At 44.5% G+C, this 72,089-nt stretch overlaps 1 long non-coding RNA gene across 1 annotated transcript; it reads left to right on the forward strand.

Annotated features, from left to right (window-relative positions):
- The first annotated feature begins 28,754 nt into the window (after positions 1–28,754).
- LOC142925608 (uncharacterized) lies at positions 28,755–36,511 on the forward strand. The gene is made up of 4 exons (XR_012942555.1): positions 28,755–29,323; positions 35,228–35,356; positions 35,796–35,914; positions 36,256–36,511. It is a non-coding gene; the product is annotated as an uncharacterized LOC142925608 (long non-coding RNA).
- Positions 36,512–72,089: the final 35,578 nt, after the last annotated feature.

Consider the following 72,089-nt stretch of genomic DNA (forward strand, 5'->3'; position numbering starts at 1 on the left):
TGCGTGGTTTCTTATCCGGGTCCTCTGGTTGTTCCCCTCCACATTCCGTAATGTGCGTTTACATGATAAGCTCAGTGACCATTACCTGGTCAAATAACAAAACACAGTTTAGTTTTCGTTCATTTTATTGAATCTACAGTCATTTCTTAGCTGACGCTTGGCGTACAAGATCTACGTTTTTCCTTGGTTAATGACCTCAGGGTACCACTCCATTGCCTGTCTCGGTCACCTGCCCTCATCCGTCCTACACATGCGTCCCACCAGTGACGACTCTCTCTTTGACTGCAGCTGCAGTGCTTTTTTAACCGGGTTCTGTTATGAACTTTCACAGCATTCGTCTTCTCCCACCTGTGACATTCGTAAAAAAAAAATCCACACGCCTCTGCGGGTCACGAACTTATGTTCGGCTCTTCACCCTAAGTTTGACCTCCGCATTACTTTCAAGTAGTTAATGTAATCCATCAAAACGCCACTCTGTTGACATGCCATCATGATGATGATCATTATCATCATAGAAGAGCTGTTAATTTGTAGGTCGTGTGTGGTGGGGTAAAGTATGGGGACTTCCACCTCTTCAAATGCAGCGCTCCCTCTGGTGTAGACCCTTCTGCCAGCAGTGGTGTGAGAAAGAAATTGCAGGGCCCCACAATAAACTTTCATCTTTTTTACACAAAGTCTTCTCGCTGCCTCCGTAGTCTCACTTTCTATAAATTTTAATTCAACGAAGTGGCTTATCAAGTGAAAATGTAGAGCAACCAAATACGCTCAACGCATGTTTCTAAATGTGGAGGGGAAAACCGGAGGACTTGGAGAACAATCCACGCGAGCACGGGGAGAACAAGCAAACTCCAAATATACAGGCGTCAGGGTTGGGGTTGAACCCACGATCTCCTGTATACCAGGCAAGGTTAACATCTAGCCACCACGGCGCCCCTTCTCACGAGTAAGGTACACGAGGCCCAACCCACCCACATAAACGATGGTAGCCTTTGGAAGCGTATGTAAACTGGAATTATATGTCTAGATCAATTGAGAAATATGTGGGTGGTGACTTGGAGGAATATGTGTGTGCACGTGTGTATATGTAGAGTGTAATGAATAGATCGGTGCAAGGATAGAGACACAAATGGGTGTGTATATATATACACAGAGAAAATGTATGAGCGACCTTAAAATACATTATGTGGATTTTAAAAATATTCGATGTTGGAGGTTCCCGTCATTTCCCGTGAAACAAATCATAGTATTAATTTAGTGTGGCTGGGTGGCAGCACAGTCTTAACACCTGTGCCTCACAGTAAGAAGGACCTGGGTTTTATTCCCAACTTGAGCTCATTTCTTCATGACGTGTGCATGTTATCCCCTTCTTCTACATGGGTTTTCTCCTGGTTCCTCGGTTACCTCTGATATATTAAACACAACGCACACACGCAATGCAACTGGTATTGGCCAAACATCCCAATGCTGAAAAATGACCTGCACATTATTCGACTGAGATTACACGTAGCAGTAACATCACTCCAACTCCACAAAAGTTGACAGGACCCTCCTGAAAAAGAGTCTTGAGACTCAGTGAGGCTTTCCTGAATAAACAAGCATAATAATATAACATCTCAGCCAGTCCCTGTAACTTTGGCTGTGGTGTTTTTCCAGGAATTATTCTTTGTATTGGTCTCATAAAATATTTTAAATATGGTACATTGAAATTATGAGACCCTGACTTTATGACGAAATTTGTAGCCAAGATTTTGTCCAGAATGGAGCTAGAAGTCTATATTATTGGCCTGCTTTTATGTTGTTTTACTGAAGCAGCTTGCTGTTATTTGAAGCATGACCCATACCGAAAACAGAACGAGTGGGTGAGTGGTGGTGCAATACACCGTACTCTGAATCCAGTAACCTGGGTTCCATTAGGTGCAGTACCTGGGTTCCCGGCCAAGGCTAGCATTAGTGGTGAGTGATATTTGAACGAAAGAAGGCAACCCACACCGATCAGCTTGGTCAGGATCGTTCAAGCAAACCCTGTGACCAAACTGACTTTGGGAAGCCTTTATCCACCAGTGGATTATGCCACGTTTTGAATTATCTTAGCAAAGATGCCAAAGACCGCAACTCTTTCCAATATAGTGGGACAAGTTTCAGTTCAGTCTGTAGTACAGAGATGGAAATATAATACACGGTATCAGAAAATGAACTCAAATTAAGCACATTATACTGCCTGTATAGAAAAGTAGTAGGGCTTGAACGTTACACACGATGAATGGGGATGATGACCGGCAGTTGGGATTGATTCTGGAGTGGCAGCACGAAGAAGGAACGTCAATGGTGCGATGGCATAAGCTCATGTGCAGTATCTAGATTGGACGGTTGCTTCACGAAGCCGTGAGAGATGGCGAGGACATTGGCGGAGCCTTGATCCAAACGTGGGTTTGAGCATGCCTAAATAAGCACTGAATGCTTGCCGTTTAGAAAACTCGGTGGTAACACGTAGCATGAACGTCCAAGGATTACGTGATCTTTGAACTTTAAATGTTTGTGTAAAGTGCATCATGCTTGTCGTTACCAAGCCAAGGCTCTGAATATCATATGTTAAAAAAAAACTTTCAGGCATGTGTGTCACACGTAAAATATGCCAGATTTAACATTTAATATCCGGTATCAGAGTAGTATGAAATTATTGTTTACTGACCATGGCCAACTGCAAACTAGACTCTATTCTAATTTCGATAGCTAAGCGAGGTTTTGTGCCTGGTTAATACTTGGACGGGTGACCACCGGGACCTACCAGGTGCTGTTGGCGTGGGGCTCCAAAGTGGAAGAGGAGATGGCAGTGCCGAGAGTAATCCCGTCTTATAAGTGTGTGTGGGGGTCTTATAAGTGTGTGTGTGGGGGTCTTATAAGTGTGTGTGTAGGTCTTATAAGTATGTGTGTGGGGGTCTTATAAGTGTGTGTGTAGGTCTTATAAGTATGTGTGTGGGGGTCTTATAAGTGTGTGTGGGGGTCTTATAAGTGTGTGTGTGGGTCTTATAAGTGTGTGTGGGGGTTTTATAAGTATGTGTGTGTGTGGGTCTTATAAGTGTGTGTGTGGGTCTTATAAGTGTGTGTGTGGGTCTTATAAGTGTGTGTGTGTGGGTATTATAAGTGTGTGTGTGGGTCTTATAAGTGTGTGTGTGGGGGGGTCTTATAAGTGTGTGTGTGTGGGTCTTATAAGTGTGTATGTGGGGGTCTTATAAGTGTGTGTGTGGGTCTTATAAGTGTGTGTGTGTGGGTATTATAAGTGTGTGTGTGTGGGTCTTATAAGTGTGTGTGTGGGTCTTATAAGTGTGTGTGTGGGGGGGGGGTCTTATAAGTGTGTGTTTGTGTCTTATAAGTGTGTGTGTGGGGGTCTTATAAGTGTGTGTGTGGGGGTCTTATAAGTGTGTGTGTGTGGGTCTTATAAGTGTGTGTGTGGGTCTTATAAGTGTGTGTGTGTGTCTTATAAGTGTGTGTGTGGGGGTCTTAAAAGTGTGTGTGTGGGTCTTATAAGTGTGTGTGTGTGGGTATTATAAGTGTGTGTGTGTGGGTCTTATAAGTGTGTATGTGGGGGTCTTATAAGTGTGTGTGGGGGTCTTATAAGTGTGAGTGTGTGGGTCTTATAAGTGTGTGTGTGGGTCTTATAAGTGTGTGTGTGTGGGTATTATAAGTGTGTGTGTGGGGGTCTTATAAGTGTGTATGTGGGGGTCTTATAAGTGTGTGTGTGTGGGTCTTATAAGTGTGTGTGTGTGTCTTATAAGTGTGTGTGTGGGGGTCTTAAAAGTGTGTGTGTGGGTCTTATAAGTGTGTGTGGGTATTATAAGTGTGTGTGTGTGGGTCTTATAAGTGTGTGTGTGGGTCTTATAAGTGTGTGTGTGGGGGGGGGGTCTTATAAGTGTGTGTGTGTGTCTTATAAGTGTGTGTGTGGGGGTCTTATAAGTGTGTGTGTGGGTCTTATAAGTGTGTGTGTGTGGGTCTTATAAGTGTGTGTGTGGGTCTTATAAGTGTGTGTGTGTGGGTATTATAAGTGTGTGTGTGGGGGTCTTATAAGTGTGAGTGTGGGTATTATACGTGTGTGTGTGGGTCTTATAAGTGTGTGTGTGTGGGTCTTATAAGTGTGTGTGTGTGGGTATTATAAGTGTGTGTGTGGGTCTTATAAGTGTGTGTGTGTGGGTCTTATAGGTGTGTGTGTGTGGGTCTTATAAGTGTGTGTGTGTGGGTATTATAAGTGTGTGTGTGGGTCTTATAAGTGTGTGTGTGTGGGTCTTATAAGTGTGTGTGTGTCTTATAAGTGTGTGGGGGTCTTATAAGTGTGTGTGGGTCTTATAAGTGTGTGTGTGTGGGGATCTTATAAGTGTGTGTGTGTGGGTCTTATAAGTGTGTGTGTGTGGGTATTATAAGTGTGTGTGTGGGTCTTATAAGTGTGTGTGTGTGGGTCTTATAAGTGTGTGTGTGTCTTATAAGTGTGTGGGGGTCTTATAAGTGTGTGTGGGTCTTATAAGTGTGTGTGTCGGGGTCTTTTAAGTGTGTGTGTGGGTCTTATAAGTGTGTGTGTGTGGGTCTTATAAGTGTGTGTGTGTGTGTGGGTCTTATAAGTGTGTGCGTGGGGGTCTTATAAGTGTGTGTGGGGGTTTTATAAGTATGTGTGTGTGTGGGTCTTATAAGTGTGTGTGTGGGTCTTATAAGTGTGTGTGTGGGTCTTATAAGTGTGTGTGTGGGGGGGGGGTCTTATAAGTGTGTGTGTGTGTCTTATAAGTGTGTGTGGGTATTATAAGTGTGTGTGTGGGTGTCTTATAAGTGTGTGTGGGGGTTTTATAAGTGTGTGTGTGTGGGTCTTATAAGTGTGTGTGTGTGGGTCTTATAAGTGTGTGTGTGTGTGGGGGTATTATAAGTGTGTGTGTGTGGGTCTTATAAGTGTGTGTGTGTGTGTGGGGGTATTATAAATGTGTGTGTGTGGGAATTATAAGTGTGTGTGTGGGGGTCTTATAATATTGGCCAAACGTCCACATGTGGGACCCTCCTAAAAAAAAGTGCTTATACTCCGTGTGGCTTTCCTGGGTGAATCATTTCAATAATAATTATCATCTTTACATATGGTCATTGTTTTGAATATTCTCATCAGTTAACGGCCATCTACATCACGTGAATGTAACACAACACTGCATTGCATACTCTGCCGTCACATTTATGATTGTAGTATTAGCAGAAACAGCATTAATGAGGGACCCTCTGTCATGTGTTCACATTGTAAATCTCTTGACAGCAGCCCTGAGGCCATGTTTTATTCAGAAATACATTTACTACTGTCTGGCCTTAATCCCTATTCCACTGGGCAATTTAAACAGGTCCCAGAGTTTCGAGGTTATTATTAGTAAGCTCGTTTAAAAAGCTCTGCTGCGATTTTCTGGATGATGTTTCGTTTTTTGAATTTTAATCCCTACATTTGTACTGGGTAGCGGCTTTTCTCACAAGGTGTACACTCAAACTTTGAGCCACACGATCGCCAGTCGGAGTCACGAAGTGCCATGGAGGCGGTGTGCGAGCTGAGGAACGGCACCGTGCGGTGAGACAGTGTGATATATGCCCATATAAATGTTAAACATTTTAGTACGCAGTGTGGGTCTTGAAGTTTTGCAAGCTAGATATATTGTTATTTGCATTGTTTGATCGCTGGGACATGACATTTATGTGAGCTTGAAAGCCACGTGCAACTCTATATATTCAACATGTTGAAGAAACGTGCATTATCTTGTTACTAATAATAGGATATATTTTTTAATGTTCAGCTTCAAGCATACGTTTGTGCTTTACATGCCTATTTGCAGTTATTAATAAACTACAGATGCAACAGATGCTGCACTGAACACTCAGATGTGACACGCATAATGTGCACAATGAACGAACACAACGTTTTAGGCAAGCGTGCGTCTTAACATATTTCCACACGTTCACGTGTAGACCATTCAATTAAAAGCCGTTATTTATCACGAGGTACCATATCAAAACCACAAAGAGCTGTTTACGGACGCATTCATGAAATGCTTACAAAAGGCCTACTCGAAGCCAAAGCAATGTTTGATCTGAACTCCACATAACACATTTTTTTATCGGCGTATAGAATAGTTCTTTAATGAAATGCCATTTGAATGGCTGCAGGTGTTGCCTGCTTTCCGCTCTCAACATAGGCTTGTAAAATATGGTGAAAAGTGCCTCAGGACCTATCGGGTTTTTTTAAAGCGGTTATGGCCCATTACTCTGGCGGTATGACCAAAGGGACTCGTAACTTTCACACGCCAGGGCGGACGGAGGGCCATCACATCACCAGCTGGGCTGCGTTATATGCATGCTTCACATCTTACCTCAGCTGTACGTTACGCAAAATGCTTCGCTTTATAGGAGCCCAAGGTGACAAGAATTCTCATCATTAAACTGCATTCCCAATTACAGGATACAACCATTTCTGGGAATGCTTCACTCCCCCGCGACACCGAATGGAATGGTTGACATCGGGCGACGTTTACGCGCAAACGTGTGGCTGGGAAAATATCACTTAGTGCAGCAAGGGGAATAGGAGGTCTTGCACTCCCTTGGAAGGTGCCGATACACGTGACCCATCTTTGTCGTTATCCCTCTGCTAGATCGTAATTACCGTAGCTCACAATCTGACAAGTGGTGAGAAACGTGGCATTCTTTTCCATCTGCAAAGTTTCCACTCATGTACAAAGATTGAGCCAAAGGATTTTCAATAGGATTTTTTTTTCCCTGGACATATGCTTGAAATGCTGTGGTTTGGCCAATGGAATCTGCCCAGAGGGTGGTTTTTTTTGTTCGTGTGCACATGTCACAGTACATTTTTTTGGGAAAGCCCCTGGGTATAACGGAATGCCATTATAATTTTTTCTGTTGCACCTTGGAGCTCAAAGCCACGTCCAAAATACGGTTGATTTTCATGTTTGTTGGAGTAATGTACAAATATTGTGTGACATTGTAACCATCACCAGAGGAATGCACCAGATGCTGCCCACCCGTACACGTTCTGGTCCCACATTGCATCAAGAATCACTAATACTGCATGGAGTCATGTTGTTAAATATTATGTTTGTGATTTCTCTTTTTCATTTATTTCTTTAAGCTGACTTTGAAGCTTGTCCACAGTCCTGTTTTCATAGATTTTCTAAGAATATTTTTTTTCGGAAACGCATGCGTTACTGAAAGTGCTTTTACAAATGACCAAGGCACCACTTTGGCCAGATGACATGTTGCATTCTTGTAAAAATGCAGCCGTTGTGCTAAAACCATTTTGGGAAGGCACACATTTAATAAAACTGTGTTTCTGCAGGGTCGGTGATGATAACCGCAACAGCTCTGAGTTGATGTCTTACATCCAACCGGCCCTTTGCACAGTAAATTTAATTTTGCACCTTTCCACGTGGCGTCATTCCCCCACACAATGACACGTGACGTTCCGTATAAGTGCAATTGCAGGCGAGTGTGAAACTTTATCGGAGGGTGTTCGCCGATGAGATGGAGCAACATTGTTAGTTATTGTGCAGGTGCTGCATAGATTGTTTCATCACAGGGTCGTGCAAGGTGGCAGCATCAAAGGGGAGGCCTTCATTCAGCAGTGGACTGATCCTCTGCTGATGATGATTGGTGTAGTATATGCATGGCCTCTATAAAACGCTGGAATAATTATTCTGCACAAGAGAAATTGGTCTGTGTTGACATATGTGATGGTGAGTGAAGGCACGTTTAAAACATCTTCATGGTTTTGGAAACATTTTAATGATACTCCCTGCCCTTGCATATCTGCCACCTAGCTATTTCACATAGCATGCACAATGTGCCCAGGGTCTGGGCGTTGCTTTTGTTACAATCACCTCTCTAGCAATGTGCACCAAAGATGTCATCCTCGGCTAGAGTCCATAGCCTCCGTCCACTCCCTCCACTGACTTCTCATCGCCAGCACGGTAGGCTACAAGATCGCCCGCCTGTGCAACCATTCTTCTCCTTTCGACGCTCTTGACTCTCCTGACACTCCTGCACTGCAGCTCATGGTCGAACCTCTCGGCGGCACGACTCACAACCTCCTCCTCCTCTGTGTGACCAAAGACTAGGACCGTCGCTCTGTGGCAGCACTCGCCATCTGAAATGCTATTCCGCAACAAAAATTCACAGCATTCAACCTCCACCGACGATGAGAAACACTTAAACCCCATTTCTTTATTAAAGGCCCCCACCGTTTTCAACCTGGCTTTCAAGCTACACTCAGCTTGGTTCCATGCCTCAGGGTCACGGCCATTTATGTTTGTGAAAGTTGTTTGCATTGTGAATTGCATTATTATTATTATTTCACAAACGTTTTTCATGTGACTAATAAAACCCGTAAATAACTGGTGACAGTTGTACGTATGTATGCATTTATGTTGAACTTCCTTCATACCGTACGTAGCCAACCGTACTAATCGGAGGTGCGGGGGAAGGGCAACAAACTAAACACAAAAAGCAATTCTAAAGAAATTCGTTTTCAATCCAAATTTAAAAGATGCCTGTATTAATATAAACATTTGTCATGGCTATATGATAGTAATACACAAATCGTTTCATCATAAATACATTGAAAATAAACATTTCTGGCCCAAAAATAAGTTATGAGGACCTAATTGTGTGAACTTAATGAGGTGTTTGTTTCTGGTTGTATTGGTGACCATTATTACATTTGGAGTTTTTATCACATGATATTGTGAAAATGGTCTGCATATGCATATTGACATATCTATGTTACTATTGGCAATTTAATGAGCACCTTAATGATGAGAGCAACTTTTTATTTTCTGAGAGTTGAGTCGCAATATATGTTTTCAAAACTATTTTCACCTGCTGAAGTTAATGGGTTAACTTTACTTCATAACTTATGGTGCATTTTTATTCCGTTCACATAATGTATTTTATTAATTAAATAAAGCGACACTTCAAAATAAGCCTATGTTTTATATTGGTGCGTGTTTATGACGTTATCTGATTTCTGAAATCATTAAAAAAAATTGATAATATAAAATATTAATCTTATAATGTTGTTCAATCCCTAGCAAAACCCGGTGCTGCCACCATAACACACGGGGGACACAGGGTACTCAGACCTCTGCCAGATCGTAAAATGTACTTCCTTCTGTTGGATTGCATTAACAAAGTAAACATTTGCTCAAAAATGACCTCACTGAATTTAGCATTCACCGACTGGAGGAAAAGAACCCAAGGCCAAAAAGTGTTGTATTGCAAATATGAGTCACGCAAGTCATTATCCCTCATCCCGCTATCTCTCTGCATTCTCTCATGCACCAACACCTATGCCTCCACATGCTTCCACATGGATTTCAGTAATGACGCAGCATGCATTTGCAGGAACAATAACAAATCAGGAATTCATCACATTTTTTGCCAGTGAGCTGAAAGTGATCTAAGCGCTCGTTCATCTCCAGTTGGATTTCTCCACAAGCGATGACTTCACTCGAGCGCTGTGCAAGATGATTTCTACCTTCAACTCGCTGGCCATACATTCTCACAACTCCTCAATAGAAAACGTGTTATTTTTCTTATACCATTTGTAATCGTGTTCAAGCTTAAAGCGGGGGGGGGGGGGGTCCAAACAAATCGGAAGGGATTGGGCCCCCCCAGTAATGGGGCATCAAATGTCTCTTGACGGCAGTGGATGTGTTGCACTGGCATCCCATTCCTTCGCTTTGGGTGACCTTCATAGTTCAAATCCCTCTCAAGGACAAACACTTCCTGGTGCTGTTTTCTGTACACAAGCACGTAATAACCAAACATAATCAAAACAATAAGAATTGGTGATGTGTCAGGCAATCCTCTTTAGGGCAGTATGATTGATGGATGTGCCGAGTTATTGTTGTTATTATTATTATGTTATATGTGTTGCAACTGAACAAGAACACACCACACTCCTACAATTAACAAGACACGGTCATCTTTGTCAATATTGATTGAGCTGGGTAGGAGGTTTGCATGGACATCGGAGGGCAAATGGAAATTTGTCATTTATATATTGGCCGATTTCGTCTTCCTATCTGCTGGAGTGTATTTTGTAAAGAACAAGTACGGTACAATTACTCCTGCGTGTGATTGTAACGCTGAGATCGTACCTTCTCGAGGTTATTTTGGCCCACTTGTCCATGCTGGCTAGGCGTCTTGGAAAAGGTGAGATGACACAAAAGCTTATCTCTACCAAAGGTGACCTGCTGATCAACTAAACCGTGGTGCACCCATGTATTATGCTAAGTGGTGGATAAAGGTAGGTGGGGTGGGGGGGAATTGAAGCAACTTTTTTTCAACTCATGCTGGGAGATCTAACTGGCTACTTTCAGCGCGCTAGCCATTACACCACAGCAACCTCACCATTGATTAAAAATAATGACCGGCAGTTTGTGGTCTGTAATAACAGGTTACATTTTTAACTATTGTATAACAACACGTTTCAGGTCGCATGTCATCTGCAAAATTGCGCGGCTTTGATTGGTCAGTTGTCACAGCTGCTCATTGTGCTTCATCACCGCCAAAATTCCCATTCTGTGCGAGCGATGACAAATGGGGCCCGTTTCAGGCACAATTTGTAAAAAAAAAAGTGACAACTGTACACTTGGAGTGCTCTACTCAGGGATTGTTGACTGAATAGTCCCTCGTAGTTTACACACCGAGAATTTAAAGCCATTTTCGCATTTTTAGAGACGCCACTGAGGCTACACTAAAGTGTAGTCTGGCATTTTTAAATTGGGATATAATTTCACTTGGGCCATTTTATTTTAAAAACAAAAAAAATGCATTCCATTGCACATCATATTTAATGTGGTTTATGCTAGTGCTTCTCTTTCCATTAAACGGTACACTGATTTTTCGCTATGGATTACCGATTTCTCTTTGCTCGAGTCAAATTATGCTTTATTTTTGTGGCTCCATGGGGGCCTTGGATTTTCCACGGGCAGAGAAAACTAAAATATTTAAAACAAAAATGCTCACGAATTGCCCTAGTTTGTACGTTCTTAATTCGTGCTCATCAACCCAAAGTTTACGTTGCTTTAATAGTTCGTCAACAAACAAGTTGTGAGACTGTTATGTTGACTGCAGGCTTTTGCACCCTAAAACCCTTCTGCATATTTACGCGCGCATAAAAGTACGTCAATTAGATTGATTCTGCCAAGGTGTCCCCGTGTTCCCGTTTGAAACCTGTTGCCTTTTCTCAAGCCTCTTATTCACATTATTGGAACAGACCTGGCATACTTTCGCTGATTTAAATAGCTTTGAAAGAAAGACGCATTGTAATGCGAGACATTCCAACAGCACAGGGCATTCCAGAGTTGCCGTGCTTGCAGTACTTTTGTTTTTTCTACGGGACTCTGCCAAAACAGAAGCGTTCTGCTTGTTTACAGGAGCATTTCAGCGCAGTGTGTATTTTTTGGAAAAATTAAACGTTAGGGGAAAAAAATAATTACGGTGGGAGGCATCGCTGAATGTAGTTCGTGAGGATTTTTTTTTTCCAGGGGGTGGTGAAAACAACTGATAACGGCGGGTTAAGTTTACTTTAAAGAAAGATTTGTCTCACTAATTAGTTTTGGAAAGTGTTGCTGCATTTTGCAGTGCTTTCAAGTATTTTAAAAACATTCTGCATGCTTGCCATGTTAAATTACTTTTGGAAACAAGGGTCAAATAGCACAACAGGGGAAATATTTCTGTTAAGGATTCTCCTCACGATGCCAAAAGACCTGTTGATAAACATTTCAAAATTGGAACCCAAATTATGTGCACAGTTTCCAGAATTTGGGTGAACTGCCTTGGTTACTCGATTACATAAAGAGTTAATTAGGTGCAGCATGGCCTCTTTTTGTGGCACATTTAATCAAAATGTTGAGACTTGCCACTTATCATAGATTTCTACATTTATCTATTAATAAGCCACTTCTTGACGTCCTGATAAAACACCAAAAAAAAGCATTGCATTGGGCTTCAAAAGTGCCATCGAATGTTTTTTGGTCTTGCACCACCCCGCCCACCGTTTGTCGAGGGCTCGTGAAGCTAAACTTTATTCCAGCTCTGGTAGGACAGTCAAAGTCAAAGTGATTTCCTGCTCAACTGAGCATTGAGGCGGTGCTCATCTCCTGTTTATGGCCCTGCTGAGGCAGTCCACATTCCGAGGATGGGGGCGAATCTACGCATGGGACAAACCACCGTTGATTTTCCCCACACAAAAGTGGTACTCGTACTTTTTGTTGTCATCAACTCCAGAGGAATGACGAGTTGAGTCGACCTCCAGGCAATTTTCCGATTGCGAATCGCTCGCGCTACCACAGAGCCACCTGGTCGGTTGGAAATAAAATAGATGCTTTTATTTCACCAGAAAACAAAACAAAAAATCTTGAACACTAAATATATTTGGGAAAAATGTAATTATGATAGGGGCCATGCTATCTAGGGATGCTGTTTTTTATGTTGGGGATGCACGTGCAGGATAAACTATTGTATTTGCATTCGGCGTTTAAAAAATATATTCACAACAGGTGCACGAAAGGACATTTTTAAAATATATATATAGGCGATCATATCTACCGTGCGTTCCACCAAGTGGCTACAGAAGGAAGTCACATCACTGTTTTTTTTTCCTTTCCCAACTAAGATACCAACATATTGAAGTAACGGCTTGAGACAGAATGATGGACAGCTCAGGGAATGAATGCAGCATGTCAAGGCAAGGGGCCAACACCTCGGAGATTATGGGTTGAAGCTGCTGGGTGAACCAGAGAAAGAGTGATGATTGCAGAGAAGAGGCATCTCCAAATAAAAATGGGGCTCTGTATTGAACAAAAAAATTGGTAATCAATTACGGATCACTTATAGGCAAGCAAGTGCCTTCACGATAGCCCTGCGCTGTAAGAATTCCACGTGTACCAACTATACAGTGCAAGCATGACAGTTACATAAATTAATTAGTTGAGATCATTTACAACCTTTTTTGTAAATTCACTGATATATAAATCTATCATACATTGTGTCGGTCATGTGGTTGTTTTGAACCATACTTCCCCATGCTGGTTAGTCAGGGTTGGTGAAGGGGGCATACTATTCGGAAATGAACCTCAGGTCGGGAATGAACATCAGGTCTCTGGGTTACTGGCAGAGTGTGTTAACCACTGTGCACCTTTTCCTCCAAATTTGAATTGATTTGGGGTGTAAAAACTAAAGATGTGCTATCTTTCCCGCACCTCTGATTAGCACGGCTGGCTAAGTACAGTGTGAAGAAAGTTGAACATACATACATCTTGCTGTGTGATACTTGGCAGAGATATTTAGTCATAACAATGATTCAGAACTTCAAGAATATGAAAGAGATTCCTCCTTAAACCAGTGCTTACAGCATGGTCTCACTTAGAAGGTTGGAAAAACAATAACTAAATTAATAACTGCAGACACAAAAACCTCACACATTACCTATTTGGCTAATAAAAAGTCCAGGTTAAGCATCCACATGGGAACTACTTGCAAATATCCAAAGCATTCCGTAAGAGGAGACAGACTGGGATGAGATGTTCTTTGTAGTTGCATCCTACGTATGTCATGCCATAAACCAGAAAGTGTCTTTACTTTACTATAGTCCTACGTTAGACAGAAGGGGGATATGTGACAGGAATGAATGGAAAACGCTATACCCATAAGCGTCCCATTTCTTATCATTCAAATTGACCACGTGTCATCACGAATGCAGAAATGTACAGACCTGCGTCCTAGTTTAAAAAAAATGTGGAAATCTGAAAATATTTTTGCTCACGGTAAAGCATGGAGCCAATTTTCATTTCTCAAGGTTTTCCACATAATCGTTTATTTAGACAATACATGGGCCAAGTTTCACCCGTTTTGGCGAGGCTTGCCTAAACGTCTGCTGAATTCCTTCCGTTGTTTTCTACGACTTCCTTTCCTTATAAGGCAGTCGGCGAGCAGGCAGGGAAAGTGGTAGGCCTCTTTATTTGTGCGTCAGAGAGAGAGAGAGAGCCATGCCAATGCACACATGCTCCCAATTACATCACTTTTTTGACCAGACTTCCTTGTGTTTTTTAGACGCCTGTGCTGCAGTCTGCAGACTTAAAAAGAGAACACATTTCCTCTAAATTGTGAATATGAGGCACGGCTCACTGTCTTGTCTATGATGTTTCTCGAAACGTTTTGCTTCCACGCAAGTTGCATTCTTATGCTCAACATTAGGTTTGTTTTAATTGTCCAATTACCTGTTTTTATCATTTGTAATCCTGAGAGAAATCAGCTGTTGGCTGGGTGAGTTGGGATGTTATTTTTGTAAGGGGAGATTTTAAATCTTTGGAGTCAGTCACTTAAATGTGAAGATTGAAAGCATAAATAGACTTGCATTTATCGTGGCAAAGAAATGCTTGAATCTGGAAATGACGTATTAATTTACCAATTGGCTCACATTGATGCCCTGGTTAAAGGTCTGTAAGTACATATTTATTCGTACTTTTTCTCTCACGACAATTTCGCCTAATTGTATATTTGTTGCCATTAACACGATGCTGCAAATGCAATAATTTATTATACATAGCGCATTACGCATAATACATGGTAAAATTAAACACGACAAGTGAAAGTGATGTTGTAATAAATAAAGTTCCCATTTATTGTATAATTAAAAGTCACTGTCCCCTTCTGCGACACATTGCCATTTACCTTGTTTTAAAGGAGCGGCTGTTAACTGCAAATTGTATAAATACTTTAGGAGCCACAGCTCCCAGGACTTTCCACTTTCCATTCAAATGCGCAAAACGATGCCGAACAAAGGAGAATTGTTCTCACCGTTCGGAAATATTTCCATGACCCCTTACGAGAAGCGCTTTGGGATCCGGACACCAAAGCCGATGAACAAAATGCCATTGAAATACATATATATTTTTTTACTTATAAACATGTACTTATTCAGCCTTCGGTCTCGTGCTATAAGCACCAACTTGGCCATATTTAAAGGGAAACTGTTCATGGGATGTGCGGGGAAATGTTTGACCATAACCAAGGCACACAATGGCTTGCTCTTGCGTACATTCTCGTGGGACCCTTCTTCGCACATGGGCAGGCAATCGGCGCGTCCCGTCACTCGGAGGCCATGCTTATTTGATAATGTTCCCATAACACATTATCACGGGGGGGGGGGCGGGGGGTGGCTGAGCCGTGGAACCTTAGACTCAATAGGTGAGCTCGCTATTCCGCTCGCTTGCTCGCTCGCTCGCTCACTTGCTCGCTCCTCGGACCACCCAGCCACCGGAGCGCACGCCGCTGGTGTGTACTTTCCATTGACGGACACATATTACATTGACAGATCAGAAGTATCGTGGGCACACGAAGGGTCAGCGGGGTCAAGGCTGCGGTGAAACCTCGGGGCGTGGATTTCAGGGCTGTGGGTTTGGCTTGGCCTTTCATCCGTATTATTTCAATAAAAAATGTAAAGCACTCGACCAAGCTCCTGCGTGATGCCTTTGCAAACGTCCCTAAGGCTTGATCCACCAGTGAGAAAAAAAAACAATATGAGTATTCTGTTCCTTTTATAGGACTAACATTTCAGGTATTGGATGCAGTCTTGAAATGTGCCCACTGGTATGCATTGTATAAATAGACCGTGAAATGCTCTTGCTGAGTAACTTTGCGCGGCTTTAGCCAACATGTGTTGATTACACAATGGACCATCCAAACGAGTGGTGAACACGCACGGGAAGGCTTCTGCATGCTTGCGGTTTTGGTGTGAACGCATGACCCTGTCCCTGACGTCACGCCGACATGAATCGTAGTTTTAACGTCCATTATCAGATTACCCCTTTCACAAACGTCGCGGGGCAGAATGCATTTCTTGCAATTGAAGTACACCTTTTCCCACCATTAATACTCGTTAGCGCTTACGCACGGACATCAGTGGCTTGGACAATTAAACTAAAAACGTCGAGGTAAACGTAGTTGACCATCCTTCAAACGCATCCCATTATGGGACACTTGTGGACGTCTTAATTATGTTGTGCAATTTTATGCCACACCTCAACTGATACGTAATAAATATTAAATATTCCTGCATGCCACTGGGTTTGTTTTTGTTTTATGCACGGAATGACTCAACTGCTTGCGTACTGGATACGTTTCGCTCGCATTGTCTATAACATTCCTTAGTTTTAATTTGCACAAGGCGTTTATTCACAACTCCTGACAGATCCATACTCTTTGGTTCTTTCGGGAAAGTCCTGACAAATCCTTGCTTTGGGTCCATCTTCGCTGCCACTTAATTTCAACCTCAAAGCTTTCACCAAGTAAATTCTGTCGGCGTTGTACGCATGCTGGACTTCTGTCTAATCGAAGCGTTCTCAAAATAACGCCCCGATCGTACATGCCAAGCATCGGAGGCAATGCGTGTTCTGTGGCCGGTCATTAAGGGCACCCCTAACAGCTGTACCAAATGAGGAAAATAAATGTGAGGAAGCGCTGGCTGGTGACCCACTGAAACAGTGGCAAGTTTTTTTGTTGTTGAAAATCAACATCCTTCAAGTCATCATCATCATCAGCCACTGTCAATCCGATTGCGAAATGATTGTCTCGCAATGAAATGTCCACTCTACACACGAGCTGACATCATTGCTCTATCTTCTCAGTGGAACTCCTCTCAGACACATTCCATTCTTGGCTGCCACTATTATTCTAAACCATTTGCCATCTAGCTGACGTGTCTTCCCCAAAGCCCACTTACTTTTCTTAGCAGTCTGAATTATATTTTTAACCTGCGTATTGTCCTCTAATCCATGTGTTCCTCTTTCTGTCTCGAAGTGGAATTCCAAGCATGGATTTCTGCAAATGTCTTTGTGCACGTTTCAGGTTTTTTTGTTGTATTAACGATTACTTTTATATTAACATTTTTTTATAAAGTGCTACATTCCTGCGAAAGGAAGAAGCAAAACGAGCTTTGCTATGTTGGCCATGATGACATCTTGATGGGCGAGATTATGGTACAAATTGTCGAATTTCTTACTGTGTCATGACGAGGTAAGCGTGGCAGTAAAAAAAAATCGTTGAAGTGCCATTACATGGTATAACTCCACCTAACTCCCTGCATTAAACAAAAAAGGACATGTTTATAGGCAGGAAACAATAAAACTGGGATACTTCCAGAATTAAAATATTGTTTGAAGATCAGAAAGAAAGACCCAAAGGAATAAAGTCCCACTTAAGTGGCTGACACACTCATATATATATCTGAAGCCGGTTGGTGCTCTGGTATTGCTCACCAGTTTGTGTGTGAACGGTGCTGTAGTACGCACCTCCCATTAGCACAACATCCGTACAACGCACATAGCCGTGAAGGGTACAGAGCAAGGTCCTGTGCAGCTGCTCCACCGTTGATGCTCAATGAGAAAATAGTTACTGATGAGAGCACCTCACTTGTAGGCTGCAGAAGCTATCAGAGGTGAGAGAGAAAGTGGTCTCATCGCCCAAATGTTGCTCCGTCATTAAAAGCTAGACGCCAAACCGTCTTGTACTCCACATTCTAATATTTCTCGTGGAAGCTGACAGAGTGAAAACGAGTTAATTTTTTGTCATTGGTAAATTTGCGTGAAAAGATTGGGTGGCCAGTTCTTGATACTAATAATAATATTTGGGGTACGTTCGGATGAAGTCGGAGTCTTTTCTGTAACGACAGGAAAAGACAAATGAATAAAGTAAAACAATACTGACCTCTTATGGCTGGAATTAGAACAGCAGCATATTGTCGAGAAATCCAGCAACGTGCATTGCACTGTACTCACATTGGAGGTAAAGGTGCAGCCCTGAAATTCCTTGCCACCGCTGACAGAAGGACATCCACTACAGGGAGTCCTAGACAGCCCTTGTCAGAGGGTATTTTGGTCTCCTCTTGCACATCGGTCAAAGGTGGGAGGCCATAAACCTTTCATGGAATAAATTACTAAAGTGCAGTATTTTTATTTTACCGGGTAAGGCCCACTGAGCTATATAGGTGTTTTTTTCAGAAGCGGCAAATGATAGCTCAACGAAGTGTGGCTTATCAGGTGGAAATGTAAATCAGCCAAATACTCTAAACGCACGTGGATTATACATGTAGAGGGGGAAACCGGAGGAACCGGAGATAAATGAACACGACCACCACGAGACCATGTACAATCTTAATCTACAGCAGGCGTCAGGGTCTGTGTCGAACCCACGAACCTCCTGCATACCAGGTGATGGAGTTAAAATCAGGTCATCTTGAATAGATGTGGAGACTTGAGTGTTTTCAGACGAACAGCGAAGTCTCCTATTGAGGTCGCCCTTGAACTTGAACTTTAGTGTTGACATTACATTTTTTTTCGTAAGCTGAAGTTTTCATTTAACATGCCTCTGTCAGTGAAGTGAGCCTTGCTGGTGAAGGTTTGTGAGCCATTTCCATTGCAATATAAGGCATTGAGCAACACACACGTGCTCACACTTAATAAAACTGTTTATGCACGTACCTTCACAAGTGAGGGAACATCTGGGGAACCGTGGCATTGCATATCTTCTTAACCATATGGTGTTTTAATATAATTGACGGATTTCATATTTAACGTCTCCACCGGAGTTACTGCATGAAGCGGGAAGGAATGCCGCTCCTTTCTCTCGAGTAAGAGTCACGCCGCCAGCTTTGGTGTGCAGAGAAACTGTTGAAGTCTATCGCACATTGAGGTAGGCCGTGTTGTCGCAAAGAGTCCCGACTCGTGTCAGTCTTCAAATCTGCTGGTGGCACTACATTCACAGAGGTCCGCGGTTCGATTCCAGCAGGTCCACCGTGGGTGGATCAACCCAAAAAAATAAATTCCGTGCACCGTCTGTTTCGCTCACCAGTGGACGTCCAAAGACCTCGGCGTGTCATTCGCAAGAGTAGGCCAAAAGTTGCCACGTGTTTGAAGAATTACCCGCAAATTACTCAATTGGAACTAGAAAGTACACAGCAATCGTCGCCCTCTACTAAAAACCCTTGGCAGGACCCTCCTAGTAAGAGGTTTTGACATTCAGTGTCTCATCAGCAGGGTCAGTGAATCCATATGTCATTCTGTGATTCTGAATTCACTCCACGAACTCCAGATTTCTCTCGAAATGAGGTGTGTGCATCTGTGTGTGATAAGACTATCACGATCTTATTTCAGATGGCTCTTCAGTTCGGATAACCAATTAAATGGGCTGTTTGCTTACTCAGCAGGCCGGCTTTCTTGTCTCTCTCACGAGGTAGCTGGAAGGTTTTCTGATTGTCAGTGTTTAGCTTTCACTTGCGTGGATTTTAAACAAAAACCGGTGCTGTATATAGAAGACACCTCACCCGACAAACCTTACTAACTAATTTAAAGCCGTTTATTTGCATATCTTCCAACCTCACCCAAACATAAAATATACATGTCTTATTACAAAATGTAATATAATAAAAGCACATGCCATGGAAAATATATTGTTTATTTTATATGGTTTGATAGAACCCAATATAGCAGCTTTAGGAACCTTCCCAGATTTTGAAATTAATTCTAAATTCTTGACAACTGACGAATTTCCATTGTCGTACTCATTCATGCCATTAAACTACTTTTAGTAATATCATATATCTATTAACATTATTCATGAATGTTTAATTATTTAAAAGTAGACATTGGTTGTGAGAGCTTGCATGACTGCACACACAGTGGAGATGGAGCAATAAGATGAGCTCGTATGCAGGAACTGGGTGGATTGTTGTTGCATCAGAAGAAAGATGAAATGATGGCAGCTTGGTGAGGCCTTCATCCAGCAAGGGATCGATCATGGCTAATTGATAAAAAAACTAAACTAGTTTTTATTTATTTTACAAGGTACGGTCCACTGAGCTATGTAGCTCTTTTTCAGAAGCGACCTGCCCACAAATGATAGCTCAACGAAGAAGATTGTATTATCATCATGTAGAAATGCATAGCAGCCAAATACTTTAAACGCATGTTTCTAAATGTGGAAGGTGAAACCAGAGGATCCAGAGAAAAATCCACACGACCACGCGGAGAGAGATACGCAAACTCCAAATATACAGGCGTCAGGGTCGAGATCGAACCCGCAAATGCCTCTATACGAGGCGAGGTAGTTAACATCTCACCCCTTGTCACATTCAAATGGATGATTTTGACTGAGTGACATGTATATCCTAATGCATTTTCTAAACTCTAATGAGTTCACATCTCAATTCGAATGGCTAGAATGCTGAATTATGGCACAAATATCGTTTAAAGACAATGGTATCGTAACTAGAAAAATATGATAAGCTACAATTAGAATTTTGACCCTCAAAATGACAGCTTGGGGTTACTTGATTTCACTCATTGGGCAGGCTCAGAGGAAAGTAAAAACATGCGGCTGAATGATTGTTTAGGGTTATTACATTCAACACAATCAACAGCTTAACAATAATTTCAACAGGCTCGGACCACTTTAACATGTGCAATTTCTATCAGTAGTGAACCAAGTAATTTGCCTCCAATGGAGTGTGACGCTAATGTCGATGGAAAGTTAGCAAAGCCTGCTACCAGTTACTCGTATATAATATTAGCCCTGTTATAATATTCAACAGGAATGTTGATTACATATGCAACACGGCAGAACTTAATTTTGTTTGAATACCTACGGGATTTTTGATTAAATACGTATTGCTAAAAATAGTATTTCATATCCCTTCAAAAATGCAAGCGAACTCGGAAACTATTCATATTTGGTAATTGTTAAAGGGGGAAAAAAATCACAAAAAAACGTCTATGAAAAAAGAAATCTGCTCGAGCAATCACCAGCATTCTTGTTTAAGGTATTTTTAACACCGTCATCAATCTTGCTCAAGACGTTTGGGACTGGCGAGGAAATTACCACCTGTTGTAATGATGGTTAAGCTATTATTGAGCGCGTTGGACCCAATAAACCAAAGCGGTAATTCAGCCGCGATTTAGCATTCGCAGTTGACTGCTTAAAATTAGATGGGACACCGCTTCTGTCAAAATAAGTTTGATTTTTTTTTTTTAATCAGAACTCGATACCTTGCCAGCTTTTGCCAGCCTTGGAATCCTGTAACCTGCTCCTTTCATATGAGATCGACTGGAATTCCAAACATGTCGTTGACCCAAGAGAGGAAGGAAGCAATCATTGCAAAGACAAATAAGACGTATTAACAGTTCAGGATATACTGCTTTCCCTAGGGAGAGAGTTCCCAGTAATGACCTCTTATGCCTTTTAAATTCCCGATCCATGCAGAACAAACGGCTTTGTAGTTTGTTTTTTGAAAAACAACGTAATTTTTTTTTACTGACTCTTATTGTTAACAAACGCTCATATTAACGTTCAAAATCAAATCCTGGGGCAATGAAGTAATTCCACCGCAGTCTCATGAGTTGTACGATCCCGTGTTACACTTTGACTTTGGATTTCTGTTGCATTGGACAAAAGCCAAAAAAACGAGGTGGACAGAATGGGTTAAGCTGCTTGAGCAATGCTTTCAAGGCGGCAAGGGTTAGAGAGGCCAGCGGCTTGCTTATCTTGCAATATACTGTTGGCGTTCCAACAGGAGCCAATTTTAGCAGCATTTATTCATTTAGGTTGGCTGTTACTGGTTGGCTGCAAGGGCATAAACCACAATTAAGTGAGAGTTTCTAAAAAAAAATACTTTCCAGGATAAAAGTTTAAACCGCCCCTCAGCCCCGATCCCCCAACCCCTCCAAAAATACCACTGCGGTGACCTTTGCTGCAATCTTGATCAAAATTAGAAGACGAAATTACACATTGTGATTTCTTTATTGTATCTAACAAGACAGCGCAGTGCATCTAATTTAATTTCATAATTAATTGAGATGCTTGTTTAATAGATTTTTATATATAAGTTTACATTTTGGAGGGGGGGATTTTTTTGTTGTTGGAGCAAGGACATTCTGGATGATGATGGACACTGGATTACCTGGATAAAACCCGACATAACACTCCTCACCGCTCCCCTCCTCCCACCCCATCATCAGCGTGGTGAAGTATGGTGAAACAACCTTCGTGACCACCACAACGCGAAGAGGCCTTCATCCAAATGGACAGTGAACTAAAACTCGAGCGTACCAGCACGAATGATTCGTATAACATTACTGTATACGGAAGATGTGGTGACGGCCTGGTGGAGGCCTTCATCCTGCGGAGGAATGTTCACAGCTGTATATTCGACTTTAAAAAAGGGGAAGCTCTGAGCAAATATTAACATGCAGTGTGGTTCCAAAATCCTCAAATAATATTTGCCTGCAGATAATGAAATTTCTAAATTGCATCATCAACCATTACCATTGATGACATTACTACCGTGAAAATATATGAAGCAGTGAAATACGTTCCAAAGTAAATGTTTCGGTGACCAAATCGACCGGTGGAATTCCATTTGAAGTTGTCAATCAAATGAGCACTGAGCCTCAACGTCAGAGGATTTTTTGCGGGGAAAATGGCCAGGAGGAGACCTCTCATCCAGAGCAACCCGCGGGTTCCTGGAAGCTTGGTAGCTCATTATGGGGAGCCTTTTAACATTTTGGGGCCCAGGAAGCGTGTTATTTGGTAGAGTATTTCGAGTATTTGGCTGCTCTAAATGTCCACGAGATAAGCCACTTCGTTGAGCTATCATTTGTGATAGCCAGGTCACTTCTGAAAAAAAGAGCCATATAACTCAATGGGCCTTACTTGGTAAAATAAAAATAGAAATAGTCACAATGGGTTTTATTGGCTTTTATTGCCACATTTGCCTCATTACACACAGGGCCACTCTCTCCTGTGGGCGGGCCCTGTTTGTATCTACCTTGTCGTACTCAGCCCTTGGGCAATCCACTGCTGGATGATGACCTTGAGGGGCGGGGGCGGGGAGGGGGGCATGAACTGAACTCAACTCAGATTTCCGGTTCCAAAGTGCAGTGCGCTAACCACCGCGCCACCACTCCGTGGAGCAAACTATACCTGTGTCGGTTGCTTATCTGGAGGCTGTCAATGTTTGTAAATGTATTATTTTGCAGCACAGTTCGCAACTCATCAATGTAAATTTTTGTCGTCACTCATAACTGTGCGCTTAAGGACAAATTTCACAACGTACGAAATGTTCGAATTTCCCAACATTGTAATTTATTAGGCTTGCATGCATTGTGCAGGACGTCATCACTACGCAATCACGTATGGAAAAAACTATGTTGGGTAATGCATGGGTGCGGATTTTGCATTGAGACGCTAATAAAAGCTTGACAGGCTTAACGATTGCAGTTTCAAAACACGTGGCTTTGTCGTGGCACGTGTCAGCTAAAACAAATCCAAAAAAACTCGCCCAAAATGTCATGTTCATAATTTAATTAAGCATTACTTTATATATTTGGACACTATAATGTTGTGATGATACATTCTATGTAAAAATATATAATTCGAGGGTAAAACAGCTCCTTCTGACAGGACATACGTTCTATTGCACATTCCCAGCCATTAATTCATCGTTGAGTCTCCGTGAAGGATGGAGTCTGGTTCCCCAGGGAAACCTACATTTTAAGACCATTGCAGTAAGAGACATAACAGCCTCGAAATATGCTCTTTCCCGAATTGGGAAAGAGCATATTTCGAGGCTGTTATGTCTCTTACTGCAGTAGTGCAGGGAATTAATATTCTGTGAAGATGGAGTTTTAATTTGTACCTATAAGGCCTCACAGTGGTGGTGAATGAATGAATCGGTTTAAGTTTGTGGACACTGCCTACGAATTCAATGTATCGGTGAGTGATGCACGCTCAGCATCTTACGGTGCCCCCGTTACTGCCCCTTTGAATATAATGTTTTGCTGGGGCCCCAAATTCCATCGGGCCAGTTGTGCCTTGATCCCCTAATCGGGGGGAAGTTAACTTCAATGAGTGGTCAGATGTCACACTTAGTGCTGGTCTCTTGAGGTCTCCCTTTGAATAGACATCCCACAGTGGCAAAACCATTGGTGTATTTTTGGTATCTTTACAATGGCCATCCATTTTTTACACTTCTTTAGTGGACATCCTAACATACTGTCTTACACTTGTATTGCGCTTCTCAGAAGTGTAGTGTCAGAATAATAATAATAATAAAGTTACTACCATTTGTCAGTGCACTGCTGAATGAGCCCGTGTCTGCCACGGGGATTGTCTGACCATACTTGACTACGCTGGCACGTGCAGGGTGGTGAATATGGGTGAGGTCAAACGCCACTCAACATCGGAGGTTAGCAGTGCTCAGGAGCCAAAGTCAGTTTGACGGGTTCACAGCGCTGTGCGCTAACTGCTGCGTCACTGCTCCACACCCTTGTGTGTCGTCATGGAAAGGCAAAGGTGCAGACCTGCAATTACTTGCTCATGCCACTGCTGTTTGAAGGGCATCCCCAAATCTATTCAAGGAAGTTCAATACTGTCCTAGAGTCTCGCTAGAGGGCATTCGGTCTACTTTTCCTCGCTGTCCACTGCTGGCAGAAGGGCTTCCACTCGAAGAGGCGTGTGGTGGGGTGAAGTGTGGGTATTCCCAATTCTTCCGAGATGTCTGACCAGCATGGAAGAGAAAGGCCAAAAATACCCACAACTAATTATTTTTGGCCTTCTATTCGAAGAGGTGGAAGTACCCACCCTTTAGCCCACGACACGCGACCTACCAATCGACTAATTGTGCTGCACCCATTTATATTGCTGGGTGGCCAAAGGTGTAATGTAAAAAAAAGATGTAACGTATAACAAAGGTGTAATACGTGATGTGCATTAAGAGCAGTGGTTCTTAACCTTCACTGCAGCCTAGCACCCCTTCGGTTCTCAATCGTAAAAAAAAATACGTCAATAAATACATCGGTTTGATGAAACAAAGCGGTTGTACTTACATGCCCCTGCAGAAAGGGCTTTTCGTACCCCCAGGGGGTGCGTGCACCCCAGGTTAAGAACCAGTGATTTCGAGGGTATTTTTTCCTACATAGATATTGCACGTGAATCATCTCGCCACGGTAGCGAGATGTTAATTATATAACCTGGTACACAGGAATTTATGGGCTCGATCGCAACCCTGACGCCTGTATATTTTGAGTTTGCATGCTCTCCCCGTGCTCGTGTGGATTTTCTCCGGGTCCTCCGGTCGTTCTCTCCACATTTATAAAGACGCGTTTAAGAGTATTTGGCTGCTACAACATTTCCACGTGATAAGCCACTTCGTTGAGCTATCATTTGTGACCAAGTTGCTTCTGAAAAAGAGCTATATAGCTCAGTGGGCCTTACCTGGTAAAATAAATAAAAAATTAGTTCTAAAATAGTTTATAGCATCAGCAACATCGTCATATTCACTGGCATCACACTCATAATAATCATCATCATCATCATGCAAACGCAATTTTTCATTTTTTTTTTTACAGAACAAACATACGCTAGCACTTACACACGCACGCACGCCAAGGCTGTGTAGAGCCGGGGCAGAAGAACGTTGGTACTGAGCGTAAGTGAACCGCATGCCACCATTTGTCTCACGTCACAATTTAATTTTCTTCGCTCGATTCAAATGCGCCATATGTTTGCGAAAAGAGCAGCATTTACTGTAAACTCCGGTGTCGTAAATGTTTACGGGAAAGCCTCGGAGAGTTAAAGGAAGTGAGGAGGAATGCGCGTACCGTGCATCATATGTGAGCAGTCTTTACAATCACCCAGATACGATCCCACAAGCTCACGGTGGGGGGTGGGGGGGAGTGTCCACAATCTTTTGAAAGACCTCCTCATTGCATTTATTCAAACAATTAGCGGTGTAATTATATAGCCCCACTCCTCTCTTGGTGTTCTGATTAAGTTTTGCAAGTCATGGTGGTGGAATGATACGCTGTATATTTTTATTTTTTTACTTTGCGGTGAATGGTCGCATCTTTGGTGGCCGAATGGTGGCATCGCCAGTGGCTTGCAAGGGTGTTGTGAAACCATTACATGACATACCGATAGATGTGTGCAACGTGAAACTAATAATTTATTAAAACTGATTAATAAATTCCTCATTACACCCATAGAAAGTAAGAGGTTTAAAATGAATAATTTAAATGTGCAACGGCGAGATGAGTCATCTCTTTTGTGAGTAAATGTGGGCCACATTTTCATCTGAAATACGGGAAAGGAATCTTCTGTTTAATCCAAGTATGTATTACCTGCTGTGACATACAGGTTAGAAACATGGACTGGGACAAAAGATGAAAAGTTCGCAAATAAGCGTGGGGAGATGCACATTTTAAATCACACTTCGAGACAGAAAGAGGCGTGTGTGAAATAGAGAACGTCAGAGACATCATCCTGAAAGTTAAAACAAATTAACACATTATTTGCTGATGCTGTGTGTTATGAGGAAGCCATTGGAGCTGTGCACTTTTCGATCTATATTTAAAACTCATTTCTTTAGAACTGCTATTTTGTGTTTAGTTTGTTGTCCTTCGCCCCGCACCTCCGATTAGCACGGTTGACTCCGTACGGTAAGAAAGAAGTTCAACATACAATCCAAAAAACAACACATAGAAGGCAGCTACCACGGAGATTGAGCGAAAAAGTCCGTTTGTGTGTAGGAGCTAGATTGTTACATCTCGAGAGGAGAGATATATGGCGATAGTCTGGAGATAATTCTATGCAGCAGTAGATAGATTATGACTGATGATGGAGTTCTGTTTCAATTCCCCATCGTAGTGATTGCCATTGAGTGAGTCTTAACTTTATTGGCTTCCAGGCTACAATTTCAAGTACTGTATGTTATTGTAGATGTCCAAAATATGTAGCTTTTATGTTCGTGATGGCTAATCTCACGTTTGTCTTTTGTTTTTGAAGGTGCTTAGTTTGTCGTCTTCATGACAAATAAAATAATTAATGCTGTGCACGCAAACCCACCGGCTTGCGGTGTCCTATGTTGCTAAAAATAACAGTCGCTTTTGTTAAAGCACCAACACTTTCACGCGCACAGCTCCAATATATATCAAAGCATTCAACTTCGAAATCCACCTCAGAGCCTCTGCTTTGTATTTAGATTGGCAACATTGCATTCACGGTCAAGTTACTGGAATTTAATGCTCCGTTTGGAGGATGGCTTAAATATCTCACCTTTGAAGATCATTTATGGAAATTTAAAACGGGAATTCTTCCCATTTTTTGTTTGTCTGAATCTGGAGAGGTGGTGGCATTCCAGAAAGCAAAAACAAATGTGTATCCTTCTTTTCTCATTTGGGGAGCTGAAACTGATTCATACATTCCACGTGTCTGGCAAAGTGGCAAGTATGGGACCATCGACAAAAACAATATGCCTTTTGAGGACATTTAAATAAAATTTAATACGTTTGTAATCAGCGCTTGGCTTGTCTTAGCTTGAGAGAGGGATTACAGGGTGGTGACAAAATAATAAACTTCTTAGGGTTTCTTCTTTCATTTTAATTGCTAGTGGTGGCAGACTGGAAGGCAGCCATGCACATTAACACATCGGTATTGTCGAGGCGCTAACTACACAAGTTTATCCAAGTCACTGGCAGAATCAAAGTGTCTGCGAAATGATTGTGGAATTTATAACCTGGAGTTGAATGTAATAAGTCACGTTAGGATGCTGACATGTCGAGTTGAGAGCATGCGTGGGCTCTGCGCATGCAAACACGTGCCATGTGAACGTCATGTTATATAATATCACTGAATAAATGAGGCAGCTAAGTGCCTCCAAGAGGAGACAGCCTGCGATGCCACATTCACAACAATTGTCATTTACAATAAAACTCCATCATAACAGAATAATAATGTAACCTGTGTTGAAAGCAAAATACCATTTGTGCATACATGCAAAATTCCACCAGTATTTCCTGAAGAAGTGCATTGTGGTCTTATATATGGGCACTCCACATATACGGTTCCCGGAGGCAGACCTTACCACATTGGGAGTTGCTAACTGCATTGTGCTGATAAGGCCTAGTTTTGACAGAAACTGGTCTACAGTTAAATTTTGATTTAAAGCTTTCGTCACTGCAGGGATTCATATTCTTGGTTCTTTCGGTAAAGTCACGTAGAAGGGAAACAATAAAATAATAAAAATATACAACAATAAAATTCTCACGACGTTTCGACTGAAACACAAGCAATCACACACCTGATGATGATTGCTTGTGTTGCAGTCGAAACGTCGTGAGAATTTTATTGTTTTATATTTTTTATTATTTTATTGTTCCCCTTCTACGTGGCTTTACCAAAAGAACCAAGAAACTGGTCGACAGTTGTCAATCACTTGCATCACTGCTGCTGCCAGCAGGGCCACATTTGCTCAAACTTTATTTTGATGGTGAACAAAACCAAGAGGTCCACAATGCACTTATTCAGGAAATGCCGATGGTTTGTTTTGCATAAGCACAATGACCCTGTGCTTTTTACACATTTTTTTGTGTCTTGTTTGAAACTGATGCCACGTTCCATCAGCCACTGGGAAGTAGGCTAGTCGAGGTCAAGTGGGTTCAGCTCAGATTCCCACAGTGGCCTTACTGGTCCAAACTGGTGTCAGAGAATACAGGTTTGCTCTCAATATCCATCCCCCAGGATTAAAAAAAATATATATCCTTTTCCCTCCCCCAAGGAACCTGTAGTTGGGAATATTGGGTCTCTTCATGGATATTTGTACCCTCTGATTTTTGCAACAACAACAAAAAAAAGTAATATTGTTTGCACAGACGTCATTATCCATGCATTTTCAACTAAACGTTAATTTCAGCTTATTTATAATATAGTTGCTCAGGTCGCTTGCAGTCTAGTTTTTTTCTGTTGAACGCCACACGTTAGGTCCTTATTTAACAGCACCCGAATCCATTTATTTACCCTAACCCTCAATCATTCTATCCAAGATTGAGAACGCAGCGTATTCAGCAAGCAGCTGATATGTAAGCGCAGATGGCTCTGTGAGGAGTGCAAGATAAAAAAAAACATGTTTTGAGTCGAGTCTCAGAAGCACCGACTGCAACGGCTGACCGGACTTCAGGTGGCGGAGGCTGTTCCAGACCACCGGGGCTGCAGATGAAAAGCTCCGTTCTGCTCTCGCTAAGCCGAATGGATTTGACGCACAGGAGCAGCGGTAGCAGGTCCACCGTCACGAGATGAGCGTAGATATCGTGACGGCACGTGTGGGTGGATGGCGTTGCTGAGGTAAGTTGGTTAACCGGTTGTCTTCGCTGCGAGAGGGGAGTACTGCTGACCTTGAACTCGACTCTCTAACGCAGAGGTAGGCGATGCAGCTCCTCCAAAAAGGTTGAGGAGCTCACGAGAGGTGGGGCCACATAATGACCCTGGCGAGGAGGGCGTTTTGGAGATGCTAACCAATTAATAGCATGTCGCTTGCATAATCTACGTTAAATTAATACAACATTAGCCAACAAGCACGTGAAGAGTAAAAAATTCGTGCTCGTGAGAGGCTAATATTTTTTTCTCTGGAGGTAAAAATAATTGCCGAATATTTGTTCCTGGGAGAATTCTGAGGATACAGATATTCAGGAGCAGCAATAGAGACATATTCTTTGGGTCTTTCGATAAAGTCACGTAGATAGGTTCAACACAAGCGTGTTGCGATCAAAACGTCGTAGTTTTTTTTATTTTAACCTATCTATGTGAAATTTTTATTTAAAGCTTTCGTGACTGCAGGGATTCATATTCTTGGTTCTATTGGTAAAGTCACGTAGAAGGGAAACAATAAAATAATCAAAATATAACACAATAAAATTATCACAACGTTTCGACTGCAACACAAGCAATCATCATCAGGTGTGAAAACCACACCAAGGAAATTTTAAAAAAGTGGCGGTTATTTTTAACATTTGTCAAATCGCTCTCCGTGGTGCTAACGTTAAAAAATAACCGCCACTTTTTTCAAATTTTCTTGCTGTGGTTTTCAAACCTGATGATGATTGCTTGTGTTGCAGTCGAAACGTCGTGAGAATGTTATTGTTTTATATTTGTATTATTTTATTGTTTCCCTTCTACGTGACAATCTATGTGACTTTACCGAAAAACCCAAAGAATATTAATTCCTGCAGTCACGAAAGCTTTAAGTCAAGATTCAATAGAAACATTTTAACAAATTGCATACATTATATATTATTTTTAGCAAACTTGATCATGTGCTCACTGATTCAAAACTTTACTCAAGAAGAACGTTTTTTACATCAGTGCGTACTACCTGCTGTGACATGTGTCTTGGAAACATGAACATTAACTCACAGAAATGCAACAATAGCTTAAGCACGTGCAAAGAAGCATGGAAATGCTCCGCTGGGAATAACACTGAGACAAAAAGAGGAACAGATGGATTATAGGACATAGGTTAAAGACATTATTGAAACTGTCAAGACAAATGGGCTTTGGGCAGGACACGTCGCGAGAAGGGATGATGGTTGATGGTCGCAACGAATGAGAGAGCAGCTGCCAATTAAATGTTTTGCGCCAGATGGGCCATCAACCGATGAGATGTGGGGCGATGGCATCAACTCGCGTGCAACTTCCGGGTAGATTTTTCGCACTGCGGGAATTGAAGAAGGAGGTGGCGTCTGTTCTTGATTTTAAGCTTTCGTGACTGCAGGAATCCACACTATTTGGTTCTTTCGGTAAAGTCACGTAGGTAGAACAAAAGTTTTAAAAAAATCACGACGTTTCGATCGCAACACAAGCGGCCGTCAAAAGGAATGGAAAAAAAACCGTCGTGATTTGTTTTTATTGTATTTCTAACTACGCGACTTTGCCGAAAGAACCAAAGAGTAGGTGGCGTCTGCTTGCGGCGGTCTTCATCCAGCGGCGGATTAACCTGCGGCCGATGATGATGACGACGACGACGACGACACAGAATGACTCTCGTTCACTCCCTCAACAACAGCAAAATCGACTCACGTAATGCTCGCTAAACCCCATGGGGCGCATTGTCGTGGCCATGTGCTTCTCAGCCTGTCGCCAGCTCTCCACAACAGCAGTGGCGCATTCCTCTTTTTTTTTTTGCGATCGCGAACCATTTGTCCCGATGTCCCCACCGCAAACGCACTCAGATGCGTTACCCGAGCAATTACACTTCTCGTGCTTGCCAAAAAAAAAAGAATTAAGACCTTTATTTAAGTTCCGTCGTGACAAGTTTGCCGACAGACGTGGTGAAGAGGAATGGGTTGGCAAGGGCTTCTCTTTATGAGAGTTCTTAACGGTGAAGGTATCGGCTCCGCACCTGTTCAGTCGTGCCGTGCCCTCATGGTCCTGTTGCACAGGTGTGTGGTGTTCCTGACGCAGGGTATTCTGTTTCTCGCGTTAGTTGACAGCTTTGCCACCGCCCCTGCATCGTGCCGTCTCTTATCCCCCCCCCCCCCTGCCCCCTCCTACATAGCCACGTTGTGATCCCACCAAACAGAATATTTCACGGTCATTGTGGCCTTCTTTCCTTTTCACTTACCCTGATGAGTTTTCACTTGTCACTCGGACCATGACAGATTAAGTTCTTCCATTCAAAATGGCCCCGCACAAAAATAAAATATAGATTTTTTTTTCATATTGAAGGTGATTTCCTGCTAAAACGAGCATTAAGGCAGTGCTAATCTCTTGTTTACAGTCCCGAACCAGTAGTAACAATTCCACATTCCAATGGCAGGGGTGCATCTCTCCATAAGACAGCCACTAGAGTATTGACCTCCCCCCAAAAAAGGGTATTAATTGCATTGAGTCAATCCCCCAACCGGAATATTAATTCACAACCGTTTCAATTGTGAGCAACTCACCTCTACCGCTAAGCCGCTGTGCCTGGCTATCGCTGGCAATTGTCAACGGAAAAGGAAGTTGACTTCTTTCTGGGAGGCACAGCTTTTGCTGCTGTCCAACCTTTCATTTGATTGAGCGCGTCCTCCCTGAATGGAAAGTGCCGCTGCTTGCGCATGGGAACCCAGCTGCATGTGGTTAATGGGGAAGATGAAGGGCCAAGGCAGCACGTGTGGCCACCCTCTCTCCTAAACTGGAGCTTTACATGCACGGAAGATGGCATAGCTGTGGTTGAAGAGAGATCCCACAATCACACCTTCTCATCTTATTGCTTCTTGGAAATGAGCTTCCGATCAAGGGCTTAGCGATTTACAAAGGATACGCGGCAGATCAATTCCTTTGCAGCTCTCTGCCAAAAGATGCAGCCCTCTCGCCATGCAGGAACGGAGCCTCGTGTGAGGCATCTGAGCTGTAGGCATTGTATGTGACGTCCCACCAGACGTTTAATGGCTTATGTAGTTCATTTTCAATCCACGGGGCATTCGCTAATGCCAGAAATTTAATGCGAACCTTTGGAGATGTTTTGGCCTCTCATGTGCACCTGCTACAGATTGAAGAGAAACCCGATTTCCATCCGGCGAGAACATAGTTGGCACAACGCAGAGAGAAGAGGGAGAGCATGCAACGAAGTCCAAACACACAAAAGCACGCACAGACTTTTGACCGTGTGCACGTATTTTTATTATTATCGCTATGACTACTGCACAGTGCGAACTGCCAGGGTTAATGGGAAGGGTTCATCTGCTGCAGAAGTTTCAATATGCCAGGCCTTCGACGGACGAGAAAGCAGCTGGGGAAAAAAAATCGTGTTTTAGCCCAGCGAATGTCAGAAGAGTGGCTCTCAAAACTTTGAGATGCTGCTACCGTCCCATTGGTAATTTCTCACGCCAACACAGCAGTCATTTTAGTCAACGTAATGTATTTCTGCTACCTCCGCAACGATGTGCGACTCACAGAGCTCTCTCACGTGTTGTGCTGCGGCACGTTCCATGAATTCCGAGAGGGTGGGCGAGTCCTAAAGCTGGGGAACAGCGAGTGCTGATTGTTGTTCCCGCTCCTCCCTAAAACTAAAACTCTAAACTATTTGTTTGTATTAAAATTTTGATTTAAAGCTTTCGTGACTGCAGTGATTCATATTCTTGGTTCTTTCGGTAAAGTCACGTTGAAGGTAAACAATGAAATAATGAAATATATATAAAACAATAAAAATTCTCACGACGTTTCGACTGCAACACAAGCCGTTAGTTTTTCACACCTGATGATGACTGCTTGTGCTGCAGTCGAAACGTCGTGATAATTTTATCGTCTTATATATATTTTATTATTTTATTGTTTCCCTTCAACGTGACTTTACCGAAAGAACCAAGAATATATATTTGTTTGTATTTCACCAGATTAAGGCCACTGAGCGATATATCTATTTTTCACAAGCCATCTGGCCACAAATGAGAGCTCAACGAAGTGGCTTTATCGCGTGGAAATACTCTTGATACTTTTGAATCAAGCGAAACATTCTAAATGTGGAGCACCCGGAGAGAAATCCCACACACCCAGGCCAGCACCAGCCTCACTCTCATTCTCCAGCGCGGTTTCCCTAGTCGTGTGTGTTTCTGTGCGCGTTCTCGGGTATTGTCTACCCAACTCTCTTTTTGAACGGAAGGTTGCTTGATGATCCAGCGCTCATCGATTTTCACTACAGACGCTCACTCAGTCAGTCGCCTCCTCCATCACTCCGTTATCGCTACTACCATCATGGTTACTGTTTCCAAAAAGTTCACTCCTTGATGCCTCCTCCCATGCTGAGGACTCAGTCGAGCAGACTGGGGCGCCAAGGTGGTGAGATGTTAACTACCTCGCCCGGTATACAGGAGGCTGTGGGTCTAATCCCATCCCTGACACGTGTATATTTGGAGTGTTCATATCTCTCTCCCTGCGGTCGCATGTATTTTTCTCCAGATTCTCAGGGGTATTCCCTCCACGTTTAGAAACATGCATTTAGAGCATTTGGCTGCAATAGATTTCCACACGATAAGCCACTGCGTTGAGCTATAATTTATGACCAGGTCGCTTCTGAAGAAGAGCTACATAGCTTGGGGGGGGGGGGGCTTACCTGGTAAAATTAAATAAAAAAAGAGTTTAGTTTTAAATAGTTTTATTTCGACCATGCTTAATGTCCCCCAAAAACTGCACTCCTTGATTCCTCCTCCCATGTTGAAGACTCCGTCAAGCCGACTGACTGATTCGTGTTATCCACGCGTTGCTATTTCACCACTGTGGAGCGGATCGAAATGCTTCCGGCTGTCTACTTGTCTCCGCTCTACTCGACTTCGGAATTCCCACCCATTGTTTCTTTGCCCAAGTTCTTATTATAACTTCCCTCAATTGCATACAATGTTGTACAAATAGCATACTCTTTGGTTCTTTAGGTAAAGTCACGTAGAAAGAAAATAAATTAAATAATAGAGTACGACGTTTCGATTGCAACACAAGCAACCGCCATCAGGTCGAACTAAATTTGAGAGAGAAACAAAACACAGACACGGAGACACACAGACAGACACACAAGCAGAGAGAGACAACACAGACACAGAGAGAGAGAGACAACATAGACGCACAGAGACCCAATGCCTCTGTGTCGAGGCCTTAAATAGAAAGATGGGGGAGGTTGGGCAGAGAGAGAAGTGGGTCTGCTGGTGGCTGCTGCTGGAGCAGAGAAATTAGCATGTCAATGAATCCACCCCGAAGCGACCGAGGGAAAGAAGAAGATCGAATGGCCCTATGAGAGCCTGGTACATTTTAGAGAAACTAGTTTGAAAAAACATAATTTTGCAAATCTTTTGGATATTACATGCAACACAGAGAGTCGGCTAACACACAGTTAACGCATAAGCATACACCTTGCATGGTGTGCCGTTCATTTGCTGGCGACTTTTGAGCCTTTGGGCCTGACCTCAGCAACCGTAATGAGAATGGCCTGAACTAATCTGCTGTGGCCATTTTAACCTCAGTTAACCATTGTTAATTTAACACGTAGGGCTTTCGCTACCAATATTCTGGCAAATCGCCCGATGATGCTGAATGTAATTACCAGCAAAACGTCGTACTCAAATTGTAAATATTGTGGATTTACTCTCCAATACACTGGTGGGCTGAAGTAGTAACTATTTGGTCTATTGTTTACGTGACAAATCCCTTACTAATTGGGTGTGTAGGGTGGTAGAGGGTTACGACACAATCTAACCCAAAAACCTTTAAAATTCATTTTTTTATAATTTGCCGTAATGTTACATTTTATTTCTGTCGTGAAATTGCTTTGTTATCTCTTGTATGCGCCTCGGTGACTCAGGTCTCCCTTGAAAGCGAAACACGTGGCCTCAATGGGTCTCTCACCTGGGTCGCAACGAGGGGATCTGTGCTGACTGAATGACTGACAACGAGGTCTGGTGGTGAACAAGACGGCGGCATTCCATGGCTGGTATACCCTCCCCCCTGGTACAACTTGCATCGGTGACAAAACAAAAAAACTCTATAGCCCGTCAAATTCCTCCAGTATAACAAAATATTCAGATGCTGCACCACCTGTGCACACTCAATAGCCTGCATCGCTGGCGGCAACGGCGCAATTCGTACCTGGAGTGGGCGTCTATTGAGCAGCTGTAGTTTTCTGAAACGATAAAAGTGTGGTGTGTCACCACCGCCCCCCCCCCCCCCCCCCGCCCCACACAGTTTAAAGTAAACCAGAGCTGCAGGAGCTGAGGGTTGACTCTGCTGGTTGAGTTCTCTCTTTAAAACAAAAAAAAAGAGGACAAATTTCACATTCCACCAAACGTGAATGGTCCAGTGAGCACGTGGCCCCGCCACAATGCTGCTCCCGCCCCGAGTGCTCTATCTCCTCCTCGCCTCTGTCCCGCTAGGGCCCATGGGGGCGAACGGGTGGCGCGCTGCTGTCATAGCGGCGGCGGCGGCAGCAGCAGCAGCAGCATATCGTGGTCTCTCGACTGTCACTCTGAAGGCAATGAAGAGATTGCTCGAGGTTGGTCACACTGGACAAGGGTTGTCCAAACAAAAATCTCCCCCCCCCCCGCCGTCCCCCGTAGCTGCGAAAATACAAATTTGTAGGCAGAAGTCCCCTTCTGGGTGAGAACCGGGAGAGTGAATGTGGAGTAGTACAAAGCACATACACGTTAAATCTCTCGCCAAAATGAGATTAGGCATGTCTGAAACTTTAAAATAAACTTGTTATTGGTGCTCCCAACGTTTAACAAAGGCAGGGTTTTTTTTAAATTTCAGTTTTAAAAACAGAGGGTGTGTTTTTTTTTGTTCTCATTGCATTTAAAACACATTCATTTGAATGTTGCCTTTTTTTCCCCCCAGCCTTCCTTTCATGATTCAAATCTGAGGTTTCGTGGCCCCCCGTCTGGGTGGTAAGGCACCGCAGTGCGGAAGGGTTTTGCATTCCACCCTCCCATCAGCATATGAAGAACAGCTCTCACGTCCGCAGTTAATCTGTTGCATACGCCGATCTCGAATGGCGAGCAGCCACAAAAAGGCAGCCCTGTTATATCTCAGCTTTTCGTCCCAGAGACCATTTTAAACTCATTAAAATAAAATAAAAATGAATCTCGCCTCACACATGCGTGCGTGTGGCTTTGTGTGTGCGGTTTTTTTTTATACCAAAACCGTCGATGAAAGCCGCTTGACGGGGACCTGATTCCACATCTTTGTGTTGCATCCATGGAATACGCTTTGATAAACGTGTTCTCCGTCTCCATCTTGACGCTGCAAGCCAGAGCGCTTTCCCAAAAAAGTTACGCGTTATCAGCCTGTACTCGTGCTGTGTACTACTCACAGTCAGTACATATCATTCATTTGTTATGTACAAGGATTCAATATTGAAATATCATCCTGCCGAAACAGTCAACACTTGTAAGTGTTGTGGCTTTGCTCTCCAACACACCGGTGCGTTGTACAAGTAACCAATTGGCACGTTCTGTTTACGTGATAAACCTTACTCATTGGTTGTGTCGGGTGGTGGCGGGTTTAACGACACATTTATAAATGTATTCGATCTAACCCAAAAAAACCACTGTATTATGGAGCGCTGGAGCTTCTTGTGTGCAGAGTATTTTTTTGCAGCCCTTTGTCAATCCACTGCTGGATAAGGCCTCCCCCATGCTGTCAGTCAATGTGCTTGTTTGACCATAATTCACCGTGCTGGTCAACGTGCGTTGGTGAAGGGGAGGGGGGGGTGTGGTGTATGACCAGTTCAGATGTTACCCGTCGCTCACGTGAGCCATGGTTCATAGCGCGCTGCTGTGCTAACCATTATGCCACACCTCCATCCCTATAATAGCTATAGTGTCGCGCATTATCGAATGGAGTCAGATTATCGTTACTAATAACAGGAATGACGTGACTCCGTAATAATGTGACGCCGTTCATTATTAGTCATGGGAAAAGCCAACTCATCTGTCAAAGCACCGTCTGATCAGGTACCCTCAAATATTAAACAGGAATACGATTACCACATGGGCACAGTGTTTCCAGAGCTTGGCTTCTGTCAGTCGATCTTGGAATGACCACAGTGTGGATAGGATTCATTCCAGTGCCCTTAACACATGGAAAACGTAGCACGTGCCCAGTCTGCTGACAAAGGCGGCGTTACATTGCGAACAGCGTTTCTGAGTCTTGAGCAACGTTACATGGAAAATGAGTAACTTCATATTTTTTTTCCATTTACATGACCCGTCAAGAATGATCGATGTCTCCACTTTTTTTTCTGCCAGTCAAAATACAAAAAAAGGACACTTCAGGCTTTGTGTGGGTTTTAATAAGATGATATTACTTGCCTAAATTATATGAATAAATCAGCAATAGATGTGACGCAATAATGAAGGACGTCAAAACGTACATCAACGTTGCCCCTGGCACGGAGAAAGATCGGTCCACCTGGATTTCTAAATCGCCTTCGCGGGATTGGGCAGGTCAAAAGTCAACATGCGGAGAAAGTGGGGCTACTCTGATGGACACTGACACACATGTGACCGTGGTGATCAGTGGAAGATCAATGGAGCATCTATTGGTCTGAGCTGTGCACTGTCACGTCGTCGTCATCATCATAATCGTTTTCATCATCGTCATCATCATCGTCGTCGTCATCATCGTCGTCACTACGAGCCCGATACTGGATGAACTTAACGGCTGCGGTGTCTGCACACGAGGAGATGAATAGGAAGCAAAGAATGCGTGATTTATTTCAATTCAATGTCACACATTATCTGTGTTTTATATTTTTTCCAGATTTGTCTTTTTTTTTAAACGTTTTGAAAACTTGTTTTTATCGAGGCATTTCATCATTTGCTGCCGAAGAAAGTGGTGAATGGAAAGTTACTTAACAGGTAGCTCAGATCAATTGGAAATATATAAAATTAATCTTGATATTTGTTTACCAACAAAATCCTCATTGAGCCTCATGATGCTTTTTTCAGGAGGGTCCTGACAATTGTTCTAATAGGGGCAATGAATTGCTCTACACAGATGTTTAGGAAGCCACTGGAGCTATGCACTCTTAAATCTAGAACTGCTTTTTGTGTTTGGTGTGTTGTCCTTCCCCCGCACCTTGTGATTAGCGCGGTTGGCTACGTATGGTGCGAAAGAAGTTCAACATACATACGTCCATACTGTCATCCATAATGAGTAATTTTAGGGGAATTTTTCAACTTGGCAAATTTGGACCATGACGCTGGCACGAAATGGCCTCCTTTGGTGAACGACAACATGGGAGCCTTTAACGTCCACTGGGAAGCAGACGACGTGTAATATTTTTACGGTTATAGCACCCACAATATTAATCAGGGTGGCCGCATGGATTCGAACCGTGAACGTCCGCAACAATCGGATGAACTAGCTCCCGCTGTGCAATGTTACTGCCCATATATATTATTTAACTACCTGGTCTTCCAGCCAGCTGGCCCTGACCGTGAGTTTTGTTCGTGCAATAAGTCTGTTCCCTAATATATAAAAACAACAACCACAAACAGTCACACTGCTCCCTATTACAAATGATTAGTGCAAGCGGGTGACATTGTGTTTGCACAATGTTAGACACATCACGAAGCACGCGGCTCAGGGCACTGCAGGAAGCTTATCTCTGTAAAGGTCATAAATAAAACAAGGAACAGCGGCGAGTGTGTTTAGGAGAGGGTTGTGATGACAGGTCACTTTCCACCGTGCACGACTCAAGTGCCCGTGTGCGTGCACGTGGATCGGTCTCCTTGTATCTGCACGCCAAAGATTTAGCGCAGGAGCAGACAGCCGCTGTTGCACTTAGAGGACTTTTAAAAGTGGCACATTGCTTAGAAGCACTGCACAATCCACGCATACCTCGGGGATTACCGCCCTGGACTTACGAAATAATGTAAAGTTTACAGTTCTGCCTAAAATATTTTCCACGTCCCATCTTAAATGGTCAGTCTTAGCAGTCGTCAGAGACTTTCCATTCTTGCGATGCTGTGATATGTGTCGACAACGTCCCTTTATTGTGAGGATAAATGGTTTCAGGTTGAGCATAAAGTGAGATGTAAGCAGGTTTTTATTTATTTATGTGATGGGGGGGGGGGGGTTATCGTGTCAGTGGTGAGAGACAGTGAGCTCACATGAGTGGGACATTATCAAGAACTCATCTCTAATCAGAGAAGTTTCATCGGCATGGGGTTTTCAAGGTGCCCACGTCACCAGGCAAGTCATCATTGAATTTGTGAGTTTGTTAGTTTCCAAAGCAATTCACATTAAGTCAGTTGGCCGCACGTTGAAAACCCAGCCTGGAAAATCTGGCTAAACAGCCGGTGGGTCAGGCGATCCACTCCCTGGTGAGATGAGTAATTTCACAGAGCTGATGCACATCACAGGAGAACGTGGCGAGATCAACGTGAGAACCTCTGAGATCAGCACGCACCACGAACACCCTTGTCAGTGTGACACTCCGTGTGACCCGTGTGCATTTGATCCTCGTTGTTAATCCAGTTTGCTTCAGATGCCTTTCGTATGATGTTTTGCGTGGAGTTAAGTAGATGCACGAATACGCCCCGTCCAATGTGTTCTCGGGCACAGCGTGTTTCGTTCAAGGCGCTGCAAATTTCGGTTATTATTTTACAACATTTGCAGGTGGTTCATTTGGTCCTGACACCAACACAGAGGGCCCCAAAGTTGCTTACGAGCGTTGTGGGATATTTAATGGTTTTAATGGAAGGAAAAATGATTTAATATTCTGGGTTGCTAAAATATGGTGTGTTTTGATCATGATTCTGAAAACTTAACACTGCACCAAGGTCACCGTTTTTCAACCTCTGGCCTCGAGGTTGTTTGTGAAATCACGGTTAAAATGTGAATAAGTCATGATCCATGATTTCGTTCTATCATCGAATAGCCACAATGATAGGTAAGAGGTGGAGGTACAACCCCACAATAACTTGGTCACACCACTGCTGGCGGAAGGGTCCTCCAATAGAGGGGACTTCTAGCAAGCCCCTCTAGGTGGTAATATTAGCCGACGCTTCCATGTTGACCATACTTCTTAGAAAAGGTGGGAGTACCCACACTTTACCCACCACACACGGCCTACCGATCGTAGACCAACTGTTGTGTACACATATTCTTGGTTATTTCGGTAAGGTCACGTAGAAGGGAAACAATAAAATAATAAAAATATAAAACTATAAAATTCTCACGACGTTTCGACTACAACACAAGCAATCATCATCAGGTGTGAAAACCACAACAAGAAAATTTGCGTACACATTTAAAAACTGCCGGGTGGATAAAGGTGGGTAGGTTTAACCAGCTGGCTCGCCGTCACATTGCAATGGCAACCTCTGGATTGCAAGCCTAGTGAGCTGACCTTTACACCATGGCAGCATCCCTCATGCCGGACCATGAGGAAATACTAAGCAATGAATAATGCATAACCCCCAACAATCAATGAAAACATCGATTGATAGAATCAACATGAAAAACAATATTCCCTTTTTTTTATTCCTTAAAGAGTAAAGTTCACAAACTTACTACTTTATAAAGTAGTTGATTTCTGAGACAGCAATGGTTAACTGATGACATCGTTTCCAAATGTTTGGTGTGTGTAAATGTACGTGTGACTGCGTGTGATCGCAAACATGTGTTTCTGCACAGTGAATGGAAATAAAACAAAGATCCTAAAGAGAAAAATAACATACCTCACAAATGCATGACCATATAAGATGTTAAACAGGGACCTTCTAATGCAGGTGTGTGGAGTTTTTTCTTCCGAAACCAATAGCCACAGTAAGCTCCGTAATGAACCATGGAGTGGTACACTTTGGCTTTAACATGAAGGTTCAAAACGGGATCTAAAACTAAACTACTTTTTAAAACTCAACTATCTTTGTTTTCACCAGGTAAGGTCCACTGAGCTATATAGCTCTTTTTCAGAAGCGACCTGAACACGAATTACAATTCAACGAAGCGGCTTATTACGTGGAAATTTGTAGCAGCCAAATACTTTAAAGGCGTGTTTCTAAATGTGGAAGGAAAACCCCCGTAGGACCGGGATAAAAATCCACGCGACCACAGGGCGAGAGACATGCAAACTACAAATCTACAGGTGTCAGGGTCGGAATCGAACCCACGACCTCCTATATACCAGGCGAGGTAGTTAACATCTCGCCACCGCAGCGAGTTACTCACACAGCAGGGAGCTGCCGTTGTGTGATGGTTAGCACACCGGACCTGCAATCCAAAGGGCACCGGTTCGATTCCATCTTCCGGCATGGCAGTTGAAGCGATGGACGCGTTTCTTAAATCCTTCCCGACCTCTCTCCGCCCAGCAATATAAGTGGGTATATCGCAGTTATTCGATCGGCAGGATGTGTGTGGTGGGGTGAAGTGTGGGCACTCCCACTCCTTCCAACACATCTGGTTAGCGTAGAAGAATAGCCAAATACCCTCTGGAGCTCCCATCTAGCGGGAGGCCCTTATTGCGAGCAGTGGCACAAGCCGCCAATTGCAGGGCTGCGCCTTCACTGCTGCTAACGCAGGAGCCAGTGTCTGGTGCATTCCAGTGGATTGCCTTTCACCCTTGAGTGCCCGTTTGTATTCATTTACACCCCTTGGCACAAGGCTGCCACTAAAATCAGAGCTCTCTGGCCATTCCTTGGGAGGGCACGACTGAGACATTACAGCGGTAAGGAAAGCTCCCCCTGCAAGCTCGACGAAAGGAATGCACATTTAAAAGTACTTTTCTCCAACAAAACAATCCGTTTATCATCGTAATTAGTGCCAAAGTCAAAATTGCGTTTGAGACTGAAACAACATCCAAGGCAAGTTAAATGCGATTCGGCACCGTCCAGCAGCGAAATGTTCACGCTGGTAGCAATATTTGGCATGCGGTGGCAGTTTTGAGTAAAGTTGTCGCAAAGGTGCAGAACCCTGCAACTGCCCGCTCGGGCCACTGCTGGCAGATAGGGCTTCCACTCGAGGAGGAATGCGGTGGGGTACAGTGTGGGTAACTCCAAAGTCTTCCGAGACGTCTGGCCAGCATAGAAGAGAAGGCCAAAAAATACCCTCAACGAAGTATTTTTTTGGCGTTCACTTCGGAAAAAGTGGGAGTACCCACACTCCTACCCCACCACACGCGGCCTGCCGATCGACTAACTGTGGTGCACACACACATATATACTGCTGGGTGAATAAAGAGATGGGGGGGGGGGGTGGTAATACACTTGTCATATTGCTTCAACTGCTATGATCTCTGGATCTAACCAGTGACCTCTGGATTGCAATTCCGGTGCGCTTGTGAAAGCAAGTGTGTTATTATTCACATAACGAGTACGCAGTTTGGCACTCCCCGTGAAGCTGTTGAAAATATTGCAAACATTTGTTTCTTAAGGTTTAAATGCAGGCACGAAAGCTTAACTGTTTACGAGATAATTCACGAGTCACTGCCCCACTTTCTCCTCGTTTCTCCAATAACACATACTTAGACAAAAATCCGGCAGCGCTATATTCAATTCCATTGAGAGCTTGATGAATTGACTAAGCTACTGTTACAAAATAAATCCATTATAACCAAAAACAGCACCCTGTTAGAAAAATGTAACCCTATAACATGCCAGAGGGGAAGAAAAAAAGAAAGAAAATACATCTTTACAGTTAAACATAAGGGGCTTTTTCATAATTGTGGAAGGCTTCTGGATGCCTTGAAGCCGTGTGTGATAGTTGTTAAGGTCGGTCAATATTCCTACGCTTGCCACCAGGTCACTAAGTAATGTGTCCACAGTGCAGGCCGGGCAGTACTTGTGAACGTTCATGTTCATGAGACACATATCACTTACGCATAATAATAATGATGATGCCAGCAGTGGAGTTGTTGGCGCAATGGTTTTCTCAGAGCACTATGACCGCCTGAGTTTAATTGCCGGCCACGGCGAATATCAGTGGTGATTGATATCTTGAACCGGTCCTGAGCCATCACCAATCTGTACTCACCAGCATGGTGACGTATGGCAAGAGCAACCCCTGGTGACCAACAAGTCACACAGTGGATTAATACAGAGCTGTAGATTGGTATTATTTATTAATTTGAATGTTAAACCACATACATACTGATTCTTGACCCTACCGAATGTTCACACATACAGTGAGGGAAAAAAAGTATTTGATCCCCTGCTGATTTTGTACGTTTGCCCACTGACAAAGAAATGATCAGTCTATAATTTTAATGGTAGGTTTATTTGAACAGTGAGAGACAGAATAACAAAAATCCAGAAAAACGCATGTCAAAAATGTTATTAATTGATTTGCATTTTAATGAGGGAAATAAGTATCTGACCCCCTCTCAATCAGAAAGATTTCTGGCTCCCAGGTATCTTTTATACAGGTAACGAGCTAAGATTAGGAGCACACTCTTAAAGGGAGTGCTCCTAATCTCAGATTGTTACCTGTATAAAAGACACCTGTCCACAGAAGCAATCAATCAATCAGATTCCAAACTCTCCATCATGGCCAAGACCAAAGAGCTCTCCAAGGATGTCAGGGACAAGATTGTAGACCTACACAAGGCTGGAATGGGCTATAAGACCATTGCCAAGCAGCTTGGTGAGAAGGTGATAACAGTTGGTGCGAATATTCGCAAATGGAAGAAACACAAAAGAACTGTCAATCTCCCTCGGCCTGGGGCTCCATGCAAGATCTCACCTCGTGGAGTTGCAATGATCATGAGAACGGTGAGGAATCAGCCCAGAACTACACGGGAGGATCTTGTCAATGATCTCAAGGAAGCTGGGACCATAGTCACCAAGAAAACAATTGGTAACACACCATGCCATGAAGGACTGAAATCATGCAGCGCCCGCAAGGCCCCCTGCTCAAGAAAGCACATATACATGCCCATTTGAAGTTTGCCAATGAACATCTGAATGATTCAGAGGACAACTGGGTGAAAGTGTTGTGGTCAGATGAGGCCAAAATAGAGCTCTTTGGCATCAACTCAACTCGCCGTGTTTAGAGGAGGAGGAATGCTGCCTATGACCCCAAGAACACCATCCCCACCGTCAAACATGGAGGTGGAAACATTATGCTTTGGGGGTGTTTTTCTGCTAAGGGGACAGGACAACTTCACCGCATCAAAGGGACGATGGACGGGGCCATGTACCATCAAATCTTGGGTGAGAACCTCCTTCCCTCAGCCAGGGCATTGAAAATGGGTCGTGGATGGGCATTCCAGCATGACAATGACCCAAAACACATGGCCAAGGCAACAAAGGAGTGGCTCAAGAAGAAGCACATCAAGATCCTGGAATGGCCTAGCCAGTCTCCAGACCTTAATCCCATAGAAAATCTGTGGAGGGAGCTGAAGGTTCGAGTTGCCAAACGTCAGCCTCGAAACCTTAATGACTTGGAGAAGATCTGCAAAGAGGAGTGGGACAAAATCCCTCCTGAGATGTGTGCAAACCTGGTGGCCAACTACAAGAAACGTCTGACCTCTGTGATTACCAACAAGGGTTTTGCCACCAAGTACTAATTCATGTTTTGCAGAGGGGTCAAAGACTTATTTCCCTCATTAAAATGCAAATCAATTTATAACATTTTTGACATGCGTTTTTCTGGATTTTTTTTGTTGTTATTCTGTCTCTCACTGTTCAAATAAACCTACCATTAAAATTATAGACTGATAATTTCTTTGTCAGTGGGCAAACGTACAAAATCAGCAGGGGATCAAATACTTTTTTCCCTCACTGTATATATGTGTACACAAGTTCAATTGAGAGACATGTGCAACGCTAATCCACAAATTCAAATAAATTATGTAATGATGCTGCGTTGGAAGTGGTGCAGACGCACAAACAACAGCAACAAAATCAACGCATTCGACAACAATGTGGATTGAAAAGGAAAATACTTACTAGGCAATGTTTCGAGCAAAGCCCCTTCTTAATAGCACATACATTCATTCATGTCCTATATTGTTCATTTTAAGGCAGTGCTCTTAACAAATGTGTTGACTTTTCCATAAAGACAATTTTTCATCGTAAACCCAACAATTAGTTTTTCAGTCCCAAATGCCACTCAGCAGGTTATCAGTGAAGGTGTTTCCTTTCCACCTTTTAAACTTTCAAGATTGTGGCTGACAGAGTAATGAACTCTCGCTTATACTAGAATGAAAGACTGCAGTGTATTGTGCTGTTTACATATTTTCAGCAGCCCAAGGGATTACTTCATAACCCTCATGCACTGCACAAGCGATTTAACATAAACATACCCTCTGTTTCTTTGCTATCAATCATGTTCTTTAACCTGCAGGGCCCTTCATTTGACCTAGCTTCTCGAGTTGACTTCATATTCAATCGTGGCTTGCTTATACCATAGGCTACAAAAAAAACATTTCAGAAGCCTTTGCTAATGTTGCCTAAAGGAGGAACTAAAGTTTTAACGGCGTTTAATGGGTCTGCATATCGTCACATTTTTTTTGTCATCCCCTTAATGGCACAAACTGTGCTCTTTTCAAAAGGAGCCCTTCATCCTCACTTGCAATATTAATTACACAACAGATGTGAGATTTGGTCAGCTTGACGTATTTTCAGATGCAGTGCTTGTCCTCCCGTGAGACCGACAAACACATGGGAGGTCACCGTGGAGTGTGGAAACGCTGGGCTGCGATTGAGGGGTTTCGCAAGGTGCGTCACGGAGTGCCTTTGTATTCGTCAACAAAAAAAAAAGATCTGACATGCCGCGCATGGGTGGCGGTCTTCAAAATAAACTCGCTCCGTCGCACGGGCTCTCTGTGCCAGTGCGCTTTTGCAGGTGGCCAGCACCGCTCCGAATATTCTGCGCCCGAGTCCCATCTCCTCCGGGCGGAATGTTGACACAATGAAGCCAATTTAGCGCGTGTATTTTTTTTTTGTCATGACAAGGCAATAAAAGTCACTGGATCTCTGAAAACAGTGAGGCGTCTTTGTTTGGCAGCACAAATATGCGCTCACTCGCTCGTTGAATCTGCGTTTGAATATATACTCTTGAAACGTGGCAGGCCTTTAGTGTCAATCCACTGCTGGATGAGGGCCTCCCCACATCATTGGAGTGATGGGGGTAATTGGCGATATTTCACCACGCCAGTCGGTGGTGGGTTGGTGAATTGGTGAAGTCACGGAGCATGCACGTGGGGGCATACAAGTTCAGTGAAGCAAAATTACTATTATGCACTGGCCTCTGATTCCCAACTACGAGGCTCCGCAGCAGCCTATAACACCTGTTACATACCCACCAAGCACTATCCAGACTTAACCCTGCTTATGGATACAGGAAGGTCGTGGGTTCGATCCCGACCCTGACACCTGTATACTGTATGTGGAATTTGCGTGCCTCTCTGCCCGTGGTCGCGTGGATTTCTCTCCGGCTCCTCCGGTTTTTCCCTCCACATTTAGAAAAGTGCATTTAGAGGATTTGGCTGCAATACATTTTCACGCAGGGGCGGAGCCGGGGGGGGGGGGGGTGACAGGGGTGACATTCTGCGTACAAGTGTACGACACTCGGTCTGGCGGACTCCGTGCAACTGCATTGTCAGAGCGTGTCACCAACCGATGGCGTCTAGTTCAACAGCCTGACTCTCTAATCATTCTTGAAATTAACATTTGTTGAATGTCACCCCGGCCTGAAATCCTGGCTCCGCCCCTGTTTCCACGTGATGATAAGCCACTATTATCGTCACGTGAGCTATCACTTGTGGCCAGGTCACTTGTGAAAAAGAGCTATTATAGCTCAGTGGGCCTTACCTGGTAAAATAAAAAAAAATGTTTATAGTTTTAAACTCCTATCACGTGTTTGTACTGTTTGTTGCTGCAACGTTCTGACCCGCCCCTACTGGACATCTGTGGAAAAAAGAGCTTCATAGCTCATCGGATTCCTCCATTATAAATAAATATTCTGATCCTAGCTTCAGAGATCTGACAAGATGAGTTGCATTACACTCGCTGGCATGGTTTCTATTAATTTATTTTCTCTTTGTGCTTTCAGTTATCTCATAAATGCATTTCAAGTAATATCATTTTACAACTTGAGGCATAAAAGGGGAAGACGAAAAGGTATAACCTACAGTCATAACATAAAAGCTAAGAGCCTCTTGATGTTGTAAACCATTGCTAAGTTTTCAAGTGTATAGCCTGAAACAGCGATTTAATATTGTTTATAAGCGATTACAAAGGTTTCAGCCTCCATTGATTTGACTTAAATCTTTCGTGACTGCAGGAATTCATATTCTTGGTTCTTTCAGTAAAGTCACGTAGATAAATAAAAGTTAAAATTATAAATTGAAAATAATAAAGGGGAAAAAACCCACGACGTTTCGATCACAACACAAGCGGTCTTCATCAGGCGGAGAGAAGACCGCTTGTGTTGCGATCGAAACGTCTTTGGGTTTTTTTGTTTGTATTTATTATTTTCAACATATTATTTTTATTTTTTAATTGAAAAAAATCCATCTACGTGACTTTATCGAAATAACCAATAATAAGCCTCCATTGATGTGAATAAAAATGGACTGGTTAAAATGTACGACGTTTTTATATATATATAAAACTCATGCCACATATACGGTTATATATATTTACTTTTGAATTTCATACAAATAATGTATCACGTGAACATTTAGCACTGCTGCATTTTTTCCCCCCCAGTAAAGAATCCCACAGGAACTTCTTAAGATATCCTCCATGTGGATTATTGGACGGACAATAGAACGAGAGGCTGTGAGAGTGTGTCCGTACGATTGTATGCGTGCCAACACCAAGTGGTGATGATCTGAACCAGTCCTTGACCTCCCCTAGGCTGACTCAGTCTCAAATGAGTACCTGGTGGTACGGTGGTGCAAAAACATCGTCACTAAGGGAGACGAAGGCGGCCGGGTGTGGTGCTGGCCACCCACCTCCTCGTGTGCCCTTCCGGCCTTCATAACAGCACTTGCCCTACCAGTCTGGTCAGTCTTTACGGGGGGCTCTTTGTCTTTGTGCGCACTCGTTACTGCCCCGCTACGTCTGGCCTCAAAATGGCATATTTAGCAAAAAGAACAGGCACATGTGCAGGTTTATGTTGTATCTCGCGATGTATCTTGGATCACAAATAAAATCCAATAAGGGTCAGCCCTCAGCAGGGCACTTAGCACGCCGGAGGCCTTGCTATGCAACGGGGCTGCCTGTCGTCATGTGCTATGCGTTTGGCGCCCTGCTAAAATGGATAAAGTTTTGCGCAATCTCTTCTTCAACCTGCACCCGATGCTACCATTGCTCCCTCTGATCCAGCTAATGGGGACATAGCAAAGCTCCCACTGCTCCCACTCACTGCTACAGCCAATGGGGGCATAGCAAAGCTCCCACTGCTCCCACTGATCCACCCAGTGGGAGCAGAGCAAAGCTCCCACTGCTCCCTCTGATCCAGCCAAAGGGAGCATAACATAGCTCCCACTGCTCCCACTGATCCAGCCAGTGGGGGCATAGCATAACTCCCACTGCTCCCACTGATCCAGCCAATGGGAGCATAACATAGCTCCCACTGCTCCCACTGATCCAGCCAATGGGAGCATAGCATAGCTCCCACTGCTCCCACTGTTCCAGCCAATGGGAGCATAGCATAGCTCCCACTGCTCCCACTGATCCAGCCAATGGGAGCATAGCATAGCTCCCACTGCTCCCACTGATCCAGCCAATGGGAGCATAGCAAAGCTCCCACTGCTCCGACTGATCCAGCCAATGGGAGCATAGCAAAGCTCCCACTGCTCCCTCTGATCCAGCCAATGGGAGCATAGCATAGCTCCCACTGCCCCCTCTGATCCAGCCAATGGGAGCATAGCATAGCTCCCACTGCTCCCTCTGATCCAGCCAATGGGAGCATAGCATAGCTCCCACTACTCCCACTGATCCAGCCAATGGGAGCATAGCAAAGCTCCCACTGCTCCCTCTGATCCAGCCAATGGGAGCATAGCATAGCTCCCACTGCTCCCACTGATCCAGCCAATGGGAGCATAGCATAGCTCCCACTGCTCCCACTGATTCAGCCAATGGGAGCATAGCATAGCTTCCACTGCTCCCTCTGATCCAGCCAATGGGAGCATAGCATAGCTCCCACTGCTCCCTCTGATCCAGCTAATGGGAGCATAGCAAAGCTCCCACTCACTGCTACAGCCAGTGGGAGCATAGCATAGCTCCTATTGCTTCCTGTAATCCAACCAGTGGGAGCATAGCATAGCTCCTATTGCTCCCACTGATACAGCCAATGGGAACGGTGGTAGCCCACCGATGTGACTAACAGAGCTGTGATTCTGTTTTCCCAAATAATACTCGCCAGGTGTTCTCTTAGCTGGATTGATAGCACAGTGTGTCTATTGACAATAAAGATACTATCGTAAAAAAGGGAGCACGTTATTACACCGTTTATAAGATTTCTCTGCTCTCTTCCTGTACATTTTCGTGTCGCACTTGATGTCCTTTGGGATTTTTCACAAACCTCCTCCCATTCCCCTTTCTTATTTGCTTTCCATCTGTTCAGAAAAATTATTTTTGCCACCAGATTAAAAATGTGAATTCATGAAAGCCTCTTCGTCTGCAACTCGCACGAACAAAATCCACGCCTGAGCTCACTGTTCTGTGTTTTTTATTCCGACTTGCCAAACTTAAATACTTGAATTGGTGCGTAGCGTGAAATGTGATATTGCAGACTATTCCGGCATTATGTAATTTAGAAACTGGTTACAAAGAGGTCACTTGAATGGATTTCAAAGGTAGCTCTGTGATATGTGCTTCCGTGTGGCATTCTCTACCACAAAGCGCAGCATTGCCTTGGACATGACACCAATAGCACAATTGGGATAAACATTGGGAAAAGTAAACTGGTTATAAAAAAATATGATGTCGTAATATTAGTGATATATCTTTTATATGTATGCATACCCAGGAAATACCTTCCTTAGCAGTGAGTAGTGCTGATTTGGAGGCACTGGTCGAGATGATTCTCCAGCAAGAGAGGGATGAGGGTTAGAAAACAGTAAAGAGGAGAGATAGCAAAACATCCAAATGCGTGCAGCTCCTAATTTTCCATATTTGTACGTGAACATCCATCAACCCGGCGTGATACTGGCTTCATGCCGAAAGCATGGAGATGCTTGGTTAAGGCTAGCAGGGTCGGCCCGCTCCAGCTGGTGCGTCGCATGACCTCCGAACGGTTTGGTGAAGCCGCATTTCTTTATTTTGACGCGGCGCGCACGAACATCCGTGGTGCTGTGAAACCGCGCGGGGGGCAGCACTTGGTGTGAACAAGGCACGTCCAGGCGAACGCAGGAACGCTCGCTGACCCGCCTGCTGCTGAGCAAGCCCACGCGGGGCACTGTCGGCACACGCCAAAGCCCTGTGACGCACTCCTACCGCGTCGTCCGCCCACGCCCTCCTCCGTCCGACGTTGGAGCCGCGTGGCTTCTTGAAGAGAGAATGCGCGTTGTTGAAAAATAAACTCCTTCAAAAAGTGTTTTTTTTTTAAACCACGGTTTTATTAACAACTTCGTTGAACTCACGGTCGAGAAGTACGTCAATGCTGCGGCGCCTGCTCCCCCCACAACAACGATGACTTGAATTAATTGATCACTTCCGTAACTCGTTCACACGGAGCAGGCGATTCGATAAGTTTAGGGACCGCGGCGTTTTTTACCTACACAAATATATATAAATAATAAGGCGTCCGTACAAAATGTTAATTGCTTTAAAGTAGCGAATTAATTGATCAATTGATGCCGATTTTGATACAGGCATGCATTGTCACCGGATCTGAGTACGTGTGCACAATTTGGAAGTGATTGGACAACAGAAAGTGGACTACATTTGTATTACAAGATTTGACCACGACACAGGAATCAAGTGAAGTAAAACCGTTGAAAAAAGACACAAATGAAGCTCGCGAGCCGCAAGGAATGTGGACCGAGAGTCACGGTGGGCCACCCAAGTCTGCGTCGCGCCAACCGTTCATAATGCATGTTGTAGGGTTATATCGTGTAGATATAAATATGCGTAGTTGAACCCGCGTGTCACGTAAACAGAACATGCCAATTCGATACTATGCAATGCATTAACCGCTGCAAATCTTACTAATTGGCTGTGTCTGGTGATGGCGGGTTTAACGACACATTAATACTTACGTGATCTAACCCCCCCCCGCCCCAAAAAAACCTGTATCATGGATGATATTAGTCGATAAAGCCTACTACTATTAAGGGCCATCCATTTAGTACGTGCGCATGGAGGGGGGAGTGGGGGGTTAACCCAAACGCGTACGCTTGCGTATGGGGGGGAGGGGGGGGGGTCTACTGACAATGTAGGCATAGGAAACGGGGGGGGGGGTGAAGCCTCGGTAATAATTTGTCTACATTGGCCTTCAAATGAGTTAGATAGTCCGGCGGTGCACTATCTGTTTGCTTAAACACGTTAAAATTATTCATCCTTGATCGTTTCTGCGTGGATTAAATATCGGCCGTTCTATAGGATTCGGGGGGGTGCGTCAGGCGTACGTACGCAGGTGGTGGGTGGGGGGGGGGTAAAGAGTCCGCGTGCGTACAGGGAGGGCGGGAGGGGTCAAGTTTTGACAGATTTTCTGCGTACGAACCAAATTGATGGGCCCCGACTTGTTAAACCGGCGATAGTTGGTTGGACGCGGCGAGGAGCAAGGGCCTCGTTCTTCGCGTGGTTGCGTTCAACGTGGATCCCGCCCGGCACCTGGGTTCAACAATCTCAGTGACACACGTGGAGCAGGGTCGCCTTCCTCCCACTGGGCAGTGTGGGCGCGCGCACCTCTGCCGTGACAGCCAACGGAATTAACTGAGAACCGTGCGATTCCCCCGAGTCTGCGTTCATTCTCCAATTAATTCCACGCTGTCGGAACCTCTCTCTCGCTCTCTCAGCTGTGGTAATGGTCGTGCTTTTTGAATGGTTGTGCAGTGTCAGCGAAGATTTGTAGATTGGTGTTGCAGTGCAATGATACCGATGCATTACAATAGGAAGACGCGCGATGCTTAGTATATAGACGAATAACAATGTCTTCACTAAGACACGTGGTGGAGCGGTAGTGCAGCGGTTAGTGCATTGCATTATGAACCCGGTGACCGACCACGGATACCACTAGTGGGGAGTGATATCAGAACCGGCTCTTGGTCATCCCCTTCACCAACCCACCTTAACCATCATGGTGAGGTATGATCAAACAGTCCCCTTGACTAAAGGCACGGGAAGGCCTACTTCCAGCAGTGGACTGGCAAATACATTTCACAAGACATAAAATTATGATTGCATGTCCAAGACTGGTTAAAGCCTATAACACAATAAAATATAGCACATTATGAATCATAAACAGAAAGCAATTTGTATAACGATGGTGTCTTGCATTTGTAGGTGTTACAAGATGAGATGAATGTACAAAGTACCGGACAGATTCAAGCTAAATGTTTCAATGCGTGAGATGCTAAAAGCACCCTGCCTATGGATTTATTGCATTTAATGCATTGCCATTGTGGTAAAGGTACAGCCCTGCAATTGCCTACTCACGACACTGCTAACAAATGGACCTCCTCGAGAAAGAAAGCTCAAGAGATCCCCTCGGGAGGGCATCTGGCCATTTGGCCTGCACTTCCTTGCTGGACAGACGTCTCGGACGAGCCGAGAGTGTCCACACTTTACTCCACCACACTCGACCTGCCAATCGACTGTGGCGAACCACGCGTGTACTGTTTGAGGAACAGAGAACGGAGGGGGGGTGGGGGATTTGAGAAATGTTGTCCCTCGTTTCAACCGCTGCGCCCAGGAGATGGACGAGCATTGAACCGGCGACCTCTGGATTTCCATCACGCACCATGTAGATACGTTCAAATCCCCAATGGGGGTAGGGGTGGGGGGGGGGGGTTCACGCGACCTTTTTGCAAACGCTAAGAAGTTACGGCACAAATTAAGCATTGCACTGTGAATTATTTTTTGTGAAAGGGACTTTTTTTCCCCAGCGGAATCAGCACCACTCCCGCTCATCGTAACTGTATGAGAGAAATCAGATGCGGTGACGATAGCTAAGAAAACAAAAACAGCTCTCACGTTATCACTGAATGAAAACGCATATATCTGCAAAAAAAATGCAAAATAAATAACCTTTTTGCTTAAATCATCTTCATCATTTTCGGTCATGATCAATCGACTGCGAGATGAAAGCCTGCCCAAGCCGCCGTCACCTCTCACGATCCTGCGATGTAATAATCCACCCAGCACCTGCACACAAAGCGATCCCATACCTCCATCTCTCTGGTGGATACCCTCGGCTACTACATCATTATAATCATTGTTGGCCATCATCCCTTCTCGTGACATGTCCTACCCACGCCCGCTATTCTTAACAGTTTGAATGATGTCATTAACCTGCGTACGTTCTCTCTCTCTCTCTGCCTCACAATGTATTTCCAAGCATGCGTCTCCCCATGTTTCTTTCCGCACTTTCCCGTTTGTGTTCTATATAAATGTCATCAATGACCACGCTACTAGATGTTTAGCATGTGTGATGGACTGGTGATGTTCAATTCATGGCAAAGCAAGAAAAAAACATTTCAAAAATGTGGGACAAAAAATATTCTAAAGCTTTCAAATGGTTTTGAATTTCATTTGCAGAGGTAAACTTAGATGCGTTTTTACTCTGGTGTTGTTTTTTGCCACTGATATTCACATTTGCTTTGTATACGATCACCTTGTACCCCAAATCTTTCATCGCAATCGAAGCGAGCCAAGTTTAACCCCAGGTGAAGCGTTTTGCCGTCAAAACGTTCAGACCTGCAGACTATCACATTCCACTTTACTCACGCCAACATTACCCACGTGTGTAAAGAAAACAAAGTTGTTTTTATTTGTTTGTTTACATAAACCACATTTGTATGACATCAAGTCTGCGTGTTTGAATCACGTTATCGCTGTGTGAATTATGTGACGCATCCCCCTTACAATGTTTGCAAAAACGTCCACTTTTACGAGCTTTTGCTCGCTTCAAAATGTGTAAGAGTTGGCCACTGTTAACAAAGCACGTGGCCTCATCAAAAGCAAAACGGTGAAACGTGGTTTCAACTCACAACACTGAGTGGCTCAAGCACAGCGATGAGCAGATAAATGGATTCAACACCGTCAATGCAGGCACAGTATAAGACAAAGATCCCCAGGAAATCCTTAACAAACTGTTGAGGCAAGTGCCGTTAGCGAGGAGCGTCTATGAAGGCACACGAGGGGGGTGGGTGGGTGGGTGGCCAGCACCACGCCCGACAGCCTTTGTCTCCCTCATGGCAATGTTTTTACACATTGCACCAGGTACTCAATGGAGGGAATCGGCCTCGGGTCGCCGGATTCGGAGCGCAGCGCAGCGCTAACCGCTCCACCAGCGATGCCAGGTAGCCGCACTGGTGCATGCATGCTCCAGCTATACCCTGCCCTAAATGTAATTAACTTTTTTCCCCCTTTCGCCACAGTACCTCTCCTTCACCCACCTCTCCTGCTGTTCCCTCTCCGCACACCCGGGTCACCCCGATGTATTTTTGCCCCATTGCGTTATCTGCAGAACTCTGGAAGACCCGTGGCGGAGATGCGGTGCAGATGTTTCCACATTTTCTCGACTGAACACAGTCATCTTTGTTTCACCGGAGGGCATTTGGCTCGCAGACCTGGCGACCGGAGCCTGGGAACCCAAAAAGTAAACAGATACATCACGAGACTGCGCGGGCCCTCTCCGTTGAAGGATTGTGGCGATACGCGGGCTCGCCATCAAGTCGGCTATTATGCGACCGTGATAATATTCTTGCAATTGTGAGCGCCGCCGGGAATGCTCCGACTCACTCCGCGATAAAAGCCAGTGCGGTGTATGGGTGGGTGTGCGTGCGGGGGGAGTTGGTTAAATTAGTGGCTCCATCTCGCGTGTCATGGAAGCTGTCACAGAGACTCAGGTCCCATTGACCGTTGACACGGCAGCCGCACAGAAGAAACGCGCTTATCACGTACATGGCAGGCCGATGCCAAGAGGTGGTGGTGGTGGTGGTGGTGTCGGTGGCGGTCTTTCACATATAACGGCTCACACGAGGGTCCATTGCGCACGTTCTGGCACCGTTTGAAGGCCGCTGTAGGGGTGACTAAACGCTTCTGTCTCCCGTGCGGAGTGGCAGCCGTCTCATTGCGCGTAGTGAATCGCGCACAGATTTTACGCGCGCGTGTTACACACCTCGGTCGTGCAACGGCAATGTTTGACATGTGTGAAATCAACGCCCCCCCCCCCCACCCCCCAAAATCGACTGCAAGATAGCACGGCTTGTGGGAGGCTTATAGAATGATTTAATTGAGCTGACTTCTGCATCAACAAAGACCGCTAAAAAGCGCAAACAGTTCCAAATGAGGTTGTTGATGAACGTGAGCTCCAATATGTAATTATTTTTACAGAAAATTCCTCCCTTGGATGAGAGCAGTTTGTCCGGTATATATATATATTTTACGTATGTGTGCGTGTGCTGCAGCGCGGTGTGGAATCCATCAGCTTTAACGAATATGACCCTGAAGAAGTATTCGTTTTAAATATAGCCTGTTTAATTGTCAGACCTCACAGGAATAGTGTTGCAATGCAGCGCAGCATTGCAGAACCCATGGCATCGGCCATAGCAAAGCCGTTCTTGTCTTCCCGATTAAAAACATAAACACACTGCATTTTATACTCTTTGGTCATTTCGGTAAAGTCACGTAGGTAGAAAAAATAAATCACGACGTTTCGCGATGTTCACCTGAAGACGATGGCTTGTGTTGGTATCGGAACGTCGTGATTTATTTTTTCTACCTACGTGACTTTACCGAAATAACCAAAGAGTCTGAATTCCTGCAGTGACGAAAGCTTCAAATCAAGATGACACCGCATTTTGACTCGCAGATTCATGAATGCGCCGCAATGCCTACAGGCATTGTTTTGCACACGGTCACTGCATCGCGTGCTTTCATATGCCCTTCTGCAGCCGTCTGGAACGCTCTCCCTCCCGATATCGGGAAGCCACTGGAGCTACGCACTCTTAAATCTTAGGTTGAAAACTCACTTCTTTAATAACATCTTTTTGCGTATAGTTTGTTGTCCTTCCCCCGCACCTCCGGTCAGCACGACTGGCTACGTACGGTGCGAAACAAGTTCAACCTACACAGCTATTCACTTGTGCAAGTTCATTTACCGCGCGCACATATGTACGCATCGATGGGGTGACAGCACTCAACACACCCATCCTGTACGCTCCCTCTCTAACCTCCCATGATCCTTCTTTTTCATCCTTTCCATCTGCATCCTACACCACAGTTGGACATGTGTTATGCCGCAGAGCGCTATCAGACCCCGGAAGGTTTGCACTTTTAAAAAAGCGATGCCCAAAATGCTTGTACTCCTCAGTGCGCGTGCCATTAATTCTTTAACCATATGAATAGACTTCAAATGCTGACGCCATGCCTCATTAGGGACCTGTACAGGAAGCCAGAAATGATGATGAATGAGTGCGCGCGGCCGAAATGAGATGTGAAATTCACAAAATAACATAATAGCTGCAATACCGGCAATTATGTAAATCGTAGTCGTGCATGCCGCGAGCGAAGATCGGCTGCGTCGGTGGCTTTCGCACTTCGTGTTCCCGTTTAGCTCTCTGCCCTCGGCGCAGATGTTTAACCCAGAATTGGGGGCGTCACGAGTGGTCACCGCCGAGTGCCTACATATGAGCCGAGCACTCTGGCACATCCCTACGTGAAAGTATGATGACGTTATGTTACGTATGTTGAACTTTTTTCCGCGCCGCTCGTGGCCAACCGTGCTCATCGGATGTTGCGGGGGATTGAGAGCAAAATGTTAGAGTCGGTGGCGTAGTGACTACATTATCAGCTCAGGGAGGCCCCAATATTATTATATATCGCGGCTCCTAATCACATCATCTTTTATACTCTTGTTGAAAATATAACTCGTGGGTGGTTGTCAAGGAGAGTCCCAACTCGTAACTTTGGCCAGCATGGGGGGCAAGGCACCCCCTGCCTGCCCCACGCTCGTTACGCTCCTGGTTAGAGTCCATTAGACGATTTGCTTTTCACTAGAGGCCGACCGAAACTGAATTTCTGGTAACCGCCGAAACCGAAAGAGGCTGTGGTGCCACAGCAGCAGCGAAGCCGCTCCGTCGGAGCCTGCCACTGTGGTGCCGCAGCAGCAGCAGCACCATCACACTCTCCCGAGCCTGCCACTGTGGTGCAGCAGCAGCATCATCATCATCACACTCTCCCGTGCCTGCCACTGTGATGCAGCATCATCATCATCACCATCACACTCTCCCGAGCCTGCCACTGTGATGCAGCAGCATCATCATCATCACACTCTCCCGTGCCTGCCACTGTGGTGCAGCAGCATCATCATCATCACACTCTCCCGAGCCTGCCACTGTGATGCAGCAGCAGCATCATCATCACACTCTCCCGTGCCTGCCACTGTGGTGCAGCAGCAGCAGCATGATCACACTCTCCCGAGCCTGCCACTGTGGTGCAGCAGCATCATCACCATCACACTCTCCCGTGCCTGCCACTGTGGTGCAGCAGCAGCAGCGAAGCCGTCCGGCCGACTCCGTGGCCGCGACGCCGCCACCTCCAAGCGACGGGGCCGACGCTGCTCTTCCCTCACCACCCCCCACATGAACACACACACACCCCCACACAGAGCCCTCACATGAACATACCCACACCCACATAGAGCCCCCACATGAACATACACACACCCCCACATAGAGCCCCCACATGAACACACACACACAGAGCCTCCACATGAACACACACACACATAGAGCCCCCACATGAACACCCGCACCCACATAGAGCCCCCACATGAACACACACACACCCACATAGAGCCCCCACATGAACACCCCCACATAGAGCCCCCACATGAACACACACACACCCCCACATAGAGCCCCGAGGGGAGGTCACCTGGCCGACAGGTTTTCACCCAGAAGCCCTCTCATGGGACCAAACTTCACGGTTTCCTGCGACCAGGGAATTGGGCGACCTCCTCCAAGGCTAACTCGCACCGCGGCGCCGTGACTTGGGTGGTAATCACGTGGTCACGACGGGGCTGCTGAGCCACCGCGGGTAGAAAACACCCACAACACACACGGGTCAGCAGGCAGGTAGGGGGGGCGGAGTCACGAACGGCGGGAAAACAGGGCCGGTCCTCTGATTGGTAGGACAGATGTGCTTGTGTAGATGGTAAAATGCGGACGTCTGAGAGAGCACCGGCCTGGGGAGAGTGGCGGGAAATCCGAGCCACCTGATTGGCCGGGAAGGCCAGTGGATAAGTGCCGAATTATCTTTGATGTAGGGAACAATAAAAGGCGAGAGAAGGTAGGGATAGGGTAGTCACGTGTTCTTCTCGAGTCAGGGATCGTGGTAGTCACCTTGCCGACCACTGGATCGTCCATGAGACGAGTCACAGCGCAGCCAGGCCCCACTCCCAGCGAGAACTTCGAGCAGCCTCGCCTCTCCACGGCTTCCCGCACATCCAAGGCAAAACGTGAGTACGAAAGAGAGAGTTGGGATTTAGGGTAAGATCCTAGGGAGTTTAATTCTAAGGGGACAAGGTAGATCGGGTTAGACTATCAGGAGATAGGTTAGACCTGCCCTGCTGACTCAGACCGATTTGTGTGATAGTAGCTCGCAGACGCGCCGGGAATAAATCGTCACAGTGGTCAATAAACCTTGTCGTGTGGTTTCTGCGAGTGTGGAACGGGCGCATGGTGGTGTGAGTCCGCTCGTCGTGGTACGGGGATTTACACGCGGGAAACTCTGTTGAGGCGGCCATTGTGTGTGCGCCCGACCAGGGTTCCTGCGTTGTTGTACCCTGTGTTTGCGCGCGAGTGTGTATTTACCCGCGTGTTTGCGCTCGCCCATACGTGTAGCTCGTGGTTAGCGTGTGCGTGTGGTGAGCGATAGTGGACTCGCCCGGGTACACGTGAGATTACTCATACAGCCCTTTAAATAATCTCCGAGACACCCCCTCCAATTGGCAACGCGTGTGCGAAGGACGTCATTACCCTCTGACTCCTAACCCCCGTTCAGCGCGTGTGAGTAGTGTGCATGGTTGTGTGAGCGGAGACGTCGCGTTTGAGTGGCTGAGAAGCGACGGATTGATTCCAGGCAGCCGTGCGCCAGCCCCGAGCTATGCCCCCCAAACAGGACCCGCGGACCCGAGGGGCTGCGCCGCGAGGAGAGGAGACGGAGGGCGGCAGCCCTCCCCCCACGAGCAAGGAGTCGAATAACGGCGGCTCTCACACGAGCGAGGAGTCCGGAGCCTGCAGCCCTACCGAGATCAGCCTTCCCCCGGAGGGGGAGCCGGGGGCCCGCGTCCCCCACAAGGCCATTTGCCAACTTTCGGCGCCGAAACCGAAACCAATTTCGGTCGGCCTCTACTTTTCACACCAATGTGATCCAGCAGCATCCCACGCGTTTATCACTCGGGGAAAGAGGCGGGGGACGCTTTGTCGCAGCGTCACCTGGGGCCACCCCCCTGCTAGGTCCCGCAAGTCGCGCATGCGGTTGTGCTGTTGGCTTTCACAAGCACTTCAAAGCAGTCAACTTGAACTCCCACATTATTATCATGATTGTCTAACCCAGGGAAACCTCACCGGAGTCTCAAGACTTTTATTCATTAGGGTCCTGCCAAGTTTTGTACGATGTTGCCATGGGTAATCTCAATTGTGTAATTATTTCAGTATTTTGATGTTTGGTCAATACCATTTTACAATGTATATATTTTTTTATTCATTTTAGCTATTGGAGGAGTTCACAAAAGCCATCAACTTGAACTACCACATTATTATTATTATTATTATTTACCCAGGGAAGCATCATTGGAGTCTCAAGACTTATTCAGGAGGGTCCTGCCAAGTTTTGGATGACGTTGCAATTAAAATCTCAATTGTGTCTTTTTCAGCATTGAGATGTTTGGCCAATACCAGTTACGTTATGTTTTTTTCTTTCTTTTATTTTAGCTACTAGAGGAGTTCACAAAAGCAAAACCAATGCAGAACAGGAACAGAACGTACAAACTCCACGCAGACAGACAGGCACCGGGATCAGGAACCGAACCCGGGTGGCATCTTGTTGCGAAGCACAAGCATCAGGGCACTGCACCGCCCTGGCGTTTAGCGTCAAGAGTGCGTCTGCCCGTGCACTCACGCCCGTGTGCGCCTGCCTGCGGCGTCTTTTACGGAGAGATCGATGTGCGTGTCCGTTGGTGCCAGCGTTTCTCAAAACGCCAGTCTTCGCTAATCTCACGCACGCGGTTCACCTCGGCGTCTTCATCAGTCGACTCCATTCGGGGGCATGGTTACGTAGTGCGCTTGGCACACGTCCGATGATTGGCAAATGGGAAAAGTTGGACCGCCAGAATCGTGGCGGAAATTCATCGTGAGACGGCAGCATCGAGAGATAAATGCTCGTGTTTACACACTGGCGTTGATGCAGATAAAAGGGGCATCAGACAATGTAGAAATGTAAACATTTTGCCTCACAAACCATTGATTATACTGCGGGAGTTCATGGGTGACATACATTTTAAAAATACATATGTTCCTGTTTATATTCGGCTTCAACAACATCCTCTTTCTAACACTGGCACGATTGTTTATGACAAACCCATAGAGAGATAAAGGAGGACTTCATTTAACAACTAATCCATCTTCAAATAATTTGGTTTATGAATTATATAAGACGACCCCACGAAGGGATCCCCACAGGATGAGAGCATTATACTGTAATGAGTATTCAGCTCAAGCGCAAACTAAATCCACACATGCAGAACGTATATAAAATAATATGACGTTGCTGCATTGCCAGGTGACAATGTGCATAGGGAATGTGGACAGGGTTGCATGACCAGCTTGGCAGTCAAACTGCTTCTTCGTCGTCGCCACCACCTGTCCAACATACGCGGTCTTTTCCCGATAGTCTGCACAGACGACCGTTTCTGGTGTTGCCAACGTCTTGAGGAGCGGCATTGTGGTGCTGCAGGGCATCTCGTGAGATGATCCGTAGTTTACTTCTCCTGACGAGCACCGTGGTCGGTTGTGTAGAGGCCCCCCCCCCCCACTCCTATCTCCCATGAATTTCACGAGAGTCAATTATATTCTTGGTTCTCTCGGTAAAGTCACGTGGAAGGGAAACAATAAAATAATACAAATATAAAGCAATACAATTCTCACGACGTTTCTTGCTGTGGTTTTCACACCTGATGATGATTGCTTGTGTTGCAGTCGAAACGTCGTGAGAATTGTATTGTTTTATATTTGTTTTATTTTATTGTTTCCCTTCTACGTGACTTTACCGAAAGAACCAAGAATATGAATCCCTGCAGTCACGAAAGCTTTAAATCGAGAGTCAATTACTGATTTCTCCTGACCATGGGTGCGAGCAAGACAGCATTCAACAGACGTCGTGAATCATCAAAAAACAATATTTGTACTTTCCATTCCCTTTCAATTTCCGCCAGCCGACTTTAACAATAACCACTGCAGGTGATGAATACGCGTGGCGGTGTAGATTTTTCATTTCTGTATTTGGGTTTCGTCTTTGTGTGCGCGTTTCTATTTTTCCTGTGCAGATTGTCAGAGGTGCTGGACAATATCATTAGAGCAGCGTGTAGAAAATAGAGAAGAGAGAGGCATGTGAGGATGTGAGATTGTAACTTTGAATGCTTATTAGACCTCACATCATCATCAATCATCCAGGCAGCAGGTTTGTTTGGTAAGCATCTTTCACAGCGCATTATACGAATGCACATCCAGAATAAATGCATGCATCATCACCAACCACGATCAATCCACTGCTGGATGAAAGTCTCCCCCAAGCTATAGTCATCTCTCACGAAGCATTGATGTAATAATCCATCCAACTGCAATGATTTCATTGCTCCATTTCCACCAGTGAAATAAACATTCCAAACAAATTGATGATAGCATAAACCTCAACTCATACCCAACAATACATTTAACATCGCAAAATCAATATTCAAACATCTTCGCTACTCAACTGTATCCAGCATTAATATAAACACCGTTGGAAAAAAATGTTTCTTAGTCCAAATCAAGCGCTTGCTCGGAACCACGAAGGCTGCAGAGTCGTTTTCGCATTGCCATCGAAGGCTCGGCAATCGCAGCTCGTTCAGCCCAGGGGACTGACTAACGCGTTGCTTATACTCTTTTGGTAGTGAAACGATAAACCCACGGCAAAAGTTTTCCGAACCCGTTTTTTTTTAAGTATATGTCGCAGGCGGCTTCCTCTCTCAATTAGGTGGATTTTACCGTCAAGAAATGCCCTCGAAGCTCACGTTTGATATCTACGACATCCACGTTTGGCGCAGTGATTTGAAACTATGATTTAAAAATTACGAATTGGCACTTTTAACTTGATTCCTATGTTTGCATTATAGTTAACCATTCCTGTTTTTTTTCCTCTTCCATAGTATGTTGTTTTGTTAGAGTTTACAAATGATTGTTTAATGCATCTATGTAACTTTCTGTAATGTTTCCATCATTGCAGAACCGAGGATGGATCGGACACCCGTTGAATAAAGAACTTCATATAGCTCTTCCATCTTCAACTAAACCTGTATGGGAATGACTGTAGATTACTTAGTTACACATGTCCGTTTGCGGACTCCTGAGTACTCATCTCGATGCTATCGTTTTGCAGACGGAGGCCTGCGATAAGCATCACGTTAAGTTGTCCAGTGAGAGAGGGAAGAATTTAAATAGCGGTCCTGTCCAGTGAGTCACAGCAGTGTAATAGGCTATTGTGCATTGATAACAGGGTTCCGCTGTCCTTTCATGTGCCCGTCAGTTTGCAGGTGAAGAGCGATAAACTGTTCCATCAGATAAACATCAAATCTGTTACTAAGGAATTGCCAAATGTTGAATTACCTGTGGCCTCAACATAGCAACGAACCTGGCACCCACGGAACAGAAAATTGCATTTCGGCTATGCGATTTGAAGAGTGAAACTCTATCTTATTTTGATCACTTTCATAAATGTTTCCACTGTTGCAATGGGGTTTTGTTTTATGAACGCCACAAATGAAACCCCTTCCACTACTGGATGCAGGCCTCCCTGTACCCTGTCAGTCAAGGTGGTTGTTTGACCATATCTCACCATAATTCACCATGGCGGTCAGTGCAAGGGCAGTATTGGTTCATATATCGCTCACCGCTGATGTTAGCGATGACCGGGAACTGAACTCAGGTTTACCGCGTTAATAGCTGAGCTCACTAACCACTGTGCCACCACTCCACTCTCTATATTTAGCCACGTATGTATGTATTGGGGTAGCGGTGACAGTAATTTCACGGTATGCTGCAAACCAAGCAACTCAGGTTTATTTCTTGGTCATAACACGCGTCAGTAGCAAGTGGTATCCAAACCTTGGCCCAGAGTTTGCTCTCTTAAACAATTGCTGAGTTCTGCTTATTCTTCGTGTGCTTTTACCCATAATGCTCCACGGCAAAGCATAATCAGTTTGTGTCTGGGTCTCCTTGAGGTTGACTTAACCGTAAACGATGCCTTGTGTGGTATCAACGTTGGGGAGAAAAATGTGGCTGGGTGCAGTGCTGGTCACATCACTCCAGCATGGAGCTCTTTGTCAATACATTGCTGGATGCGTGCATGTTGGACTTCTTTCGCGCCGTACGTAGCCAACCGTGCTCATCGGAGGTGCAGGGGAAGGACAGCGACGTAAACTCAAAGAGCAGTTCTAAAGAAATGCGTCTTCAATCTAGATTTAAAAGTGCATATGGGGCCATCTATTGAGTACGTACGCATGGAGGGGGGAGTGGGGGGTTAACCCAAATGCGTTTGCTTGCGTATGGGGGGGGGGGTCTACTGACAATGCACGCATAGGAAACGGGGGGGGGGGGCGGTGAAGCCTCGCTAATAATTTGTCTACATTGGCCTTCAAATGAGTTAGATAGCCCGGCGGTGGACTATCTGTTTGCTTAAACACGTTAATATTTTTAATCCTTGATCGTTTCTGCGTGGATTAAATATCGGCCGTTCTATAGGATTGGGGGGAGGGGGGGGGTGCGTCAAGCTGTACGTACGCAGGTGGTGGGGGGGGGGTAAAGAGTCCGCGTGCGTACATGGAGGGGGGGAGAAGTGAAGTTTTGACAGATTTTTGCGTACGTACTAAATGGATGGCCCCATAGCTTCAGTGACTTCCTAATATCGGAAGGAAGAGCGTTCCAGACTGCTGCAGACGCGAATCAGAAAGCACGCGATGCAGCGAGGCCGTCATTGTTTGATATATAACTCTCCAAAAGCCACTGCGAGGATAAGGAGAGTCCGCGTGATGGTTTATGCAAATGCTGATGGCCTCCGCACGCTGTGGCACCGTGCTAATCTTGGGGGTAGTTTGGCTACTTCACAACAGTGGGCAGTGCAAGTTGGGGGGAGGCCAGGGCCAGTTCAGGCATCATGCACCACTGATTAGCACCGTTGGCTACGTACGGTGCGAAAGAAGTTCAACATACATACAAGGCTGAGAATACAACTCTGGGTCGCCGGGTTCATAGCGTGATGTGCTAACCACTGCACTTTCCCTAAACGTATAAAATACTATATGGAAGATATTGTCTTTATGTACCGATAAATGCATGTAAATATACAATTTGTAGGAGAGTACTTTTATCAATTTAATTTAAGTGTATTTTTTTGTAAGTGAATGACCAGCATATATGTATGTATACTTGTAAATTCACTGCTGGATGAAAGCCTCTCCATGCCGTACAGAGAGTGGGCTGGTTTAGCCATACTTCACCACACCGGTCTGTGTGGGTTGGTAAAGGCAGGGAGCATATATGTGGGATCATAAGAGTATAGTTCAACAATGTTTTTTTGCTGGACTGTCCTCTGCTGCCCACGATGCATCTCCGCAACCTATAATACCTGTTACGCATGGTGGGTGCCCATCCCAGCGCTATCCAGGCTTAACCCTCCTTCAACCTTCCGAGATCTGACAAAGCAGGGGACATTCCTGGTTATTTGTGTCATAGGCACATTTACAATGTATGGACACTGCAAGTATAACCACGTGCCGGATATAAGATGTCCATCTGTGTGAGTGATACACGATCCAAAGGTTAAGAAAACAATGCCGGAATACGCCTACCTGATCGCAGGTAAGGCCCTTCTAACATCCCTGTGCCATCGCACATGCGTGCCTCCCCCACATCTCCAGGAGCTGAGAACCCAGCATCGGATGACAATGATTGTGACTCCGCTCCTCGTGAGCGTTGCTTATTTTGCGATAAGGGATTTTTTTTTTAAACAGGATTGTTACAATTTCCGCCTTTGTGTTTGACAACGATTACCAAGATTAGCCAAGCGCGCGTGTGTGTGTGTGTGTGCGCGCATTGCAAAGCTGATAAGGGTGCAATGGGGAGGAGCATTGGATCAAGAGAAACGTTATGCAAGAGACAAGCAAGAAGAATCCCTCTGTATGCAAGTAGGTCAGAGTTGCTGCCTCTTCCACGCTGCCTTACGCTGCCCAGTTTCGTGGTCTTGCAGTGAGTCACTCTAGATAGCCTACCCGTTCAAATAAGAGAACGTGGCCATAAGGAGCTTGAGAGAAGCGTGTGATCCTTTGTTTAAATAAGCGATGTTTACGGCTGTGTTCGAACATGGCTGTCCGTCTGTGGTTACTCAAAGACAACTGCCAACTCCCACATAAGGTCATAAACGGCATTACATTTACGATTGCATCACGGATTGTCGTAGAATTTATGAGACGAAAATGTATTTTAAAGTGTATATATTCAAATGTGAATGTAGTTTTCAGGACAATTTTTGACAAAAGTAAAATAAGTAAATATGTATGTTTAGACCACGTAAAATATTATTTTCATTGTAAGAACGATGACATTTAACACACCTATCCTTATTTGACGCTTTCGTGACTGCAGGGATCCATACTCTTTGGTTCTTTCGGTAAAGTCACCGAAAGAACCAAAGAGTATACGCCTATCTTTCATAACGTAAAGTTTTTGTGAGAAATTAAGCCTTAACATCGTGCCAGTTTTAGCTAGGATAACTTTGCTGGCATGTACAATTTTTGGCCAAAAGTTGTGCACCCATTGTTATTCTCTTTGCGAACACAACGGAATTGCTGGCTGTCGTACGCGGCCCTCTTACCCGCAACTAATGTTACCCTTAAGAACTTGCATATTCGCGTTTGACAATGCTTCCAAGATTAATCCACAACTCCCTCTGGACATCAACACCATCGTGGATACGTTTGCAGCTTCCTATCAGTGCTGTGTCCTATCTCTCAGAGTTATTACGCAACCATCTTTAGCTATGAACACAGCAGATAATAGGATAGATATAGCATCTACCCACAACAACCTATGCAACGCTTCCTCTTTTCTGAAACATGGGCGGGTGGTGATGGGACAAATCAATCGAAAATCATAGGAAGAATCACGGAATGACCTGGGCTTGCTGATAACATGAGTTGTGGAGAATAAGAGTCCGATGCAGTTATGCAAAAGAACAATAAATTGTATCCACTTTTTGAAGAAGCATTGTTTTAAAGTTTCGTGTATTGGCCTTACATTAAAGTGCAACGATTCTTCATTTGCATGAATATTTAGCACATCCGAGGCGAGATACTGAGACTCAATCACACGCTTATCTGAAAGACCTGGCATTAAACAGGTTTCACTTCAGCCTTCCACACATTATCCTGAAACACACTTCTTCTCATGCTGTAATAAATATCACACTGTCAACGCAATGTCAGTTTGGCCTGCAAACATAAAGAGACTAAAGTAAATAAGCTCACCTGCCAGTTAGGAGATGGGCATGTGCCCGCTGTCAAGTATCTCACAACGTCAATTTGACAATATTTAGCAGTATTCCTCAATGAAACGTAACTTATGACATACTGGATAAGCTATTGAGAAACCCTGCAGTAGGACGAGGTAGGTGTAAGGCAGTGCTCGCAAGAAGTCTTGTGGAACCAAATCCTGTCCATGGATTTGAGAAAAACAAGGCAGTTTGATTTCTTACAATCTTACAATTTCAGAAAAGCACGTTACCCTTAACATTAAAGAAGACAAAATACTTTATATTTTAATTGTTTGTATGAAACTGCATTTTTGAAATCTGAAAGTTATTTCAACATATCTCGTGTTTAAAAAAAATATCCTGACATTGCAGGGATCGCTACGAGTTTAACGAGTTGGTCTCCTATTCATATTCTTGGTTCTTTCGGTAAAGTCACGTAGAAGGGAAAACAAGAAAATAAAAAATATCTAAAACAATAAAATTCTCACGACGCTTCGACTGCAACACAAGCAATCATCATCAGGTGTGAAAACCACAGCAAGAAAATTTGAAAAAAGTGGCACAATTTGAAAAAAGTGGCACTTTTTTCAAATTTTCTTGCTGTGGTGTGAAAACCACGTGACTTTACCGAAAGAACCAAGAATGTGAATCCCTGCAGTCACGAAAGCTTTAAATGACAATTTGAGTTGGTCTCCTGTTTATCGACGCCCTTCTGAGTTGACCCTCTCAGTCTCCACCCGTCACACGTTCCTTTTACTCTTCTTCTTCCCTCTTCGGCTGCCGGACATCGAATAAAGACGCCGGTCACCGCATCGCGCGCGCTTTCAGACGCGCTTCTGCGGCCGTCTGGAACGCTCTTCCTTGCGATATTAGGAAGCCGCTGGAGCTTTGCGCTTTTGAATCTCGATTGGAAACTCATTTCTTTAGAACTGCTTTTTTTGTGTATTCGTTCGTGGCCCTTCCTTCCCACGCACCTCTAATTAGCGCGGTTGGCTCTGTACGATGCGAAAGAAGTTCAGCGTACATACAGCACATACATTTCACTCTTTACTTTTTTTCTCTCTCTTACATCGTTTCTTAGATCATTACCGGGGTCACCCAACGTTACACATGTTGATGCCGGTCGTCTGGACACTTTATGCTATGGCCTGTGCTTATTCGAAAAATATATATTTTTTTAAATATCTACTATAATCACCCAGGAATGTTTGTCCTTAACGCTCGTGACGTCACTCGACATCGCCCAGCCCCCCTCATTAATATTCATGAGTAGGTGACGACCTCCAAATGGACACCCCCCCCACACCTCCTCATTAATAATCATGAGCGGGTGACGTCACTCAATATGGAGTACTCCCCCCCCCATTATTATTACCTACTATAATGAGCCAAGAATCTTGACTTAAAGCTTTCGTGACTGCAGGAATACATATTCTATGGGTCTTTCGGTAAAGCCACGTAGATAGAAAAAGAATAATAAAACTATCACGACGTTTCAATCGCAACACAAGCAATCGTCTTCCTCTCTCACCTGAAGACGATTGCTTGTGTTGCGATCGAAACGTCGTGATATTTTTTTTATTATTATTTTTCTATCTGCCTGGCTTTACCGAAGGACCCATTCAATATGAGCCAAGAATGTCTGTGTGCAACGCTCGTGACGTCACTCCACGTCGACCAGCCCCCCTCATTAATAATCATAAGCAGGTGACGTCACTGCACGTCGACCAGCCCCCCTCATTAATGATCATGAAGAGGTGACGTCCTCCAAATGGACACCCCCCCCCCCCATTCATAATTAGCTGCTGACGTCACTCCACTGGGGGGGGGGGGGGGGCGGGAGGCGCCTCCTCCCCCCTCCTCGGCGTCAACTGACAACCCTCACTACAAAGGCTGAACCCTCACGTCATCACGTGATCTCCGTGACGCTCTTGTTGAGACATCAAAGTAAAAAGGACGTCGTGATGAACAAGGGATTATAACCTTTAAATGAAATAGGTCTGTGTCACCGTGGCCTTACAAATTGCACACGAATTGATGCAATGAATATGTCACGTCGCGGTCTGATTTTCGCTTGCAAGTTTCACTTTTACGGCAATACACCCAGTCCTAGGACGGGCAAAAAGGCTAGTTAGTAATAATTTGACTACGTTGATGGTGGTGGTGCGGTTTTTTTTGTGTCTGCAAATATTCACGCACGAGTTATGAAACTATCCAAAACACACACACACACGAGACGTATTACACAAACACGTACAAAGAATGAGAGCCAAACCTATGGCACATCTGTATGACAAACTCACGCTGGAATCTCCGGGAGCTGGTTATTAATGGCTATCTGGGTCCACGCGGGAAGGAAGCCGTAATCACACACTGCAACCCCAGCGGCTTGTAGCCTTTTAATTGCTCAGCTAAATATAAGTGGGGGGCCGGGGGGGGGAGAGAAAAACAAACATCCGCTTGGACTTCTCGCACGGTTGTAACGTAGAGCGCTGCCATACAGTTCTACTACGACACGGGAAGCGTGTCCAGATCTTGAGGTGTAACATTCATGATATATAGAATAATGAAAACAATTCCTGGTGAAATATCGTACGTGTAAAGCCCCCCCCCCCCTCCACAAACCTTTTTTTTTTGTTTGTTAATCGAATAGTAGATGAGAGCCTCCTCAGTTCAGTTCAGTTTATTTTGGTATAGCCCTGTGAGCCATTCGGCTCTTGAATCGGGTGCAACCACAACAAACAAAACAAAAACACGAACAAGAAACACATCTTAAAGTGACTATGTGACTGTGCAAACAGAAAATCCATGGAAAAAAACCCAGCAAAAATATTCCTGAAAAAAGCACCGTACACCAACGCTGTGTGCAAAAAATCCCAGTGGAATGCAAGTCAAACAACAACAACCACAAAAACGTAGATTAAGGCCATCACAGTCTAACTCCGTACTACAACAAAACAAACATGTCCAAACCAAAAAAAGTTTTCCAAATCACCAAAAAATAAAGCCACAATTGCAACGTAACAGTGATCACAAGGACTGTGACCGAATTTTTACAATAAACTACATAAATAACATGTAACACCAAATCCTAGAGCCATAGCTGGCTGCACAAACTCCCGATTGCCGCGGTTGGCTACGTACGGTGCAAAAGAAGTTCAACATAAGACTGCGCGGGTCGTGGGGGGTTATATGTGACCACACCTCACCCACGCAGGTCGTCAGTGCGGGTTGAAGGTGGGGAGCACATACATGGAAGCATAGCACAGTACAATAATTGATTGTTTTTTATTATGAATATTATGAAATGATTGTTCTTCAATGCCCTCTGCTCCCCCGCAATGTACATAGCTCCTGAGCAGCCTATAAAGACCTCAGTGGCATTGTGGTTACCCATCCAAGGCTCAAACCTGCTTAGCTTGCGAGATCTGAAAAAAAAGATTGGGTGCATTCCAGGTACTTTGGTCATAGGTGGTGAAAATAATGGTTTTGAAAGCTTCCTTCCTGTTTATATGTAACGGATTACTCATGCAGTTAATCTGCGTAATCTCGTTTTCAACAATGCATTCCTTTGGTATACAAACTGCCGAAAAAAGTTCATCAGATTGAACAATTTAACAAGAGCGCTGCATTAAGCATTCAATAAGAATTGTATGTGGTACGAAGTGAAGTCGACAACATGTAAAACTACATGACTACGTGTGCGTATGTAAGCAAAATTATTACTTTGTAAAAAAAAAAGTATGCGCGCATGTCAGTTGCCAAAAGAAGTAAAGCAGTGCCGAGTTTGTGTGGTGGGTGGGCGATGGATAGGGTGGTGTGCGTGGAACGGAAGTAGCCAAATATAGGTAGGTGTAACACATTGGACTTTACCACATCCGGTAATATATCAGCAGATGCTGCCCCTTAGCCAGATGCAGTGCGCCATGCACAATGACATAGGCAAATTCAACCTCCACACAACTGCCCATCGGGCTACGGTGAAATTGCGAACTTGTTAAAGTTCCAGCCAACAGTTCCTCACATATTTAACAGATATATATAACAACCGGTTGGGACGTGATTTTTCAAATGATGTCGACAAGTGAAGTATATATAAAATAAAATGCCAAGATAAGTTAAAATACTCATAAAACACACACAAGACATATGCAACAGGCCGTAAAGCGTGCTTAAACTTTACATGACCAAAGAGCACTGTTAAAAACTAAACTTTGTTTAACAAATCCGAAGAAAGCTTTCCACATCTTTTTAAAAATTACTTTCAAGTAATAATTGCTTTAAATTGTTTTTCGGTCTAAATTTAGAGGGCAAATGGGTTTACAGGAAAAGACATTTGTTATTTCCGCCCTTGTGTTCTCAAAAGGGCAGCCCTCTCTGCAAGTCACCCGAATCACGGACTCAGGAAAGCCCACAGTGGCATGTGAGCGAGACCTCTCGGCTCTACTAAAAAAAAACAATAGCTGCTACAACCTTGGCACACACCCTCCGAGTATGCAACGTTTTCTAACTACAGTTAAGTTACCGAATGCTTTACGTATGCAGATAATATTACAACCAATAAAACTGGACTATGTAAGTTAACGCATCCGGGGACTCGTTTTAGAAAATAAGCAACAACCCTTATTTTGAAAAGTCACGTCTATATAGATCTAACAAAGTTTTTTTTTTAAATGTTGCTCTCTTGAATTCGTAGTTTTATGCCTTTTTCCATTCCGTGTTTTTTGTAAAAAAAAGGCGTAAGCACCAAGATTGATT

Source organism: Petromyzon marinus, chromosome 22 (genome assembly GCF_048934315.1).
Source record: "Petromyzon marinus isolate PM22_M1 ecotype Great Lakes invasive population chromosome 22, UKy_Petmar_22M1.pri1.0, whole genome shotgun sequence".
NCBI lineage: Eukaryota > Metazoa > Chordata > Hyperoartia > Petromyzontiformes > Petromyzontidae > Petromyzon > Petromyzon marinus.